The following is a 72,089-nucleotide window of genomic DNA, read 5'->3' as shown; positions in this document are numbered from 1 at the left end:
TCATCTCTTCCATTCAAGGGAGACCCATCCCGGGTCGTGTTACCCACATTACAGAATCCACCCCATTAAGGGTCGGGCTCCTCCATCGCGAAGAGATGACGTTCCATGTCCTGGAGCACTTGATATACCCGGTAGTCCTGGGCCTTCCGTGGCTCCAAGAACACGGTCCCCAGTTTGACTGGAAGACTTTACAGCTGACCCATTGGGGCCCAAGCAGTCATGATAAATGTCTTCAATCTGTAGTCCCAGTCTCCTGCTCCGTGGCATCCACCAGTCTTCCAGGCCTGCCGGCCCCCTATGCCTTATACGTGGATGTGTTCTTGAAACAAAAGGCTGAGATTCTCCCGCTTCATCGATCCTTTGATTGCACCATCAATCTTCTCCCTGGCACTGAGCCTCCTTGAGGACGCACCTACGCCCTCTCTCCTGCAGAGAAGCAGGCTATGAATGAGTATATCAGAGAAAACCTGGAGAGGGGCTTCATTCGGAAGTCAAAATCCCCCTCAGGGGCTGGATTCTTCTTCGTCGGGAAGAAGGATGGAACACTCCACCCCTGCATTGACTACCGGGGCTTGAATGCTATAACGATCAAGGACCGTTATCCCTTGCCTCTCATCTCTGAACTCTTTGACCGGCTAGAGGGTGCGAGGATCTTTTCTAAGTTGGACCTCCGAGGGGCTTACAATCTCATTCAAATTAAGGAAGAAGATGAAAGGAAGATGGCCTTCAATACCCGTGACGGCTACTATGAGTACTTAGTGATGCCGTTCGGGCTTTGTAATGCTCCCTCAGTATTCCAGAATACTATGAATGAGATACTCCGCGACCTCCTGTACCAATGCGTGGTGGTATATTTGGACGACATCTTGATTTTCTCCGATACCTTGGCTGCTCACCGGCGGCACGTCATCCAAGTCTTACAACGTCTCAGGGAACATAAGCTGTATGCGAAGCTCGAAAAGTGCCTGTTTGAGCAGGAATCTCTTCCCTTCCTGGGATATATAGTCTCCAGTCAGGGATTCCGCATGGATCCGCAAAAGCTAAGTGCCATTCTTGAATGGCCACAGCCGTCTGGGCTCAAGGCACTCCAAAGGTTTCTGGGCTTCGCAAACTATTACCGCTCTTTTATCCCTCACTATGCATCCATTGTTGCCCCGATGACAGCCCTGACCCAGAAAGGGGTGGATCCCAAAAAGTGGCCTCCGGCGGCAGAGGCCGCCTTTCGTCATCTCAAGGAGGCATTCATACAGCAACCATGCCTTCGGCACCCGGATCCGCAACGTCCCTTCTTAATCGAGGTGGACGCATCTTCGGAGGGAATAGGGGCCATCCTGAGCCAGGCCTCCGAGGGCCATAAGCTACGTCCGTGTGCCTTCCTTTCCCGCCAGTTCTCGCCTGCAGAGCGAAACTATGCCATCGGCGACAAGGAGCTCTTGGCCATCAAGGTGGCCTTAGAAGAGTGGTGCCCATGGCTGGAAGGGGCACAACACCAGTTTATGGTCTTCACAGACCATAAGAATTTAGAATACTTGCATTGGGCACAACGGCTCAACCCACGACAAGCCCGGTGGGCCCTGTTCTTCACCAGTTTCAATTTTATTCTTCGATACAGACCGGCCGGGAAGAATATTAAGGCCGATGCCCTATCACGGGTATTTGATTCAATGGAAGATTCTGAGGAACCACAGTACATCATTGAGCCATCCCGTATCCTCCTGTCGGCTACCACAACCATTCTGCCTGGGAAAACTCGTCCCGCCACGTTTGCGGAAACAAGTACTGGCATGGCCTCATGATTCCCGCTGTTCCGACCATCCAGGGCAATCCCGCAAGTTGCAGATCTTGCGCCAGTACTACTGGTGGCCAAAGGTACATAAAGATGTCCGGGCATATGTGGAGTCCTGCCAGACCTGTGCTCGCGACAAGAGGATCTCTGGTTCGACCCCAGGGTTACTTCAACCATTACCCACGCCTTCTGAACCGTGGACCCATGTGGCAACTGACTTTGTGGTGGACCTGCCACTATCCAATGGCAACACGGTAATATGGGTGGTAATCGATCGCTTTAGCAAGATGGCGCATGTCGTGCCTTTGCCAGGATTGTCGTCTGCACCTCAGCTGGCCCAGCTGTTCGTCCAGCATATCTTCAGGCTTCATGGCCTACCTAAAGGCATCCTGTCTGATTGGGGCCCTCAATTTACCGCCAAATTCTGGAGGGCTCTTTGCCAGAAGTTCGACGTCACCCTAGATTACACGTCCGCTTACCATCCACAAACCAACGGTCTCGCAGAGAGAACAAACCAGACCTTGAAGCAATTCCTTCGTCTGTATGTTAATGAGAAACAAGATGACTGGGCTAGCCTGCTACCCTGGGCCGAATTTGCGCTAAATTCCCATATCTCTGCAGCTACGGGATCCTCCCCGTTTCAGATAGTGTATGGGAAACAGCCACGCCCGCCACTGCCTGTTCCCATCACGGTTGCGTCTCCGACAGCTCAACTCTCTGCCGATGAGTTGCATCGTCTGTGGATATCCACGCAACGTGCCCTGATCAGGGCCGACCAGGCAGTTAAGAGATATGCTGACCAGCACAGAAGGCCGTACCCACCTCTCAAGCCGGGCCAGAAGGTTTGGTTGAGCTAGCAGTTCATCCGCTTGAAGCTGCCATAATCGCGACTGGCCCCACGATTCATCGGACCGTTTTCCATCATCCGGCGGGTAGGTGCTGTCTCGTATCAACTTCGTCTCCCTCCATCTCTCAAGATTCACAGCACATTCCATGTCTCCCTACTGAAGTCTCTGGTATTATCATGGCCTTCCAGCATGCCTCCGACCCCGCAACCTGTTGCCTCTGAGGATGACCTCACCTATCAAGTCCGAGAGGTCCTAGATGTGAGGAAACACAGGAAGAAATGGGAGTACCTGATAGCGTGGGAAGGCTTCGGCCCCGACGAAAACTCCTGGGAACGACTGGCTAATATCCTGGACCGGAATTTGCTGGAGCAGTTCCACAAGGACCATCCAGCTAAACCCAGGCCTCCGGGGAGACGCCCTAAAGAGGGGGGGTACTGTTGTGTTCCGCGGCCATGGCACCACACAAATGCGGCCCCCTACCTTGTCCATGGCGTTCCGTCGCTGTGGGAGCCCCGGGGGAGGGCTCTGATTCGGGCCGTCGCTCCCGCGCGGCCTCCGGTGCTGCTCGCTGCAGGGGGAGCCATCCTGCTCCCCCCTCGAGGCATCCAGCGGCGTCTCTCCTCTGCGGGGGAAAATCCAAGATGGCTGCCACCATCCTTAGGCACGAGGCCACGCCTCCTCTACAGATTTAAAGGGACCTAATCCCTTTAACTGACTTCACCTGTTCCTGATCAGCCTAGGCAGGGGAAGTATAAAAGGAAGCTTCCTCTGCTCATCCAGTGACTTGGCAACGTCCTCCAGCACTGTCTAGTCTGCTTGCTTCGGTGAGTTCCTTGAGCTTTGGATCCTGTTCCTGTTTTGTCTTGGTGTTCCCGGTTCCTGACTTCGGATTGGCTCATGGTGATTCTCTGGTGTACGACTTCAGATTGGCAAGCGGTGATTCTCTGGTGTGTGACTTCAGATTGGCAAGTCGTGATCCTTCGGTGTGTGGCCTCGGACTTGTGAGCGACGATCCTCTGGCACTCAACCTAGGACTCCTTCTAGACTACCATCTCCAAGGGCCCGCCTAAGTTCCAGCGGCCCGGGTCCCTACGGGCTCCTCCCGAGGGGACCGCGGGCTTCCAGGGCGAAGCTCCAGTCAGCCCTTGCACCGACACCCCGACCTCTCAAAGGTCCGCCTAAGCCCCAGCGGTCTGGGTCCCTACGGGCTCCTCCTGGGCGGACCACAGACTTCCAGTGGTGAAGACACAGCATCTCTTCTTGTCTCTTCATCCACCTCTGTAGTCGCCTCAGTCTCCAGTGCCAAGGGTCAGCTGGTCCTGTCTTCTGTGCTGCCTCGCCACCCGACGAGAGAACCTACAGATCCTCTGAAAGGTATACCATCCTCCCGTCGGCCAAGGGTTCACAAGCCTGAGCATAACATCTGGGTACTTCTCAGCTTGTAATGTGAAGCTGTTGTGGGTGTGATAAATTTAATGCATGTTGTGGTATCTCAAAAATGTCCCTAACCACACCCCTTTTTTATCGTAGTATTAGTCATGTGAAATTTATAGCAAAATGATAAATCTAGGTCTAAGTGTATTAAATCACCTGGACCGAATGGTATACACCCCAGGGTTCTGAAAGAACTCAAAACTGAAATTTCAGACCTATTACAATTAATTTGCAAACTATTATTAAAATTATCCGTTGTACCAGAAGAATGGAAGATGGCCAATTGAATCCTGTTATTTAAAAGGGGCTCCAGGGATGATCCGGAAAACTATAGACCAGTGAGCCTGACTTCAGTGCCAGGAAAAATCATGGAAACTGTTATAAAGAAAAAAATCACAGAACATTTACGTAGACATGGTTTAATGGGACCCAGCCAGCATGGATTCACCCAAGGGCAGCTGGCCGGTGCAAGGCTACAGGACAGCAAACAATTGCGCTGCCTTGGCCTGCCCCCGCCCCTCCCTACCCAAAAACATGCCCTCTGGCCTGTCCCTTCCAAGAGGCCCGCACTTGAGCGCGTCCCGGCCTTTACGCACATGGCCGGGCCTCTTGGAAGATTCACCCGGCATGCATAAGGCCCAGCCATGTGTGTAAAGGCTAGGGATGTGCAGCCAAAAAGTTTTCATTGCATTCGTGATACGTATGGAGCCCCAATACGTCGATATGTGAATTTGTTTTCCGGTTCCCATTAAAGTCAATGGGGGAAGGATTTCCAGCCTATTTTTGGCTGCAGAATTGGGGTTTTATTATCAATTTTGATGAAACTTCTGGGGAGCAATCATCACAACAACAAAAGAGCTCCAAGGTACTTAGACTGTGGCAAAGTGGCACCAAAGTGGCATGAATAGCCTAAGGCAATGTAAAGGTGCAAAGGGGTACCAGAAGTGGCAAGAGTGCAGCGAGAGTGTCAAAAACAAACCACTGCTTCAATAGAGAGCACCGATAACAGATGCATGAACCCTCGAAGGCAGCACGACAAGCAAAGCGGCAAGACAAGTGGCATTGACATCCTACAGCACAATGAAGGAGGAACATAGCAAGCAGAAAGCCTAGCACCAACACACTGAGGAACCATGATAGTGGCAATAACACCACAAGGAGTTAAGTGAGTCATCTGGTAATTGGCAGCAAGGCAGAGTGGCAGAAAGTTGATAGGGGCAAGACAGGCTGGCAGAGCCGAGGTAGTCAGGTCCCTGTGGTTTGATAAGGGAAAGACAAGGAGGCAAGACAAGACGAGGCTCACCATGTGGTGGGACTGTCAACTGGGCATACTGTGTACCCGACCCATCTTCAAACAAGGACCAGGGTGTCTAACACGAGTGCTAGGACTGAAACATGATGAACTATGCCTGGGTGGAGTGAAGCATCTGCGGGTACCGATTTTGGTGATAGTAGCAAATATTCAAACAAGAGCCCCGGGGAGAGTTCCCTTTCCTAGGAGCAGGAAAGGGCTCCCTAGAATGGGTTCGCCCCTAAACAGCGGTTCAACATGGGTCAGAGGGTAGAAACAGTCAGGCTACACCCGGGGAGAGTTCCCTTTCCTTTGCGCAGGAAAGGGCTCCCTAGAATGGGTTCACCCCTAAAGAGGGGGGTTTCCATTGGGGTCAGTCAGAGTACTGCTTGGTAGAGATGTGAATCGTGTGATCGATCGTCTTAACGATCGATTTCGGCTGGGGGGGGGGAGGGAATCGGATCGTCGCGGTTTTGTTTTTGTAAATATCGTGTAAATCGTAAATCGGGGGAGGGCAGGAAAACCGGCACACTAAAACATCCCTAAAACCCACCCCGACCCTTTAAAATAAATCCCCCACCCTCCCGAACCCCCCCAAAATGCCTTAAATTACCTGGGGTCCAGAGCGGGGGTCCCGGTGTGATCTTTTACTCTCGGGCCTGCGGTGCGTTGTAGAAATGGCGCCGGTACTACCTTTGCCCTGTCATATGACAGGTCAAAGGTAGCGCCGGCGCCATTTTGTTTTTTGTCCCCCGACGTCAGAAGCGTAGGAGATCGCTCCCGGACCCCCGCTGGACCCCCAGGGACTTTTGGCCAGCTTGGGGGTGTTGCCTTACGGCCGGCGCCATTTTGCACAAAATGGCGCCGGCCGTACGGCAAAACGATTCGACTGCAGGAGGTCGTTCCCGGACCCCCGCTGGACTTTTGGCAAGTCTTGTGGGGGTCAGGAGGCCCCCCCAAGCTGGCCAAAAGTCCCTGGGGGTTCAGCGGGGGTCCGGGAGCGATCTCCTACGCTCCTGACGTCGGGGGACAAAAAAAAAATGGCGCCGGCGCTACCTTTGCCCTGTCATATGACAGGGCAAAGGTAGCGCCGGCGCCATTTCTACAACGCACCGCAGGCCCAAGAGTAAAAGATCACACCGGGACCCCCGCTCTGGACCCCAGGTAATTTAAAGCATTTTGGGGGGGTTCGGGAGGGTGGGGGATTTATTTTAAAGGGTCGGGGTGGGTTTTAGGGTTGTTTTAGTGTGCCGGTTTTTCCGCCCTCCCCCTTCCCCTCCCCCTTCCCCCTTCCCCCGATTTACGATTTTTGACGATAAATCGGGGGAATTCCTATTGTATCGCGCTTCTAATGATTTTTGACGATTTAAAATATATCGGACGATATTTTAAATCGTCAAAAAACGATTCACATCCCTACTGCTTGGCATACAAAGAGGCTGATTTCAAAATGGAAGAAACGACCGGAGGTAAAACACTAATAAAAAGGACTTCAAGTGAAGTAAAATCCCAAATGCCAGCTGTTGTGTTAGTATAAACAGAGGCTTTGAAGAACTTTACTATTCCGAAGCTAAGAAGAAGTACTAATAAAGGGGCGGATTTTAAAACGAGCGCGAATAGCCTACTTTTGTTTGCGCTCCAGGCGCAAACAAAAGTACGCTGGATTTTAGTAAATACGCGCGGAGCCGCACGTATCCGCTAAAATCCTGGATCGGCGCGCGCAAGGCTATCGATTTCGTATAGCCGGCGCGCGCCGAGCCGCGCAGCCTACCCCCGTTCCCTCCAAGGCCGCTCCGAAATCGGAGCGGCCTCGGAGGGAACTTTCCTTTGCCCTCCCCTCACCTTCCCCTCCCTTCCCCTACCTAACCCACCTGCCCGGCCCTGTCTAAACCCCCCCCTTACCTTTGTCGGGGGATTTACGCCTCCCAGAGGGAGGCGTAAATCCCCGCGCGTCAGCGGGCCTCCTGCGCGCCGGGACGCGACCTGGGGGCGGGTCCGGAGGGCGCGGCCATGCCCCCGGGCCGCCCCGGGCCGTAGCCACGCCCCTGGACCCGCCCCCAGAACGCTCCCGACACGCCCCGAAAACGCCGCGCGGTTCGGGCCCGCCCCCGACACGCCCCCCCCGACACGCCCCCTCAGAAAACCCCGGGACTTACGCGAGTCCCGGGGCTCTGCGCGCGCCGGTAGGCCTATGTAAAATAGGCTTCCCGGCGCGCAGGGCCCTGCTCGCGTAAATCTGCCCGGTTTTGGGCGGATTTACGCGAGCAGGGCTCTGAAAATCCGCCCCAAAGTGAGCTTGGCACCTTGCAACACAGATAGAAGATAGTACATGAATTATACTTTAGAAGAATCAAGATTTGATATGTGCTATGATCTGCACTCTTCCTGGCATTTTCGTGATATGAAATCTGAATATACAAACGAGAGTTTTCAAGGCTGAGGCGGATGAGGGTGCCATGTGAACAGTGGTTAAACATGGGTCAACAGGTCCTAAGAGATAGGCTGCAACACCGGGGAGACTTCTCTTTCCTAAGAGCAGGAAAGGTCTTCCTTGGAATGGGTTAGCCCCTAGAGTGAAGCACGAGCCTTCAAAGCATAGCGACATGGAGCAGGGTGCCATGTGAACAGCAGTTCAACATGGGTCAACAGCAGTCAAGGACAGATGTCAATCTCACCTAGGGACATAAGGCCTGGACGGACAGACAGAGCAGTCGAGGACAGAGGTCAATCCCAGCTAGGGACATAAGGCCTGGACAGCCAGGCACAGCAATCGAGGTTAAACCCTTGTAGGGACATAAGGCCTGGATGGACAGGCAGAGCAATCGAGGTCAAACACTTGTAGGAACATAAGGCCTGGACGAACAGGCAAAGCATTAGAGAACAGAGGTCAATCCCACCTAGGGACATAAGGCCTGGACGGACAGGCAGAGCAGTCGAGGACAGAGGTCAATCCCAGCTAGGGACATAAGGCCTGGACAGACAGGCACAGCAATCGAGGTTAAACCCTTGTAGGGACATAAGGCCTGGATGGACAGGCAGAGCAGTCAAGAACAGGTCAATCCCAACTAGGGACATAAGGCCTGGATGGACAGGCACAGCAATCGAGGTCAAACACTTGTAGGAACATAAGGCCTGGACGAACAGGCAAAGCAGTCGGGGTCAAACACTTGTAGGAACATAAGGCCTGGACGAACAGGCAAAGCAGTCGAGGTGAAACATTTGTTGGAACATAAGGCCTGGACGAACAGGCAAAGCAGTCAAGGTCAAACACTTGTAGGAACATAAGGTCTGGACGGACAGGCACAGCAATCGAGGTCAAACACTTGTAGGAACATAAGGCCTGGACGGACAGGCACAGCAATCGAGGTCAAACACTTGTAGGAACATAAGGCCTGGATGGACAGGCACAGCAGGTTTTTCTTCTTTATTTATTTATCTTGCTATTTTCAAACGTTTCCAGCACTTCATAGTCGATTACACTCAGGTACTGTCGGTATTTCCCTATCCCCAGAGGGCTTACAATCCAAGTCAAACCCTTGTAGGAACATAAGGCCTGGACAGCGTTTGAGGTCAGGTACATGTGCTGCAGTGCTTATATTATCTGGAGCATAGGAGGCAGTTAGAGCTGCTGCAAGGCTTTCAATTGCTTTTATTCCTCTTGCCATTCACAGGGAGAATTTGGAAACCCAAGCAAAGGCAGGTTTACTTTCAAAAACACTGGCATTTTCATCAACTCTGGTGCCAGTCTTGAGCGGTGAGGGCTCATGATATCCCCTGTCATTGAAAAGACAAGTTCACTGGGCACACTGGTTGGTGGAAATGACAGATATCGTTCAGCCACTTTGGCTAGGTGTGGCCAGACAGTGGACTTGTGTGCCCAATATGCCAGCGGATCTATCTGCATGTTCTCTATCGGCTCTGAGAGATACCGTGTCACTGACAGCTGTGCTGGTGTCTCCTTTGTTTGGGCGGGCTGAGAGTCACTCATGCCAGCTGCTTTCTCTGTCGCCCATTGCACAAAAGATGAATCTTTATGGGCAACGTGCCTTGGGCATTCTGACATGGAGGAGGTACTATCTGTCGCTGACACAGTGCTGCTCCTGCTTGGGCTAGCAGCACAACTCACTGAAGTGCCCGCTGTTTCCACCTCTGCTTGAAGCCCAATCTGTCTCTGCCTATGGTGCTCCTGTTCACGGACTTTAGCTAACAGCAGGTCCTTCACCAATATGAGACAATCGTATTGTAGGGTGAGTTTCCCTTTCACACGGGGATCACAGACAGAGGCGAGCATGTATGTGCGGTCGTCTGTTAAAGGCCTTAATCTGTCTTTCACCTGCTGCTGCAAAACGTCGAGACACTGCAGCACCTCAGCAGTCATTCCCTCTTCCTGTTTAAAGGCCTCCAAATGTTCATCCAGGAATTTAACTATAGGGATGATGTCAGCCAAGGTGGCACTTCTGGAACTCAGCTCCTCTGTGACATCCTTGAAGGGCTGCAGGATTTTTACCAGCTGACTCATGACTAACCAATCATGATGCCCTAGGCGATTCTGCACACCTATGTCCATTGTACCAGAAAGTTCATGAAGGGATGTCTGCAGCTCCACTAACCTCTCCAGCATCATAAAGGTGGAATTCCACCGGGTGGCAATGTCTTGAATGAGATGCTTGTGAGGCATCTCCAAATCAGTCTGCTTTTGTTGGAGAACCTGCCCCACCTTCACACTTCTGTGGAAGTGCGCTGCTATGTTCCTGCACTTGTGTATTAACCTATGCAGGTATTCATTCTCTTTGTCATTGGAATCCAACCCCAGAGCTGACTTCACTACCAGGTGCAGAGTGTGTGCAAAACATCGGATGTTCTTAAAGCGCCTGTCATTTATTTCCTTAACCATGTTTGCACCATTGTCTGTGACAAAGAACCCTGCTTGAATTTTCCTGTCTCGCTGGTGTAGTTGCCAGCCCTCCAGCATCTGTCTGATGCATGCTAGAATATTGGCTGCGGTATGGGCCTGGTCCGTCAACTGGGTGTGCAGTAAAGCCCACCTCCACCCTGATACTTCTTCAGTAATAGAGCTGCTGGCTGCCCCTGCCTCAGCCATGTCCCACTAGTGTGCTGTCAGGGAGAGGTAAGAGTGTGCAGCATTCATGGGGGTCCAGATATCACAGGTGAAATGCACTCTTCCCTCTGCCTTAGCTAGCAGCGCTTGCATGCGACTGCGACACTGCTTGTACAGGCTGGGGATGACCTTTCTACTAAATGTGGTTCTGGAGGGGACCTTGTAATTTGGAAGTACGACCTTCAGAAAATGCTCGAAACCCACATTCACCACTAACTGCAAGGGCTGGTCATCAAGGGCAATCATTTCCCCAATGGTCCTGGTTACAACCTTTGAGGCTGCCTGCCTCCTACCCCGGGATAGCGTTACCACACTCCACCCCATTTCTTCCATGGTGGATTGTCGTTCTGCCACATGTCAGGGGGTTGCTGGCCTGCCACCTGACTGCTAGAAGGGGATGAGGGTGTGGGCTGACTCTGCTGCTTTCCTACCACTGCACACTGCTTGGAAGGGGTCCCCCGACTGGTACTGCCACCATCCCCAGATGGCAGTAATCTTATTGGGTGTTGCCTCTTCATATGATGGTTCATGCCAAAATTAGATAGATGTCCCATTTGCTTGCCTCTGCTAATAGCCCTGGCACAGTAATTACACCGAGTATAATGCGGGTCTTCCGTCACTTTAAAGTGGCTCCAGATCGCAGATGTCTTTCGTGATCCTCCCCTCTCTAAAGCCTTGGGGGTGGATGCTGACACTGGAGCTGAGGTAGTGGGTGCACCCTGAGAAGCAATGCCAGGGGGGGGGCCTCAGTCACCCTCTGTGCCTGTGCTGACTGCTCTTCCTCCTCCTCCTCCTCCTCAGCACTTTCATCTCTCCCCTGCTGCACTGAAGTGGAAGCTAAGACAGGACTAATTGATCCTACCGAAGATTCTTCACCTATTACTTCTTCTGTTTCTGATGAGAATCCCACACAAGAAGATTCTTCATCTGAATCTGAAGCAAACAGTGACTGCGCTACCTTGTCAATGCTAAGTGTTAGTCGAGACTTCTGTCCCCCTGCTGCTTTTGGGTGTCTACATTTTGTCTGGCATGACTCTGCCTCCCATTCCCTCACCTCCAAAACTACAGGGCCAGAAACAGGTGGTGGCGATGGCAATGCATCATGGTCAGATTTCATTTTTTTTGGGATGGAACTGCCAGCCCCTACAAAGACTTTAGATTGCGACAGGTGCCTTTTTAACTGTACTGGTGGTGTTGCACTAGTGTCTTTTGAGTTGCCTTCTCTGCCAGCTTCTGTGGCGTGCACACAGAAGCTGCTTGCTTGTAATCACAAAAGAGGCAGACTCCCTGAGCACTTGACTGCACAGACCCACCCACAGTTAGGTTCAGTCTGTTAAAACTACCCACTGCCCACTATCACGGTGCCTGGCTGTGCACTAATGTGTGTGGCGTGCACACAGAAGCTGCTTGCTTGTAAGCATAAAAGAGGCAGACTCCCTGGGCACTTGACTGCACAGACCCACCCAATAGTTAGGTTCAGTCTGTTAAACTAACCACTACCCACTGAAGCCCAGTGCACAGAGAGACTAAGTGACTTGAATTAAAAAAAAAATCAGTTTAACAAAGCTGGAATTTTTTTTTTTTAATAATATATCTCTCCCTGCCAGCTACAACACCCTAATGGTGAGTGGCTGGCTGCTTCTCTCCCTGGCAGAGCTTCTCTTCTCAGTGAGATCACCTAAATAAACAGCTTGAAAGAAACAGGACTAGCTGGTCCTGGTACTGCAGCAAACTAAAGAATAATTAGCTTTTTCTTTCCTTAACTAGCCTATCTCTCAGTGCAGCCTCCTCTTACACCCAGCCCACCTCCCCACAGCATCGCTGGAAATAAAATGTGTGGCTCCTCGTGCTGATGTTTATATAGTGCTGGCTCATCATTAAAATCGACAGAGATTACAAGCTGGTTAAAAGACAGGAAACAGAGAGTAGGATTAAATGGTCAATTTTCTCAGTGGAAAAGGGTAAACAGTGGAGTGCCTCAGGGATCTGTACTTGGACCGTTGCTTTTCAATATATATATAAATGATCTGGAAAGGAATACGACGAGTGAGGTTATCAAATTTGCAGATGATACAAAATTATTCAGGGTAGTTTAATCACAAGCAGACTGTGATACATTGCAGGAGGACCTTGCAAGACTTGGGCATCGAAATGGCAGATGAAATTTAATGTGGACAAGTGCAAGGTGTTGCATATAGGAAAAAATAACCGTTGCTGTAGTTACACGATGTTAGGTTCCATATTAGGAGCTACCACCCAGGAAAAAGATCTAGGCATCATAGTGGATAATACTTTAAAATCGTCAGCTCAGTGTGCTGCAGCAGTCAAAAAAGCAAATAGAATGTTAGGAATTATTAGGAAGGGAATGGTTAATAGAACAGAAAATGTCATAATGCCACTATATCGCTCCATGGTGAGACCACACCTTGAATACTGTGTACAATTCTGGTTGCCGCATCTTAAAAAAGATATAGTTGCGATGGAGAAGGTACAGAGAAGGGCAACCAAAATGATAAAGGGGATGGAACAGCTTCCCTATGAGGAAAGGCTGAAGAGGTTAGGGCTGTTCAGCTTGGAGAAGAGACGGCTGAGGGGGGATATGATAGAGGTCTTTAAGATCATGAGAGGTCTTGAACGAGTAGATGTGACTCGGTTATTTTCACTTTCGAATAATAGAAGGACTAGGGGGCATTCCATGAAGTTAGCAAGTAGCACATTTAAGACTAATCGGAGAAAATTCTTTTTCACTCAACACACAATTAAGCTCTGGAATTTGTTGCCAGAGGATGTGGTTAGTGCAGTTAGTGTAGCTGGGTTCAAAAAAGGTTTGGATAAGTTCTTGGATGAGAAGTCCATTAATGGCTATTAATCAATTTTACTTAGGGAATAGCCACTGCTATTAATTGCATAAGTAGCATGGGATCTTCTTAGTGTTTGAGTAATTGCCAGGTTCTTGTGGCCTGGTATTGGCCTCTGTTGGAAACAGGTTGCTGGGCTTGATGGACCCTTGGTCTGACCCAGCATGGCAATTTCTTATGTTCTTATGAGAGCACTGAATGACAGCGCGATTGGCTGCATTCAGTGCATGTCACAAAATTTCAGCGTGGATACGCTGCATTCCGGTATCCATGCCGACCTGTCCGACCCTTTCCTGTGAGTCACTGTGACTCATAGGAAAGGGTCAGACAGGTCGGCATGGATACCGGAATGTAGGGCATGGGTGCTGCCATTTTGTGAAAATCATAGGTAGCTAATAGCTAATGGGGGCGAAGAAAAGCGTGCGCCGTGGGGCGCACCAAATTAAACAGATAATAAGTTAAATACGTGGGGAGTCGCGATGCGTTTCATCTCCCCACGTATTTAACGGATATGACAAGATACATTGCGGATCGCCAATACGGCGAAAACGAATGCACATCCTTTACGTGTGCAAGGACTTTAAAAATCTGCCCTTTAGTCATCATATTGGATAATACATTGAAATCATCAGCTCAATGTGCTATGACAATCAAAAAAGCAAACAGAATATTAGGATTTATTAGGAAGGGAATGGCGAATAAAAAGGTGGATGTAATAAAGCCTCTGTATCACTCCATGGTGAGACCGCACCTTGAATACTGTGTGGAATTCTGGTTGCCGCATCTCAAAAAAGATATTGTGGCACTGGAGAAAGTGCAGAGAAGGGTGACCAAAATGATAAAGGGGATGCAACGGCTCCCCTATGAGGAAAGGCTGAAGATGTTAGGGCTATTCAGCTTGGAGAACAGATGGCTGAGGGGGGATATGATAGAAGTCTACAAAATCATGAAAGGACTTGAACAGGTTAATGTAAATCAGTTATTTACTCTCTCAGATAATAGAAGGACTAGAGGGCTCTCCATGAAGTTAGCAAGTAGCTCATTTAAAACAAATCAGAGAAAATTATTTTTCACTCAATGCATAATTAACCTCTGGAATTCATTGCCAGAGGATGTGGTTATGGCAGTTAGTGTAACTGGGTTTAAAAAAGGTTTGGATAAGTTCCTAGAGGAGAAGTCCATAAACTTCTATTAGTCAATAAGGAATAGTAGCTTGAGATTTATTTAATGTTTGGGTACTTGCCAGGTACTTGTGACTTCGATTGGCTATGGTTGGAGACAGGATGCTGGGCTTGATAGTCCCTTGGTCTGACCCAGTAATGCATGTCTTGTGTTCTAATGAGAATCTGATATTATGGTTTTACTTCTGAAATGTTTTGTGAATTCTGAGGAAACCAAAAGAATTCTTGATGAAAAATGAATAATATGCCTAGAAGTCTTTGAGACAGAATTCTGCCACATGTACAGTAATTAATGTGGCATTTTAGAGCATATATGTAAAGTGGAAAATTATATTCTGAAATTAAGAAGATGCTGAAATTTAATAAGAATATTTGCTTGAAAGAAAGAATAAACATGAAGAGTGAATAAAGTAAAATGATAAAGGCAACTCAAGAGCTGGTCAGACAAATAACATTCCTTAAACAATCTTTAGAAATAAAGTCCCAAGATTCCTTTACCTGGTTCGTAGGATGCTCATGTCATTAAAATTGATTAAAGATGGCAAATGTCTGTTCTTAGCACAAATTACACTTCTGCATCCAGTTTTTCTTTTGAATAGTCAATCCAATGTAACGCTATTTCTTCGATCACTTTCTTAGTTCACTTTCTGCTAACACGGAAATGATTAATCAGAGTCCGAGGGGTCGGAGAACTCCAGATGCTGCAAGAAAGTGGCAGTGTTATCAGTGACTTTTCTGGCTAATGGTGTGCCACTGTCTCATTAGTTCCATGGCTTTGAACATTTTTCAGAATTGAAAGCAGTGGGATGTAAGCTGAAGAAAGCAAAAATAACTTATTCTCCCTTCTGACCTTGCCAGGTTTATCAGACGCAATTATTAGCTTATACTTTCAGCCCTAACTATTACTATTTGAAGTCCAATACTTTGATTCTGTCATTTCGCTTATTGTCTCTCGTAACTGAATCTACATTCTCTTTCACATTAAATTTCAGTTTCTTGCACCCTTCTCCTCTGCTCTGCCCTGCCTTACATCCCAGCCCTCATCTCTCCTTATATATCCCCTCCCACCCAACGCATCCTGTGTAGGCCTTACTATGTTGTACCCCCCTTTGTTTCCTCAGTACTCTTTACCTTTTCCCTTATACCTCTCCCTCTTCACTTTTTCAGCTCTGCCTTGGAACACATAATTTATGTGAAATCATTGAGAAGGACTATGGTTCTGCTTTTTTATCAGTGTTGCAGACTTTTAGTCAAATATTCCTTTTTATCCCCTTGCCATGGTTTTCACTATCAAATGTGGTGATAGTGGAAGCTGTTTGCTATCCACGATATATTCTTTTTGTGTCCCTTGTATAACTTTGCATATATTGCGCCTTTGTCTTCAACAGCACTGTGCAAATTAATGGCACTCTATAAATAATAATAGTATTGCCATTCCTAATTTTATAGCAACTATTATTTTATGATATCATAATAAAGTAGATCATCAGTTACCTTAAACAATTCATAAAGACAACAGTCATTTAAGATGTAAGAACCTTAAACTCTTTGTTTTATAGGCAATTAAGTATTTGAGAGTGAATCTGCATACTTTGTGATGTATATATGACAGGTTGTTGTTACAGTAAGAAAGAGTGAGATGGGCTATAGGGATGTGCATTCATTTTCAACAAATGCAAAAAATGAGATCATATTTTGGTTTGTTCCAAATGGAATGAACTGAAAATAGTATCTGACGAAACACCCCCAAATCCGTATTCGTTGCATTTTTTTAAAAAGGGCCTTTGGCAGCCCAGCATGAAGGCCTAGCCCTAGACCAGGCCCAGTGCCGAAGCCTAGCCCTGAGCTGGGCCCATTGCTAGGGCCTAGGACCAGGGTCTTCCCAGTGCTCTTACCCCAGCTCCCCTCTTACCCCCTTCCCCAATCCAGTGCCTAAATGGCCAGGAACGATGCTCAGTCACTCCTCCCCCAAAGTCCCAGTGCTTTAAAAATGATGCTGTCGACTTGGCAATGGTGCAAAAGTGATGTCACCAGCACCTTCCTCTGGTGTGGCTGGCACTATTTTGTTGTATGGCTATAGAAATGTATGTGCCAGACGCACCGGAGAAAGACATCAAAGTGATGTCACTTCAGTACCATTAGGTGGATGGTGCCATTTTTAAAGTAATTAGAAGGTAATGGTATTCATTAAACCTCTGTATACTCTCCAAGTATAACCTCTCCAAGTATACTCCAAGTATATTCACCGGAAAATTCACCGGAAAATGCTGAGATCGCCATAGTAAATGCTAATTGAACACGCCAACAACGCTAATAATGTCCTTGACAAAGAACGAATCCCGTTCGAAACATGGACCCATGTCGGGCTGTTTTGGCATCGTATTAAATTAAAGAGAATTAATGGCATCACATTTCAAGCTAAGCTTTAAATGTTTAATGCACACTGGGAATTGACATTCTGTTTCAAAAGCATTTAAAAAAATATTTAAAAAAATATTCAAAAAGTTATCATCTTCGTTACTGACCAATGATTAAAAATAAGGCAGATTAATAAGGTCACAAGCACCAAAGGAGGATAATGATGGTCAAATTTAATAGATACTAGCGTCTATTTAAATCCATTGTGAAGCCATTTTTAAAGTGCCAGGATCCAGGCAAAAGCAGATGGGAATCACTCCTGCCCATTTTGCAGCTGGATTCAAGAAGAGGGAAGAGGAACCTGAGGTGGGAGCTACCTGACTCTGACACTTGACAAAGACTGACCACTGGCCTCTGGCCTGTTCCAGGCAGGCTGCATGGTGAGGCCCCACCACTGGGCCTGGCCCAGGACTAGGCATTCACACTGGGTCTAGGCTTCAGTGCTAGATCTGTCCCAGGGCTAGGCCTCCATACTGCTACTAGACTTTAGCATTGAGCCTATTGCAGGGCTAGGCCTAGAAGCTGTTCCAATCCTGTTGCTAGGCCTTGGTACTGGGGCTAGGCATCGGTACCAGACCTGGCCTGGAACTATGCCTGAGGGACCAGGTTGGAGCATATCTTTCATCTGTGAAGGCCAGCCAAAGCTGCTAGAGGCCTGCCTTTTTTAAATTTTAGCTATTTTGTTTCAGGTTTTTATCTTGTTTAATGCTTTTTTTCATTTGACCAATGAACCAAACAAACAAACAAAAAAAACATGAAATGAACCAGATAAAATGAAACCCTCTCAAACAAAAAAACAAACTAAATGGAAAATTTTGGGGATGCACAACTCTAATGGTCTATACCAAAAAGGATCTAAAAAAAAAGATTTGTGATTAAAAATAATGGGTTGTAGAGCTCAAACATTTAGCTGCTTAGGATCTGATGCACTAAGGTCTTTTCACATAGACACAGTGGGATAAAAGCCGGACTGCAAGGCTTTCCAAAGCTGCCTTGGTGACCCCACAGCCAGTTGAGTTTTCAGGATATCCACTATAAATATATATGAGATAAACTATCTCCAGTATATGCACAATTATCTCATGATTCTTCATTATAGTTCGCCTGAAAACTGAACGGTTACAATGGGGGTCACCAGGACAGCTTTAGAAAACTCTACATTAAGGCATTTCTCCCATTCTGTATATGGAAAAAGACCTTGATAAATATGTAAGCTCAAGACAACTAGAAAAGAGAATATCCACACCCTAAAATCTCTACCTTCAGATGGTCATAGGTAATAAATGAATAATAAAAACTAACTTTAATAGGAGATTATAACCAACTCCTGAAATAAACATTTGTACCACCACCATACATTTCTTAGTCTTGCATTTTTAAGGGCTATAACAAATACTGTATTTTTAACAAGCTAGATAAATAAAAATAAATATACAGTATATTATGTATAAATCAGTCAACACAAATAAATTATGCCTGTGAAGTTTAGGAGGGGCAGTCACTGCCAACTGCAATCTAATTTGTTCAATAGCTTTTAATTGCCTTTAGAGTGATGACTTAAGTGTCACAGAAAGTATTTGATCTCTGAAAATCTCATGAAAATCTGCAGCCATACAATTTCCTGGGCTAGAAAGCAGTGTTGCCAGGCATTTCTATACCTCTGAAAATTAGTCCCAGCAGGCGAACCATTACACTTTTTCCATGCTAAGTAAAATGATTTTAGAAAACACTAAGAATCATTACTGCATAAGTCCCTTGACACCTTGTAAAATGATCTGTGAACAGCTCCATGAAAATACCAATGTGTTATTGTAATCTATAATTAAATAAGATTTATTCTGAAGTAAAAAACTGGGACTGAAAGTTTTGACTCTCTATAAAGAATTTATATGTAGCTATACTAAGTATTTTATTTATTACTGGTCACATATGGTCTACTGAATACATAACTATCAAACAGGGTTGCATAGGACTTTCCAGTACCCATAAACATGGGAGAACCAGTAGGCTGCATTTAATCATTTTAGCAGAGTGTATGTAATTTATTATATGAATGCATTAAACCTCTATAGTTCATTAAAGCTTTGTCAGAGGAGGCAAGGGATTAATACACAAGAAGAGTAGCCTAGTGCTTAGAGCAGTGGGCTGTTATCTAGGAAACCAGAATTCACACCCTGCTACTGCTCCTTGGGCCTTCATCCTCCATTATTTACCTCAGGTACTAACAGAGAGGATCATTACTAAGCATTTTTTCATAGACACAAAAAGGGAAATACTCATAGTACCTGTATGTATTCTGCTTTGAAGTACCCAAAAGGTGGAATATAAATCAAACAGGCAGCTAAGAGTACTATTTTAACTTCTTAGCTGTGTGCCCTGATCATCATCATGTGCCTCATGAGTCTTTTAAAAATGTTCAATGTGCATTTAAAATAACACTTCAAGGTCCTCCAGAAGAAACATCAAAGATTGTTGGTGAAAGTATATCATAACCTATGATATATATTTTTTTAAAGACTGTTTTATTTCTTCCCCTTGATGAAATGAGATTGGCAGCCTCTCAGTCAAGTCCTTAGTAAATGCTATTTTCAAAACAAAGAATGCACAACATTTTTTCTACAGCTTTCTATTTAGGATAAGCCCAGAACTGAAACAGAACTACTTATTAGAATTAAAAGACCTGTGTCACTAAAATTCAGAACTTAAAAATATTTACCAGCTTCTGCAAACCCACATTTCAGAAGTCCTGCATGCTTCAGGAAAACCAGCCCTCTAAGCTAAATTGTATGATTCATTATCATAGTGATTACAATAGGTATGAGCCTTGTTATTCCTTTCCCATTCCAGAGTTAACTGACATCACCAACATCTGGCACTGGGGGAAGGAAGGACCTCACTCCAAAGGAAGCGTAGAAGTCAGAAATGCTTACTCGTACTTCAGTCACCGCACCTCCTCACGTAAATATGCTCAGAATCACTTACACAACCACAGAGGAATCAATGAGGGGTAAAAAATAAATAAAGGAAAAAAAAACAACCTATGATGTTTTGTTGATAAAACACTTTCCCAACTCTTTAGAGGTTATCGTCACTGATGACACCTCTTATCTCTCATGGACATTAGAGTTCTACCAGATATACTGGGGCAATGTAGGCAAACAGCATCCACAAAGAAGTGGAAATATTGAAGCACAGAAAAATTGCAAATGTTACTTGTGTCTCCTGTCATCCTGCTACAGAAGTCACTAGGAAAGCATTCTTTCAAAGTTATCCCTTCCACATTAATATGGGACCAAAGAATTTCCAGCCTGAGAGCAAACATCAAATATGATGGTTCAAAAACAGAACGATCACTTGCTGAGCAAAACATCTGCACATCAAACAGTAATCAATCTTTCATGGGTCAGCTAGATAGGAAGACAGATCACACTTTCCATCCTTCTTACAGTACCAGTTCTTTACTAAAATTATTTATCCCATCATTAGTACCAGGTCTATGAAATGGTCAAGAGCCCTTTCTCATGTTGCATTATTCTCATTACCTCACTGATTCCAGGGCTGGAATGGCCAGCACACCCTAAATCTGGGGCACAGATCCCATGATAATTGAGATAGTGACTGCAGGAAGGGAAAGGAGGATACCTCTCATTAGGGTGGTAGCATTGGTATATAATATATAGCTGAGTGGTGAGTATATGTTTTTCTGTTTCATGGTTGTGTATGTGTCTGTCTACAAGTGTGAGTTCAGGATAATCATCCCCAAAGTGATAGAGAGAATCCACCAAAAGATCAATTAGTTTCTTTGCTCTTTGGAGCCCATACCACCCAAATTCATCAGTGACCCGAGGCAAGGCCCAGCTCCCTGGCTAACCACCATAATCAATACCATGTTAATCCAAGGAGATCTACCTGCTCTACTTAAAAGGCTGTGATGAATCTATTTAAAAACAAAACAGATATTGACCCCAAAATAGTTGATCACTCCCAGTCTCCAGCCTTCCTTTCCTATCCAAGCTAATGAAGAAAGTGGTCTACTTTCACCTCCTAGACTTCCTAGAGAAGACCGGCATCCTTCACACTTACCAATTCAGCTTCAGGAAAGGCCATGAACTGAATACATCCTATTAGCCTTAACCAAAAGGATCCCTCTACATGCTGACAAAGATGGTGACTTCCTATTGGTACCTTTTGGCTACATTAAAAACTGTGGAACACCTACTCCTGCTACAATGCTTGATCAAATTTGGTATTGAGCGCTCTGCTCTTGAATAGTTCAAATCATTCCTGACCAACTGCTCACAGTCCATCTCATGGGGCAATAAAACATTCACATCTAGGGATCTCACCTGTGGAGTGCCTCAGGGTTCACTGCTTTCCCCAATCCTCTACAGTATCTACATCTGCCCCATTGAGACTTCATCTGATCTTTCAACATCAGACTTCACCTATTTACCAATGACATCCTGCTTTATATCAATACAGAGATTGATCAAACTGCAGATATTGCCGATCTCAATGACTGTGTCTCAGAAATGGCCCTATGGTTTAACAAACGCAAACTCAAGCTAAACCTTTCCAAATCCAGCTCCTCTACTTAAGCCAACAAGGGCATTCACTATTTACTTTACTCTCCATGTAAGGAATCCCCTTATAACCTAAAGACTCTATAATTTAGTCTGGGGGTGCAACTGATCAGCATCTCATAATGTAAATCCATATCTCCGCGGTGGTAAAGACCTCCTTTATCCACCTATGCTAGATTTATCAACTATATAACTTCTTCAAGAAATGCAGTCTAGCTCTGTTACACACTTGCTAATCATGAACCACATTGACTACTGCCACTTTCTTTTCCATGGCATTGCACAACTTTCACAGAGAATGGCAGCTAGACTTGGAGGAGCCAAATCCACCCACCATGTTATGCCAGTTTTGTGTTAGTTATTAGGGATGTGAATCATTTTTTGACGATTTAAAATATCGTCCGATATATTTTAAATCGTCAAAAATCGTTAGGGCCACGATACAATACCAATTCCCCCGATTTATCGTTAAAAAATCGTAAATTGGGGGAAGGGGGAGGGCAGGAAAACCGGCACACTAAAACCCCCTAAAACCACCCCCGACCCTTTAAATTAAATCCCCCACCCTCCCGAACCCCCCCCAAATGCTTTAAATTACCTGGGGATCCAGCGGTGGTCCAGAACGGCGGCGGTCCGGAACGGCCCCCTCAATTGAATCCTGTTGTCTTCATCCGGCGCCATTTTGCAAAATGGCCACCGCAAAATGGCGGCGGCCATAGACAAAAACGATTCGACGCAGGAGGTCGTTCCGGACCCCCGCTGGACTTTTGGCAAGTCTTGTGGGGGTCAGGAGGCCCCCCCAAGCTGGCCAAAAGTTCCTGGGAGTCCAGCGGGGTTCAGGAAGCGATTTCTTGCCGCGAATCGTTTTCCGTACGGAAAATGGCGCCGGCAGGAGATCGACTGCAGGAGGTCGTTCAGCGGCGGTCCGGAACCCCCGCTGAACCCCCTAGTTTACTAACCTCTCTTCTCCCCTGTTAGCCCCAACCTTTAAAACCCTGCTGATCTGCCTAGAAATGTTTATTTTACAACTAGTACGTCATCCATAGCAGAAATAAAGTTATGCAGCAGGGAACCTCCAGCATGTGCCTGTGCATGTAGGTATTTATTAGAGATGTGAATCGGAACCTGAATCGGTTCTGATTCCGGTTCCGATTCACATCGTGTTTTTTTTTGTCCGGCCCGATCGGGTTTTTTTTTATCGGCTGCGCCCGAGCCGATAAACAAAAAACCCACCCGACCCTTTAAAACTAATCCCTTAGGTTCCCCCACCCTCCTGACCCCCCCAAAAACATTTTACAGGTACCTGGTGGTCCAGTGGGGGTCCCGGGAGCAATCTCGGGCCGTCGGCTGCCACTAATAAAAATGGCACCGATGGCCTTTGCCCTTACCATGTGACAGGGTATCCGTGCCATTGGCCGGCCCCTGTCACATGGTAGGAGCACTGGATGGCCCGTGCCATTTTTAAAGATGGGGTCGGGAGGGTGGGAGAAGCTAAGGGATTAGTTTTAAAGGGTAGGGGTGGGTTTAGGGGTTATTTTTTGTGTGCCGTTTTTCCCGCCCTCCCCCAAAACGATAAGAGAACCCCCACGAACAATTTTGTGGGGTTTTCCTATCGGTTTCGGGGAGCCCCCGATTTCTGACGATTTTGAAATTATCATACGATATTTTTAATCGTCAGAAGCCCGATTCACATCTCTAGTATTTATGCGCTAATTTCAAGTTAAAATCCAGGAGTGCCCATGCCTTGCCCAGACCACGCCCATGCCCCATCCCTTTTTGTGAATTTTTTATTTGTGCATGCAGCGGTAAGTATGCACGTACTCAAGAGACTTTTAAAATCTGCTTGGCGAGCGCTGACCCGACTTGTGCACATATCTCCCAGTTTTGGTGTGCGCCAGGCTTTTAAAATTCACCTTATAGCTTTCACCACATCCTCTGGCAACAAATTCCAGAGCTTAATTATGCATTGAGCACAAAATATTTTCTCTTATTACTTTTTAATGTATGACCTAGTAACTTCATTGTGTGTTCCCTGGTCTTTGTACTCTTTGAAAGACTATAAAGTATCTATTACTTATGTACTAAATGCCTTGTTACTCTTTGCAATTCACCTTAGGCCTACCTTTAGGAGAAAGTGGAATATAAAATGTTCTGAATGAATGAATGAATGAATGAATGAATGAATGAATAAATAAATAAATAAATAAATAAATAAATAAGTTCATGTGCTGTGTGTTTATAGCGCATGCTAGCATTGAAACATGGGTACTGTATTCATTTCATGAATGTGCATCCTGCTGAGTTGTTGACAGTCTGATGATATTCCATCCAGCTAAATGTAATTCATAGTTGGCTGTGATTATTTATTGAATGTTTTACATATATCTCTGTGGATGAGTTGGATTAATCCTGCCAGTCAGTCTTGTGCCATTCCGTCTTGTGCATACATGTGTTCTTAAGATGGCCCTTGCAGCTGGTTTCGTAAGATTTCTGGAAAGGCTTTGCATGTTCTTTCTCTTCTTTTGTATCCACATACTGATTTAATTATTCTTTAACTGCAGCCACAGCCACAGGAGAAAGAGCAGTAAAGATCCTTAGCGCACCAATCAGCGTCAGTACTAGGAGAGGAAGGAAAGGGATCGACCACATTAACCTGCAAGAAAGAGATTGAAGATTTAATTGTTTGCCTTTTGTTTCCTGTTCTGTAAATACATGTTTTAGATTGTACTTTTTTTTATATTTGTAGTATGCTGAGTGACCTGTTTTGTTTAGTACTGTATATGCCAGAATAGATATGAGTGATGATCTGTAAATCCAAATATCTATGTGGTTGGAAGGTATGAATGAAATATGTGCATAGTAGGTTGTGTGATAGAAATATGACAGTCCAGATAGCAAAGTTTATCCAGCTGCTATCTAAACAGTGACTAAATATGGACCTCTTTGTGTCTACTGATATCCCTGTAGTCTCTGGAAACTAACAGTCACATGGAAGTGTGCTTTCTGCTGGAGATAGTGAAAGGTGGATATGTGGAAAACAGTTTATAAGCATATACAAAGTCTATGCATATAAGTGTGAGGTTGTGATGTGCAACAGAATGTATATCTGAGGGAGAAAAAGGATGTAAAGTTTAGAATGAAAGGAATTGTGGAGTTAGATAAGGATTAGATATGTTGTATTAGGGATGTGTATGGGAACATTTTTGTCATGTTTTGGGGTTTGATTTTTTTTTTTGGCGGGGGAGGGGGGTAGGGGAAGGCACCCTCAACTTAAAAGTCCTCAAGAATTAGACTGGTCCATCTTAAAAAAGCAAAACAGAAACCTGCTGACTTACCAGGCGAGTCCTGTCTCTTCCAGGTTAAAACGGGCTGGGAGAAAGCAGAGAGTGGGACTGACTGAAAAGAAAGAGAGTGAAGGATTCCTGAAGCCCAAGTTCCAGGGGGCCAACTTGGATCTTGCTTAGACTGACACCCAAGCCCAAGGAAGATAAGCTGGCTGAGAACCAGGAATGCCACTTAAAGAGAACCTGACCAGAGCAGTCTACAGAATAGTAGGAATAAGCTGCACTCTCAAGTAAGCCAGCAGCTTGAGCTGTTTCTTTTCTCAAACTTTATGTTTCTGTAAATAGGGCTGCCACCCTCTGAGGGGATAGGGAGGGAGCCCATATCAATAAACCTACATTAAATTGAAGCAACCTTTAGCCTTGAGAAGCAAGGAGACAGTAAGAGAGGAAATGCAGCCCAGATTCCCAAAGGGGTTTTTTTGGATTTGGGTTTGTTTAATGTTTAGTTTTTAGTTGGTTCATTTGACAAACCAAATTAAACATTAAAATATAAAAAATAAAAAAATAAAAAAGCATAAAGAAATGCCTCCCCTGTAGCCCCTGCGCCCTACTTTACCTCCTCTATGGGGGTCTCCAGACTCTTTGATGAAGTAAGGGACAGGATTGATCCCAAGTTGCTTCTGCCCTGCCAGATCCCAGTCAAAAAATGCCCCTGGCTGGCCCTGAGACTGGGACTAAGTTGTTTTACAGCCATAATGCAAAGCCAAAAAAACAAAATGGTGCTGGTCGATGCCATCTTCTGATCAGGAGCTGGTGGGGCAGGAGCAACTGATGATCGATCCTGCCCCTTTCTTCAGTGGAAAGTTTGGAGACCCCTACAGAGGGCATAAGGGAGAATGTAGGGATGACAGAGTCATTTATATTTGTTGGCAAATTGTGAGCACTGTTTGCCAAACTGAAAATATCTGAAAATCTTTGGATATTTTTGGATGAGTAGATTTTTAGTTCAGTTTGTTTGCAACAAACTGAACTAAAAATCTACTCATTTTATAACGGTTTACCCGTTTGAGTAAAATGAATGCACATCCCTGTGTTGTATAGGCTAATGTTGGTATTAGGGTAGGTAGGTAGGCCAAAGTAGTTTATGTGATGATCCCAGAGGGAAAAAAGTAGTGCTGACCTGTAAAAGTGAATTTTGAATGTTAGCCAGTGTTTAAAATAGGGGCAAGGCATTAACATTTTCTAGGATGGTGTCAGAATAAAGGAAGAAGAATCATTCTAGCTAGTTTTCATAGGCCCAATATTCAAAGTGCATTCAGTGCTATTTAGCCGGATAAGCGGGACTTATGCTGCTAAGTAGTGGCCGCTGAATATGCGCCTATGTTCAGTGGCTGTCGCTTAGTAGTATAAGTCCCTTATAAGGCTAAAAGTTACACACACAAAAAGTAGATGTGTACTGGGCAGATCAGGGATGGGGTGAGTCATATAACTTATTACAGCTAATAGCTGCATAAGTTTACGTCTAAGTTTAGATGCCCCATAGAACAGATAGACTTATCCGACAAAGTGCACACATATATGCATATATTTAGCGGCTTTTCTGTGCCCCTGATTATTTATCACAACTTAGCCAGATTAGTTCTAGTCAGCTAAGGGCCTTATTTTCTAAGGCTATCGCACGCTTGCGCTACCAGTGCAAGCGTGCGATAGCTAGAAAGCTTAGCGCAGGTCTGTGCTAGCTACATCGGGGCGGAGTCGGCCCCGGAAGAGGAGGAGTCGTGGCGTCACCAGGGCCGACTCCATGAAGACGGCGCCGACAGCGAAAAGGTAAGGAGCCTTTTTGCTGCCTATTTCGCGCCGAATAACTTATGGTATAGTTATTCGGCGCGTCGCTGGCAGCGATCGCACCGAATAACTACCACTGAAAAAACACATTTTTAGTTTGCTTTTAAATCTTAGAGTCTGGCTCATCCTGATCATAGACTTCTTGCTTTTAACATTGTTTACTATAAAAAATACATTTCAGAATTATATATCTTGTTTATATGTCTTAGTTAGATTGTAAACTTCCTGGTGCAGGGACTGTCTCTTATGTGTGTCTGTATAGCGCTGGGCATGTCTGATATTACTAAAGAATTGATAAATAGCAGTACTAGTAGTAGTATTTACTAATAGAGCATCGATGATAGCTACTTCTTCTGCCATCCCCACTATCTTTTTTCAGACTGTGAAAAATATTTTCTCTTTTTCACATAATTTCTCCCAAATGTGTGCTCTTACAGCAATTGCTATTCAGGTGATTCCCATTATTCACTATCCAGAGGTTAAAGAACTAACCTGAATGTGAACTGGCAGATTTATAAATGAAACATTGCATAATATCCAGCCTTATAGGGGATAATTTTGTAATGTCCTGCATACATTTGCAGGCTGTTACTTGCACAAATTACACCAATTTTCAAAGCTAACATATGCGCATGTTGAAAATTATCCCAGCAAAACTGTTAAACTTGCACAGGGAATTTTTATGAGCAGATTTACGTGCTTAAAAACATAGAACCTAAGAAGTTGCATGCTGGGTCAGCCCAAGGTCCATCAAGCCCAGCATTATCTGTCTGACAGTAGCTAGTCCAGGTTCCAAGGGCCTGCTACATCCCCAATAGTTGATCTATTTCTTATATTTCACTCCCAGGTATAAGCGCCAGTTTTCCCATGTCTATCTGACTAATGACTGGTTATGGACTTTTCCTTCAAGAACTTGTCAAATTCTCTTTTAAACCACACTATGGGGGTCATTTTCTAAGCCTATCACACGTGAAAAGGGACTGTTCGCACTCGAAAAGTCCCTTTTCGCATGCAATAGCTTGCCGGGGGCAGAGTTGGGGCGTGGAGGGTAGGAGTCGAGGCGGCAAGGAGGTGGACGCTGTGTTATCTTCGCTGGCAGCGGTAAGGTAAGGACCGTTATCGTCGCCAGTAGCACGCCCAATAGCGCCACCTTTCACGGTGGTGCTATTTGGTGTGAAAGCCGGCAGCGATAACACTGCGGTGGTGCGATCGCAGCCGGCTTTCGCATGCCCACCCCCCATTACCGCTGGATTCACCATTCTCTGTGAGAATGGAAAATCCAGGCCTATGTTAGTTGTCTTGACCACGTCCTCCAGCAACAGATTCCATAGCTTGATTGGGTAAGTAAACAAATACTTCCTTCAATTTCTTTTAAGTTTGCTGATTGTTAGTTTTACGGAGTTTCCTCTAGTCCTAATGTTTTTTAAAAGAGTAAATAATCATTCCCTGTTTACCCATTCCACCCCACTTGTGATTTTATAAATCTCAATCAATCCCCTCTCAGTCATCACTTTTCGAAGCTAAAGAGCCCAAATCTGTTTAGCCTTTCTCCATAAGGGAACTTTTCTATCCCCTTTATCACTTTTGTCACCTTTCTCTGTACTTTTTCTATTTCTGCTATGTCTTTTTTAAGATGGGACAACCAGAACTATCACAATTCTCAAGGAGCAGTCATACCATGGATCTGTACAAGGGCATTATGATATTCTCAGTTTTGTTCTCTATTGCTTTCCAAATAATTCCTAACATTCTATTTGCCTTTTTGACCACCGTTGCACAAAGATTTGAAAGTAAAATTCGCAAGGACTCTGAGGTCCATTTCCTGTATGGTGACTCCTAACATAGAACTCAGCATCGTGTACCTGTAGCTAGGATTATTTTTCCCTGTGTGCATTATTTTCCTTGTTCACATTAAGTTGCACCTGCCATTTAGATGCCTAGTCTCCTAGTGTCACAAGGTCCTTCTGTAGTTCTTCACAATCTGCTGCCATTTTAATGACATGAAACAATTTTGTGTCATCTGCAAATTTGGTCACCAGATCATTTATGAATACGCTAAATAGCACAGGTCCCAATACAGACCTCTGGGGCACTCCATTAACAACTTTTCTACATTTGAAAAACTAGTTCAACCCTCTGTTTCCTGTCTTTTATCTAGTTACCAATCTACAATAGGGCACAGCCTCCAAACCCATGACCTCCCAATTTCCTGCCGCATGAAGGTCTTTGTCAAATGCCTTCTGCAAATCTAAACACACTGGGGCAGATATAGAAAGCCCTACACGTGTAAATCTAGCTGGATTTACGCGCGTAGGGGGGTTAAGCGCACCAAGCCTATTTTGCATAGGCCTGGCAACACACACATGTCCCGGGGCTTGAAAAAAGGGGCAGGGCATGGGCGGTCCAGGACAGGGCGAGGGCAGGGGCGTAGACAGAGAGCTCTGTAGGCCTGCTAGACCAGGGGATTGCGCGCCGGCACTTGGCCGGTGCGCGCAACCTACGCCTGCCCAGAGGCAGGCGCAACTTGCATAATAAAGGTTAGGAGGGGTTAGGTAGGACTGGGGAGCAGGTTAGGTAGGGGAAGGGAGGGGAAGGTGGGGGGGTGGAAGGAAAGTTCCCTCCGAGGCTGCTCCGATTTCGGAGCAGCCTCGGAGGGAACAGAGAAAGCCATCGGGGTTCCCCTGGGGCTCGGCGCGCGCAAGGTGCACAAGTGTGCACCCCCTTGCGCGCGCCAACCCCGGATTTTATAACATGCGCGCGGCTGCGCACGCATGTTATAAAATCGGGCGTAGATTTGTGCGCTTCGGGTTGCGCGCTCAAATCTACACCCACACGTAGGTACTAAAATCTGGCCCAATATATCAAATAATTAAATAAATAAACCATCTCATCTGCTTGTTTATTTACATCCTCAAAAAATCTATTAAATTGATAAGGCAAGACTTCCCTTTGCAATAACTATGTTGACTCTCCCCCATTAAACCATGTCTATTTATATAGTTCGCAATTTTGATTTAAGAATAGTTTCAAGTCATTTTGACAACCACCACATTTAGACTCACCAGTCTATAGTTTACCAGATCACTCCTGGAATACTCATTTTTAAAAATTGGTGTCACATTAGATACCTTCCAGTCTTCTGGTACCATGGCTTTTTTAAATGATAGGTTGCAAATCATAAGAAACAGGTCTGCAATTTTATTTTTCAGCCTTCAGAATACCATCCTGTCCCAGTGATTTGTTAATCCTTAGTCTGTCAATCTGAGTTATTACATCCTCCAGTTTCATATGATTTCATCTAGTCTATCAGATTAATCACCATCAAAAAAACATTTCCAGTGTGATTATGCCCCAATATACTCCTGAGTAAATACAAAGGCAAAGAATTAATTTAGTTTTTCAGCTATTTACTTGCCCACCCTGACTACCCTTTTTACTCCCTCGGTCATCTAGTAGCCCACCTGACTCCTTCACAGGCTTTTTACTTCAAATGTAATTGAAAAGGTTTGTATTACTTGTTTTTACCTCTATGGCAAGCTTCTTTTCAAATTCTATCTTAGCTAGCTTAATTACTTTTTTACATCTAACTTGCTACCAGGCCTGGTGAGACCAGAAGTGCATACTCTGCATTTCCACGAGGCAGCATACCCGGGGGGCAGCAACAGCAGGAGAAGCCATGGGGCTGCCAGCGGAACCTAACCTGCTGGTGGCTGAAGAAGGAGAAAGGCTGTAGGCCGCCAGCACTCAACCTGCTGACGGCCAAAGAAGGCGAGGCCAGTTTTCTGTTTGTGTGTGCAAGTGTGTGTGCGTGCATGCCTGCACACAGATTCTACTCCCCTCACCCAAGCAGGAAGATTGGTGTGGCATGGTGGAGCTCATCCCACTACAGCCCAAGACAGTAGGAGGCCCGCAGAGCCATGGTGGAGCTCATCCCACCATGGCCCAATGAATCTATGTGTGCATGTGTGTGAGCTTATATGTGTGTGTGAGTGATAGCCTGTGTGTGTCTGAGCCTGTGTGTGTATACATGTGCGTGTGTCTGTGTGAGATCCTATGTGTGTGTGTGTGTGTGTCTGTGTCTGAGTAAGAGCCTGTGTCTTTGTGATTGTGTGAGAGGCTATATGTGAGTATGTGTGTCTGTGTGAGAGCTCATGTATTTGTGTATGTTTGTGTACCTGTGAGAGCCACAGACACATAATGCATCTGTGCGGGTGAGGGAAAGGAAGACTGTGTATGTTAGAGAAAGGAAGTGTGTGAGAGAATGAATGAGTTATTGTTCATATGTGTGAGAGTGAAGATAATATTTGTGCGTCCCTACCTCTTCCAATCCACGACAGTCTCAGGGTGACTGGAAATCAGATCCCAGGTATGGGATCTTTGTTAGTTTTAATTGTTGGGTGTACTTTGAGGATTCTGCTCTTTCAAAATATTTTAAAACAAATTTTGTGGGGGGGGGGGGGGGGGGGAGAATAGAACATTTTTTAATTATTGGATTTCTTATTCATCCGATGTTTTGAAATATTTTATTGGTGTTTGGGAAATTTTTGATATTTTATTAATTAACTGGTTTGAAATATTCTTTTTATGAATATGATTCTTCTATTATGAATGATGTTTTATATTTCTTGATTTTATTATTTAAAGTTTTATGAAGAATGGTAATATTTCTGTTTTTCCATTGTTGCTCTGCATACAGAAGCTGGCTAATTGTGATTTCCAGTTCAGCTCTTCTCAGCACGTTGATACTTTCTGATCTCTTTATTCTGTATTTCGTCAGGATCTCTCTGTGTTCTGCATATGTGACCGAGGTGAGGTATTTCTTGACATATAATTTCTCTGTAGGGATCTATAGTAGTCTGGTTACCTTATTAAAGTTTTATAGGTGTTCTGGGGCCTGGTATAATATGTGCAGTGTTGCCTTTTCATAGATAAGATTGTTAGGGTTATTTTGGTATGGGAAGTTTACTATATTTAATGGTAATTCTGTTTATTCATGGCTTTCTGAGGGCACGAAGCCCACACTCAGTATACTTAACAAAAAATCTAATTCCATCAGAGCTCCAGGTGTCTTTTATGCAGAATTTTCTGGCTGGCACCACAGGAGTGCATGGAAATATAATATGCATGATGTAAGTGATATTTTTGCCTCAGAAGACTGTACTTTTGAATGTTTTATTTTTCATGTAAAGTTTATTATAAATGCATAATTTAATTGTGTGTGCCTGAAAAGGGTGTGGGAGGGTGTGTGTGTGTGTGACGGGGGGGGGGGGGGGTTGGTGGTATGTGTGCAAGGCTGTGAGGCTTGCCTAGGGTACCTAATACCCTTCCCTATCCATGGGTACTCGGGGGGGGGGGGGGGCATGTCATTTATTAAAAAATAGATTGCAGGACAGATGGGTCCAGGACAGCTACTGAATGAAATGAGGAGGGGGGTGGGGGTTGTTGGAGGCAGCACAGTAATTTTTCACACAAGCAGGAAAAAAGCTAGCACCAACCCTGCTTGCCACTGCTTATGCTCTTCCCTACTTTCCTCATTTGTGTCTGATTTCCATTTTTTGAATGATGCCCTTTTGGCTTTAATTGCCTTTCATTGCACTAATAACCGTGTTGGCAGTCGTTTGGTTTTCCTTTAGCCTTTTTTAATGTACGGAATACATTTTGTCTGGGCCTCAAGGATGATAACTAGAAAAAGTGTCCATGCCTTCTGCATATTTTTAACCTTATGGATTGCTTCTTTACTTTCTCTCTAACAAATTTCCTCATGTTATCATAATCTCCCTTTTTATTTTTAAATGCTACTACAGTTATTTCCCTTTATAGTCACCCTCCAGTGAATATGTCAAATTGTATTACATTATGATCACTGTTGCCAAGCGGATCCATGCCTTTATCTCTTGCACCAGGTTCTCTGTGCCACTGAGAACTAGATCTACTATAGTTCCCCTTCTTGCTGGTCCCATGACCAACTGCTGCATAAAGTAGTCATTGATGGCATCTTGGAACTTTACCTCCCTTGCATGTCCTGAGGTGACATTTACCCAATCAATAATCTGGTAATTGAAGTCTCCTATTATTATTGTGTTGCCCATTTTACTAGTCAGTCTAATCTCTATTAGCATTTTGTAGTCTGTTTCCTCATCTTGGCCCAGCAGGTGATATTATATATCCCCACTATTATACTCTTCCCTTTTACCTTTGGAGTTTCTATCCATAAGGATTCCAGACTCAGAGTGTGATTTGTTTCCTGAAAAGTTTATATCCTGCTTGATTCTATGCTATCCTTAACATATAGTGCCATCCCTCCATCAATTTTATCTGCCTTGTCATGTCGACATAATTTATGCCCTGGTATCACAGTATCCCATTGGTTATCTCCTTCAACCAATTCTCCAAGATGCCTATTATGTCTACATCTTCCTGCATCATGCATTCTAACTCTCCAGTCTTATTTTTTTACACTTCTGGCATTTGTATACAGACATTTTAAAGTAGTTTTATTTGTATTTCTATTTTTATATGTACCACAACCTGTTTATTATTGGAGGATATAGGCTGTTTAGAATAATTTTTATCTATATGCTCTGTATTTAAATACATTTGTATTTTTTTCAGCTTTTACAACCATCTCTCTATTGGGACATTCTAACTTACTTTGTTTGCCAGTATCCTTTGATGATACCTCCCGCTGAACCTTGTGCCGCTGAGCAACTGTTGGGTTATACCCATGTTCTAGTTTGAAAGCTGCTCTATCTCCTTTTTAAAAATTAGTGCCAGCAGCCAGGTTCCACTCTGGAATAGGCACCATTTTTCCCAGAATGCTCTCCAGTTTCTAACAAACCTAAAACATTCTTCCCTGCACCACCATCTCACCAATGCATTGAGACTTTGGAGCTTGGCCTCCTTGTGGGGTCCTGTGTGTGGAATAGGGAGCATTTCTTTGGAAGTTTGGGATTTCAGTTTCCTACTTTAGAGCCTAAATGTAGTCTCCAGAACCTCTCTCTTTCAACTTCCTATGTCATTGGTACCCATATGTATCATGACAGCCAGCTCCTCTCTAAAATCTTATCTAGGTAGTGCATGAGGTCCGCTACCTTTGCACCAGGCAAGCAAGTTACCAAGCAATCCTCATGCCCACCAGTCACCCAGCTATCTATTTTTCTAATGATCAAATCACCCACTACATCGGCCATATATCCCTTTTCTCTTGGGCACTTGACTCTGTGCAAGATGATAAAGCATCACCTGGAGGGAAGGTTTGGTTTTGTTCTTTATCAAAAGTGGAAGGGTTCCATTCTATTAGTTTGTATTATCAACCCTATTGTAAAATACTCAGAGGTTGATATTCAACCCCACTGAGGGGGTTATTTTTGTAGCGTATCGCACACGAAAAGTCCCTTTTCGCGTGCAATAGCTAGATCGGGGAGGAGTCGGCCAGGAAGAGGAGGAGTCGGGGCGTCGTTGGGATGGACAAGGCAGAAATTTTGCTGGCGGCGAAAAGGTAAGAACCCTTTTCGCTGCCAGTAGCACACCCAATAGCACCACCTTTTACAATGGTGCTATTGGGTGTGAAAGCCGGCAGCGATTGCACAGTGGAGGTGCGATCGCTGCCGGCTTTTGCAGGCCCACACCCCCCCCCCCCCCCCACTTTCGCTGCCCCCCCCCCCCCCACCCCCTGTTACCGCTGGATTCTCTAAGGTCTGCGACCTTAGAAAATCCAGGCCTTAGCCGAATAAGTTCTGATTTATCTGGCTAAGTGGTGGCATTTCAATATGTGGCCACATTTAACGGCCACCGCTTAGCCGAACAATTACTTATCCTTCTAAGTAGTTAGCTGGCTCAGTGGTGGACAGGATAGGGATGTAACTAGGAGGAGCTACTTACCCGGCACACTTCTTGACACTTCAAGGTAATGGTCTTCTCCCAGGCAATCTTGATTGTCCAAAGCAACATGTCTCTGAAGGTCTCTTCTATATTCCTCTCTGTCTGCTTCAGCTCCTCCAGATCTGCCACTCTAGTATGCAGAGTTTGGCCCTGTTCTCTGAGAACCAGGAGCTCTTTGTATCAGGTGTACACATACAACTTCTCACCAACAGATAGACAATGCATAGTTTTCAAAATAAAAAAGTATGCACATAAATACAAGCCCTACCCAGATTCTCTACTTCAAGGTATTTATGTAAAATTATATGCATACAGGATGCATGCAGGTAATTTTATGCACATATCAGGTGGGCAATTTTCTAAAGCAGTGCTTCTGAACCGGTGTGTCGCGACACACCGGTGTGTCGCCAAGTACTCGCAGGTGTGTCACCACACTTCCCAGTCCCCTGCTGACCCAGCTGTTCCCCCTACCCGAGCAAGATATGTCCTCCACCCGGGCTTAAAACGCTGAAAGCCCAGGCGGAACACAGCAGGAGAGTTGGAGTCAGCAGCACTGGCATGCTCTCTTCTTCCCGCCCCCCCCCCCCCCCCGCGGCCTGGAAGAGGAAGTGGTGAGAAGCGGGTGTGTGCGGGGGAAGAAGAGACCTTGCTAGTGTGCTCGGCATCAGCCCGAATAAAAGAAGAGAGGCACGGTCTGAAGAATGAGCAGCGCGGCTCAGAGAAAAACAAAGAACGTCATCAACCCCCGCGGCCGATGGGACTCCTTGCTCCTCGAAGGCTGAAAATGAAGTAGATTGCTGCTGCCTTTAGGGTTGGAAGTGGAGGAGGCTGCTGCTGCCGCTAGTTCGGGGGAGGGGGGGAGAGTGAGTGAATGAGCAAGCATGTGTGTTTGAGATCCTGTGTGTGTGTGAGTGAGATAGCATGTATGTGAATGATTGAGAACCTGTACATGTTAAAGAGTATGTGTGTGATTGAGAGCTGATTTAGGTGAGGGAGCATGTGAATATGTGATTGAGAGCATGTGTGAAAGTGAGAGAAAGACAGCATGTGTGTCTGTGTGTGATTTGAGAGCTAGTTTAGGTAAGACAGCATGTGAGTATGTGATTGAGAGTCTGTGTGTAAATGAGAGAAAGAGAGAGCATGTGTGTCTGTGTGTGACTGAGAACTGGTTTAGGTGAGGGAGCATGTGAGTATGTGATTGAGAGCATGTGTGAAAGTGAGAGAAAGACAGCATGTGTGTGTGTGATTGAGAGCTGGTTTAGGTGAGGGAGCATGTGAATTTGTGATTGAGAGCCTGTGTGTAAATGAGAGAAAGAGGGAGCATGTGTGTCTGTGTGTGACTGAGAGCTGGTTTAGGTGAGGGAGCATGTGAGCATGTGATTGAGAGCCTGTGTGTAAATGAGAGAAAGAGAGAGTATGTTTGTAAGCATGTGAATGAGAGTCTGTGTGTGAGAGAAAAGGACAGCATGTATGTGTGTGATTGAAAGCCTGTGTGTGTAAGCGTGAAAAGATAGACAGCATGTGTAAATGTGTAATTAAGAGCCTATATAAGTGAGAGAAAATGCTTGTGTATATGTGAGCAATTGTGAGCCAGTGTGAGAGAGAGAGAAGAAAGTTCCAAGCAAACCACCCCTCCTCCTGCTAATTCAAAACAATCTCAGGGCACCTGGATATCAAACGTTCCCAGGTATGCAGAGCAAAATATTTTTTGTATCCTTATTATTTTTCATTACTGGGTCTTTGTGTCTGCTATTTTAAAATATTTTATTGGTATCTAGAAATTTTTTATATGAGTTTTTAATTATTGGATATTCCATTCATCCGCTGTTTTGAAATAATCTATTCTTTTTGTTAGTATGGTTTTACTGCTACTCGATTTTAAATTTCTTGATTGTTTTATAAGGATGGGTGATGTTTCTTTTTTTTCCTTGTTATGAATTGCGCTGGCCCGTGGGTTTCCCCCCGCGAGCAGGCCACTCACCCTCGCTGCCTTTCTTCACCGACGCGGCAGGACGCCGCCGTCGGCTTGCCCACGCGGTCCGGAGGCCACCCACCACCATCCAGGCTTCCGCGGCCAGAGCCGCGGCTGTCTTCGGGGCTGGGAGTGTCCCCGACGTCATTACCATCTTCGCGGTGCACAGGCCGCAGCCCCGGGCTGGACTAGTGGCAGGAGCCGCCCCCGGGGCCTCCGGCAGCGGCTGGAGCCGCTGCTCACGTTGAAGCCTGCTCCCAGGCTCAGCCCGGCCTCTTCTAGCGTCTGACGCACTGTCGCTGTGCAGGCCGCTGGCCATGGTCCTGCACAGCCTCTGCTTCCTGCTCTCTAAGGCGCGCGGCCGCGTCTTCGTCTGCATTTAAAGGGCCAGACACAGGAAGTGTCTGGGCCCCACCTTGAGGACTAATTCCTGTATCAGCCCTATAAAAGGGCTGCTCCGTCAGTTCTCCAGTGCCTTGCATTGTCGTTGAGTCTTTGCTCTGGAGGCTCCGGCCTGCCAGAGTCCATGTAAGGTCTTCCAGTCTTCAAGGAGCTCCTTGTCTCATCCAGTGTTCCATGTCTTCGTGCCTGAGGTCCTGTCCAGGTGTCCTGATCCTGTGTCCTGGTGTTCCTGCCTTCCTTGATGTTCCTTCCTACATCGTCGCCTCGTCTTCGCTCTCGAGCCTTCTGGTACCGGTAGGCTGGGGGTCCCTCAAATGCAGTACTCCTGGGTGGACTAGCCTGCCGGTGGACGGTCGTCCTGTGCTCCTGAGCCGTCTAGTCCTGATGTGTGTTCCTGTGCTGTCCCGCTCCCGTCGTGGTCCGTGACCAGTCTGCAAGGGCTGTGTAGGGTGCGTAACGGACAGGGTGGTCCACGACTCAGTTCCGCAGGTGGCCTGAGTAGGGCGCCCTGAGAGACAGTGCCAATGTCCATGCCTCGTGTTGCCTTTGTGGATGTTAAGAGTCTCGTCTGGATGCTGTCCACATCGATCCCAAGTGTCCACGTCATGGATGCCGTTGCATCAGCCTTGTGTCCTCGCCATGGATGCCGTTGCATCAACCCCGAGTCTTCATGCCTTGTGATGCCGTCGCATCAGTCATGTGTCTTCGTCCCTGGATGCCGTTGCATCAGCCATGTGTCTTCATCTGGATGCCGTCGCATCAATCCACAGTCATGTCTTCATGTCAAGGCCCGTCTGCCCTCAACCTCAGGCCAGGCCTGCTGCTCCATGCTGCTCGCAGCAGGTCCGAAAGGGCCCGGAATGGTCGGAGGACCATTCACCTTCCAACATCCTCGGATGTTTGGCCATGGGAGCTTGCCGGCCTGGCAGAGGGTAGACCGTCAGCCATGCGGGGCCACCGTCAACCCTTGGCTCGGTCCCGAAGGTCTGGGTCGGGCTGAGGCCCATGGACACACTAAACCACTGATACTCAACATTCCTTTGTTGCACTGCATACAGAGACTCTGGCTTGTTGCAGTTTCCAATTCAGTTTTTGTCTGCATGCTTCTAGTTATGCGTTTTGATCTTTATTCTTTGTTAGGTGAGGGTCAGTACATGTGATTCAGGTGAGGTTTTCTGCTGGCGTGTAGTTTCTGTGTAGGGCTCTATAGCAGCCTGACTTGGTTTTCCTAATAGGAGATGTATTATTGTCTTAAGGCCTGGGGTAATATTTTCAGTGCTGGAAATTGGTGCTGTTTTGGTCTGGGAGGAGTGGCGTCCCTGGCTTGAAGGCACTCAACATCAAATCACGGTTTTTACAGACCATAAAAACCTAGAATACCTTTACCATGCCCAGCGCCTCAACCATAGACAGGCGAGATGGTCCCTGTTCTTTAACAGGTTTGATTTTGTCTTGAAATACCGACCTGGAGATAAAAACATCAGAGCAGATGCTCTATCTCGCTCCTTCATATCTGAAGATGTACCTGATGCTCCGCAACATATCATTGACCCAGAGAAAGTCATTCTTTCTGCTACTCACCCTGTGCCCTCGGGCAAAACAATTGTGCCTAACAACCTCCGGAAGAAACTACTAGCATGGGCTAGCATGGACTCTAAATTGGCTGGACATCCCAGTCAATGGAGAACTCTGGCGAAGCTACAACAATACTACTGGTGGCTGTCTATGAAAGAAGACGCGTTTGCCTACGTAGCGGCCTGTGCCGACTGTGCCAGTCAGAAATCTCCACCCGGATGTCCTTGGGGCCAGCTTCAACCATTGCCAGTGCCAGACGAACCGTGGATGCACATCGCCACAGACTTTGTGGTAGACTTACCACTCTCTGGAGGCAACAATACCATCTGGGTAACAGTGGCTCACTTTGTGGTGCTTCCTGGCTTACCAACTGCTAGTGAACTTGCAAAGCTTTTAATCAGCCACATTTTCTGCCTGCACGGTATGCCTACACACATCGTCTCATATAGAGGTGTAAAATTCACAGCCAAATTCTGGAAGGCTTTGTGCAAGAAGTTTGATATCACTCTCGACTTCACTTCATAAGAACATAAGAACATAAGAAAATGCCATACTGGGTCAGACCAAGGGTCCATCAAGCCCAGCATCCTGTTTCCAACAGTGGCCAATCCAGGCCATAAGAACCTGGCAAGTACCCAAAAACTAAGTCTATTCCATGTAACCATTGCTAATGGCAGTGGCTATTCTCTAAGTGAACTTAATAGCAGGTAATGGACTTCTCCTCCAAGAACTTATCCAATCCTTTTTTAAACACAGCTATACTAACTGCACGAACCACATTCTCTGGCAACAAATTCCAGAGTTTAATTGTGCGTTGAGTAAAAAAGAACTTTCTCCGATTAGTTTTTAAATGTGCCCCATGCTAACTTCATGGAGTGTCCCCTAGTCCTTCTACTATCCGAAAGAGTAAATAACCGATTCACATCTACCCGTTCTAGACCTCTCATGATTTTAAACACCTCTATCATATCCCCCCTCAGTCGTCTCTTCTCCAAGCTGAAAAGTCCTAACCTCTTTAGTCTTTCCTCATAGGGGAGTTGTTCCATTCCCCTTATCATTTTGGTAGCCCTTCTCTGTACCTTCTCCATCGCAATTATATCTTTTTGAGATGCGGCGACCAGAATTGTACACAGTATTCAAGGTGCGGTCTCACCATGGAGCGATACAGAGGCATTATGACATTTTCCGTTTTATTCATCATTCCTTTTCTAATAATTCCCAACATTCTGTTTGCTTTTTTGACTGCCGCAGCACACTGAACCGACGATTTCAATGTGTTATCCACTATGACACCTAGATCTCTTTCTTGGGTTGTAGCACCTAATATGGAACCTAACATCGTGTAATTATAGCATGGGTTATTTTTCCCTATATGCATCACCTTGCACTTATCCACATTAAATTTCATCTGCCATTTGGATGCCCAATTTTCCAGTCTCACAAGGTCTTCCTGCAATTTATCACAATCTGCTTGTGATTTAACTACTCTGCACAATTTTGTGTCATCTGCAAATTTGATTATCTCACTCGTCGTATTTCTTTCCAGATCATTTATAAATATATTGAACAGTAAGGGTCCCAATACAGATCCCTGAGGTACTCCACTGTCCACTCCCTTCCACTGAGAAAATTGCCCATTTAATCCTACTCTCTGTTTCCTGTCTTTTAGCCAGTTTGCAATCCACGAAAGGACATCGCCACCTATCCCATGACTTTTTACTTTTCCTAGAAGCCTCTCATGAGGAACTTTGTCAAACGCTTTCTGAAAATCCAAGTATACTATATCTACCGGTTCACCTTTATCCACATGTTTATTAACTCCTTCAAAAAAGTGAAGCCATCCTCAATCAAGCGTCCAAACTGAGAGGATGAACCATACCCTCAAGCAGTTCCCATGCCTACATTAGTTCACGTCAGAATGACTGAGCTGAACTGTTACCATGGGCCGAGTTTTCCATCAGCTCCCATCCAGCAACATCTTCTGGATCAACACCATTCAAAGTGTTATATGGACAACTACCTTCATCACCTTTGCCACTTCCGCTGTCAGTGTTGTCCCTGGCAGCTCAAGCTACTGCCGATGAGATTCAACAACTTTAAAAGAAGACCAAAGAGATGCTCATTAAAGCTGGAATTCAAGCTGAAAGGGGCTATGATGCTCATCACTGCAAGGCTCCTGACTTCAAGCCAGGTGATAAAGTCTGGCTGTCTACAAAACACCTTAGACTTAAGCTACCATCAGCTCGCTTCGCTCCACGCTATGTCAACCATTTCCCATGCTCCAACATCTGGGCAACCTCTCCTACAGTCTCAGACTTTCCCCAGCAATGAAGATCCATAACGCGTTTCACGTCTCTCTATTAAAAATGCTCATTCTCAACATATTCAGCACCAAGACACCAGATCCCCTTCCTGTTGACGCAGAAGAGGACATCGAGTACAAAGTGGATGCAATACTTGATGTAAGGAAGAGAGGCAGAGTTTGGGAATACCTCCTGTCATGGGAGGGCTATGGACCAGAAAATAACTCGTGGGAACCCTTGGCTAATATCATGGACAAAGAGATGCTGAATCAGTATCACCAATCACATCCTTGGAAACCAAGACCAGGTAGGGGGTCTGGAGGAGGCCCTTTGAAGGGGGGGGGGGGGGTACTGTTGCATCCGTCAGACTCAGACGGCTTCGTCCCACATGTCTCACCTCAATATTTGCTTTTTCCACCAGCCTCGGGAAAATGGCGAAAGCCGCATCTGCTTGCCGCACTCCCCGGCATCCCCAGAATGTCTATGGCAAGGCATTCTGCCATGATTCACCTGAGGGCCTCCTAGGGTACGTGCGCACGTGCTACCCACATCTTTATTCCAACATTGGCGCGAACCTCAGGGGCGTCCCTCTAGAGTGACGTCACAACTTCTGGGTATTTAGGTTGCCCATTTGCTGACTGACTTTGAGATAGCAAGGATTGGATTCATCCGGTCTAAGCTGCTCTGCCGCTTCTTGCTGCTGCTGGAAGCTCTCTCTACCCGCCGGGGTTCTACTAACTTGGGTACCCGCTCCTTGGGGGCCCTATGCTTCTTTCCAGGTGCCTATCCAGTATCCAGGTACTCGCTCCTCAAGGGCCTGAGTTTTCTATCGTGGTGCCTGCTACTATTACTTCTACCTGCTGGGAACTCCACCATTACAGCTACAAGAATGTGAGTAATCTAACATCTACCAGTCTGTCTCACCTACAGCTCCTCATAGGAAACCTGCATCGGAGCTCCCTATACCACTATTGTGGGACGGGTCTCCTCAGTCGAGGACCCAAGACTGCTGCAGGTATCTACTCGCTACTGCCACCTCTGGTGAACTCTACAAGCTGTACAATAAAAATAATCTCTGTGTTTGTGCATCTGAGTCTAGCCGGTACTGCAGTTCTCCGCGGGGCTCCTCCCCGTGGGAGTGACCATACTGCAGCACCTAAGAATCCACCAAACACCTCAAAACCATAACAGGAAGAAGCCGAGGTAACCTCCCTTATTCTTTCTTTCCACTTGGTATGAGACATAATTATTGGTAATAAGCAAAATCAAACATCGGAGCTTCACATACCACGTCTTCCTCTCAAGACACCATCTTGGTCCTTTCCACCTTTTCTAATGCATGGAATACATCTGTTCTGGGCCTCCAAGATGTGATTTTTAAGCAACATCTATGCCTGAGCTAAACTCTTAACCTTTGTAGTTGCTCCTTTCAGTTTTTTCCTAACCATTTCCCTCATTTTATCATAGTCACCTTTTTGAAAGCTAAATGCTGTCATAGTAAATTTCTTTTTTGTGCTCCCTCCAGTTAATAAGTCAAATTTGATAATGTTGTGGTCACAATTGCCAAGTTACTTCAACACTGTTACCTCTCACACCAAATCGTATGTTCCACCAAGGACTAGGTCTAAAATAGTTTCCCTCTTGTTGGTTCTTATACCAGCTGCTCCATGAAGCAGTAATTTATTTCATCTAGGAACTTTACTTCTCTAGAATGTCCTGTTGCAAAATTCACCAGTCAATACTGAGATAATTGAAATCACCCATTATTACTGTGCTGCTGATTTTGTAAACTCACTAATTTCTTTTAGCAGTTCATTCTGGCCATGTGGACAGTAACACGGCTCCATTACTATTTTATTCCCTTTTTCATCTGGAATTCCTATCCATAAAGATTCAACATTGCATTTTGCTTCCTGCGGAACTTTTATCCTGTTTGACTCAATGCTCTCTCTAACATATAGTGCCACCCCTTCACCAATTTGACCATTCTTATCATTTCAAAATAATTTGTAACCTGGTATCATAGTATCCCATTGGTTTTCCTCCTTCTACCAGGTCTCTGAGATACCAATTATATCTACATCCAGTGCTATACACTCCCATCTTATTTTTTAGACTTCTAACATTTATATATAGACATTTCAAAGTATGTTTCTTGTTTGTATTAGCAACCTGCTCATCAGTTGATGGGGTAATTTGGAATCTTTCTGCACTTTACTTCAAGGCACCTGATCCCCTTTGGCATTTATTGCAATCTCTGTACTGTGATGTCCTATTTTCCTTGTTCTCTTAAGGCCCAATTTTCAAAGGGCCACGTGTGTAAATTATATGGGTTACGCGTGTGGCTGGGCCTTGCGCATTCCTTGTGAATTTTACAACAAGCCCGGTCATGCGTGTAACCCCCGTTATTCGCAGAAGTGCTGGGCCTGCAAAAGGGGTGGGCCAGGGGTGTGGTCTGGGCAGAGAAGGGTGGGTGAGGGGCGGGGTGGGGGGCGAGCCAGGACAGTGCCATTAGACAGTGGTGATTACTTCTGATCTAGAGGAGCAGTAAGTAGGAAAAAAAAATTAGGGGATATTTAGGGTAGGCTTAGGGAGTGGGGAGGAGAGGGGAAGAGGGAGGAAGGATAGAGTTAAGGTTAGGAAAGTTCCCTCCCAGTCCGTTCCTTAATTGGAGCAGACTGGGAGGGAACTGGGGAAGGCCCGATTGCATCGCTGCACATATTTGACTAAAATTCCCCGCTGCACATGGAGCTGGCCACCTGCCCACACATGCGCGCGCGGACATGAAAATCCAGCATGCATGTTTTGCGTGCCCCATCCGCGGCAGGCCCACAACCGGGCCTACTCACCTCCGGTGCCTAGCTCCCTGTCCAGGCCCATCTTCCCTAGTGGCTGTGAGCAGCCACCTATGCTCCCGAGCTTCCCTTGCCCTCCTCGGCCGTCTCTGGCTCCACTACGGACCTCCCCAGCTCCCAGCGGGTCTCCCCATGTGTGCTGAGGGGAGAAGCCACCGTCCAGCATCCTGCTGCTCTCTAGGCGCACACTGCGGTGGGAATCCAACCCGAGACCTCGGATGATGATGTCACCGGGCCCTGCTATATATAGGCAGGGCCCGCCACTAGTTCCTTGCCTTGGCAACAGGTCTCCACACTTGTCGTGTGCTCATTGCTTGTTCCTGACTTTGTTCCTGGTTCCTGTTCCTGACCTCGTTCCTGGTTCCTGTTCCTGACTTCGTTCCTGGTCCCCTCCTAGTCTTGTTTGGCCTGACCTCTGGCTTTGACCATTGCTATGCTTCGGACCACGCTCAGGACTGACCTCTGGCTTTGATCCTTGCTACGCTTCGGACCATGCTCAGGACTGACCTCTGGCTTTGACCCTTGCTACACTTCTGACCACATTCAGGACTGACTTCTGGCTTCGACCCTCGCTCTACTTGACCTCCGTACCTTGCCTCACCCACTGCCTGCCATGTGCCCTTAGTCTCCTGGTGTCTTCCAGGACTTGGTCTCCTCAGGCTCCGGCCTACTACTACCCAGGCGCTACTTGTTCTTGCTCCAGGCTCTTCTTGGCACTCGGGTCTCTGTATCTCTGCCTTGTCTGGTTACGCTGCAGTCCTCCTGTTAACTCTTCGGGTTCCTGGCTCGCTACCACCTCTCCAACTGGGAGTCATCTGATGGAGGCCCACCTAAGACCAGCCGATCCCGGCACCCAAGAGCTCAACCTGCGGGGAACGCGGGATGGTATTGGCGAAACTCCAGTCGGCCTCTGTCTACCGACCAGCTCTGCCTCCAAATGGTGGGGACCCATAGGGCTTGCCCTGCGGGTAGTGTCAACCCCACACCGGGCCAAGGGTCCACCTCCGATGCAACAGCATGTGAGCGCAGAATCTGTATTTTATCACATGCATGCACCGACACACACATGTTATAAAATCAGTGCTTCCATGTGTGCGTGATGGCACGCACGCAGGTCTTAAAATTGACCCCTCAGTATCCTTCAAAGATACATCAGATATATTTCTTGATCATCTTAAATTGGTCATATAAAATGGCATCAAAGCCAATAATTTAATTTATCCATGACTGGTAAAATTCCTATGCCATTGAATATAACCTGATTTATATATTAGATTTTATAGAATTTATTATCATATTGGTAACAATTCAGGGTAGCAATGCTGTCAGAATAAGAAACTTTTTATGATACCTAATCAGTGCTTGCACTAATTTCTAAAGGACCTATTTTTTTGATAACTTCATTATTGCAAATGTTAAACAATATTTATTTATTTATTTGATTAGAACTCTTTCTTTTTTACTTCAAGCGATTTCAAAGTTTCTTCAGCAAATTTTAACTAGAAATTTCTCAAATACAAGTTAGAATCACTCAGGCTATGGGAAATTCAATACATAAATAAAATCAGTGTTGTCACTGTAGCAAAACTGAAATTGGTTTGATATTTTTGAGTAGAAAGGTCAAAGGGGGTCATTTATCAAAATGCGCTAAGGCATTTTCGCATGCGTGAAGGGCTTTTCGCATGCAAAAAACGTCTTTAACGCATGCGATAGCACCATATTGTATGGTGCGATGCAAATTTGAAAAAGAGGAGGAGTTAGGGGCGAGGTATGCCAGTGTGCAAAATGCTATTGCACAGACTTAACTACACCTTTTTGAATAGCGTTAAGCCATGTGATAGCTTGCATTACCAGGTGGTAAGGTTTTATCACATTTGGTGATGTTTCCTGAAAGGCCTGAGAGAGAGAGAGAGAGAGAGAGAGAGAGAGAGAGAGAGAGAGACTAGCCATAGGTTCCTCTCCCTAGACAGGTATTTGTATCCCTATGATAGGCCCACCTAGTAACTCGAGGTGAGGTTTAGGTATTAGTGTAGGGGTTTAGGGGCCACTTTGACATTCAATGTGAGACGTACGAACAGAACAGTGGTCTCTTGTGAAGATTTGATGGCCTTCGGAGTGAGGAAACTCACTCCAAGATGAGATTTGGGCAATGTTCTCTCCACCTAGCTTGATGTTACCCAGGTAGAGAGTCCATCAAGCTAGGCTGGATAAGTTCTGACTTATCTAGTTAAATGGTGGCATCTGAATGTCTGGCCACATTCAGTGGCCACCACTTAGCTGGATAATTATTATCCTTTTAAGTAGTAAGCCAGCGAGTTTACCTTGGCTTTTCCTTGTCTGGTCCGGTACAGCCAGGATAGGGGTGTAACTGGGAGCAGCTACTTACCCAGCCAATTATCCAGATAAGTAGTGATTTTAAACTTATCCAGCTAAGTGAGCCTGATGTTAGACCTGTTATTGAAACGTCTAAAGTAGCCAAATAAAATTATCTAGCTAATTAAAAAGTTAGCTGGGAATATTCAGTGGTGCACATTATCTGATCTAATTTATAAGGTAATAGTGCACATGCAGATAAATGGTCAAACATGTCTGTAATATGTGAGCAATAACACCCATGGTCAAAGTTTCACCTTTCCCTATTGATCATTCATGTCAGCTTTCATAAGCATTCATAATTTAATCACCTTGTTTTAAATAAAATATCTGGTATTCACGCACCTCATACTTAAGAAAGTTTTCTTGGGCTGGCTTCGTTTCTAAAAATTCTACATTAGGGAATCTGAATAGCAGTGGGAAAGGAGAGCTTGTGTGTTTGTGTGTGTGTGTGTGTGTGTGTGGGAGGGGGGAGGGGAATCTGAGAAACCAGGGGCTATGGGTGGTATGGCAATTAGGGGTATGGGGGTAAATCATGTTTTCTAGCAGCTGAGAAGCTAACTTGGACAGGAGCTAAAAAGAAAGAAAGAAAGAAAGAATCCTCCATTTCCACTGGTCCTACCACTATCCTTACCATATAAATATTTCTAAAACTTGGCAAATTCTGTTTATCTAGCTTAAAGCACTGTTCAGAAAACTCTCACAGCAAAGAGACAACTTTTATCAAAAAGGGGGGCTCACTTCAAACCTGTGCTAATTTGACCATTTTTCTGCATATATATTTCTATCTGTCCAATATATACAGGCACACTTTTCAAGGCTATATTCTCATACCCAGCAAAACTACTATATAACAGCAGAGAACAAAATACATGTCAATTAAATATAGTTTAAAAGACAACGGGGATCATTTCCAAAGTAACACCGAGCTCTGACGACTTAGTGCAGACATTAACAATGAGATCGGATTTACAAAGTAGAGAATAGCGTTAAAATATGCTGTTTTATTAAGTGAGGGCTGTTAGTGCTGCGTTACTGCCTGAATGCTACCTACCTTCATTTCTACGTGTCAAGGGACGTGCATATTATTCTGATGATATGAAAATAAATTGCAAAGCGAAGGCCAATTTCCCCGTGCTAGTCAATGAGATGTATAGGAAACCTAAATCTGTCCTTCTTTGCATAGCTTTTTTTTCATACTCTAAATCTACCATTGCTGAAAAGCAGGGGCAAATATGATTGCGGTCTTAAATAATTAATTTAAAGTTTGAAAAAAAAGAAAGGCATTTTTGGGATTTTTTGTTTTGTTTTGTTTTGTTTCAGGGTTATTGCACAAAACTCTCCACCTTGGGATCATTTTATAGGTTTCCTTCTTATCTGGTTAGAGATCAGTAGGAGAAGACGAGCTTGCAGGCCTAAGGCCAATGCTGTTGCTATTTGTAGCATCAACATCCAAGTCAGCTCTTTTTTAAATAGTGCATGAATAGCACGGCATATCAGTAGTTTGCTTCCTTCCTGGTAAAAATATGCTGAGTGAGTGAGTGCTAACCGTAGCAACACTGTGCATTCCAGCACTATAATGAGCAGAGCTCTCTGCTCAGCACAGATAGTGCCAAAGTTTTTAAATAAACCCAGAGATGTCAGGCCTAGTACTAAATATAAAGATGTCAATTTTTACGGGAGAAGAGCCTTCATTTGCCAGCTTGGTCATGCTGCTATTTTTAGTACATTAATTCATTGATTTACTATATTTAGCCCTGGAATATTTGGGTTTTTTTCTGTAACGATGTCAATGGTCTTTTAAGTCTTCCGTCTGTCTAGGGTGCCCAGGGTAATCGTCATTCAAACTGAAATTCTTGTTTGTTTTTTTTTAATTTCTGATTAACTATTCATTTTATTTATTTATGTATCTATACCGTTGCTAAATAATATACCATCGCAACGGTTTACATGTAGGCACATAAATTAATGTAGGTGGGTGCATACTATAGTACATTCTAACAGGTGCCACAAAAGGTTCAGTTACAATAAATCGTTAAAGACGATCACTTGTTTAGTGAAGTAGGTCATGACCAGGTGTACCTGTAAGGTACTGTTCACGGGTAAAAATCATACATATAGTGTTTACAATTACGTTTATTGTGAGGTAGAGTTCATAGATTATTAAAGTGCGCATTCTTAGAATAGTGCTGTGTGCTGGTGTTCTTCTGCCTATTCCTGTATATTTTCATTCTCCAGTCTCTTTATCAAATGCTTGTTTAAAAAGCCATGTTTTTAAACTTTTCTTAAAGGTTTTGAGATCTCTTTGCAATCTGATCTCTAGGGGCATTGTGTTCCAAAGTGTGGGGCCTGCTAATGATAGGGCCCTTTCTCTCACTTGGGTTAGTCTCGCTGTCTTTACTGAAGGAATGGTTAAGAGTGCTTTATTTGCCGATCGAATGTTTCTGTGTGGGACGTGCACTCGTAATGCTGTGTTTAGCCAGTCCGATTTTTCATCATGTATTAGTTTATGTGTGGTACATAGGGCTTTGTATTTAATTCTGTGTTCAATAGGTAGCCAATGTAATTCTGCCAGGGTTTCGGTTATATGGTCCCTCCTCCTTTTTCCTGTTAGTTTTCTCGCTGCTGTGTTCTGAAGTATTTGAAGTGGCCTTAATGTTGTATTTGGGAATCCTAGTTAAAGGGCATTACAGTAGTCCGTGCTGGAGAAAACTAGTGCGAGTAAGCAATTGTCATAAAACGTATTTTACAATCTCCCTCTAGAGCTGCATTGTTTAAAAACTACATTCTCAATTTCATTCCCCCTCCCAATGAGGTTTTATTTGTCCTCTCACTTGTATTCTAATTAGAATCATTCCTATTCTAATCATGTTTTTCTAAGTTAGTCTCATATTTTCTTTCTATTTTAGCTTTTTCTATTTATTTGCAGCACATTTACAGTATGTGCAGTGCTAACGATGTATTCTGGGTATAACACCTTGCAGGAATCGGCATTCTGAAAGCAAAGATAAAATCATGTATGGCTGCAGCAATAATGGGAAACAAATCAAGAATATTCAGTGCAGTGCTCTAAAGGTATTCAGGTCGTCGTGTACGAAGCACTACGTTCACATAATTCTGCCGGGCAGAAAATATTCTTTTGGAAGATGGTATGAAAAGGGCATTCACCAGTAACTTTCAGTTCTAAGGAAACTGTATTATTTAAGCTTTATACCAAAGTCTCTAAGCCCAGTTCTTCAGATTGTAAGATAGCTTTGCCAACAGAATGTTGTAGATTTGTACATCCTATGTCAAAGGGAAATGCAACAAGTAGTAGGAATACTGTTAACCTTGACGCGGTCACAAACCTGCACGTGCATTAACAGAGAATTGTTCCTGGTGGGTCCTCTTCTCCAATGCATGATCTTCCTGTCATATTGCTTTTACCTGCTCTTACTCAGTGCATATAATTTAGCGAGTCCTCTAGACACTCTGTCAAGACTACAAATATGCTGACAGAGCTGCAGGCAGGAAAACAATTTTCTGGAACATCAGCTGGAGCGCATCGCAGCTCTCTTTATTATATGCTTGAGTGACTCCTGAAAAAAAGAAAAATTTTTGCAAAAGGGTTGGTAAGAATAAGCTAAGCTGTAGACACAATGAAGGGGCTTCGGTTTCAGAAGTAGCTGATCTTCTATGTATTTCTGAGTTATTTGGTAAGCTGATTCCCATAATCAGTTCTAAGCCATGGACACCTTCATATCAAGAGCAGATCATTTTGCTGGAATGAATCCTAGGTTTATGAACTTCAAACAGAAAAAGCCCCCCAGCTCTCTGGTTGGTCAGAACCTCCAGTTTTTATGGAAGTTTTAATATAAAATATGTGATGACAATATGGTGACATTCACATTTGAAAAATAAAATAGAAAGATGACTTTGTGGGATTCAGGCTTTGATTGTTGGCCCTTGTTTGAATCCAAGCCTTAACAACTGTAAAAACACTTAACATTGGCAGCTCGCACCTTCGCTTCCCCTCCCATCATCCCCCACCATACAATGTCAATAAAAAACACTATTTGGGAGAAAAAACAGGCCACAGCTTTATTAATTAGTAACACAAATCAAGTATTGTGGTACCTGAGTCGTAGATGAAGACTACAAGCACCCAGTCCTGGCATTGCACTGGCATCCGCCATGTTGAGCAAGGCCGCCAGACCTTTTGCCCCCCCCCCCCGCCGTGGATCTAAGCAAGGTGCCACCGCATCCGGGCAACCCACACCCACCTTAAATACTGTACTCTACCGTCCCTGTCATCCACCCGTAAGTGGCCTAGCGACTTGGGTACCCCCGCATCCTCCGCTGCGACAATAGATACAAAACTCACAAATAAAACTTTCTAACATATACCTCTAACTGTTCAAATTTTCCCCATCCCTTACCTGCCAGAAAAAAGGAAGGGGGTGGGTGGGATGCTATCGCAGGTGCCGAGGCACAAAGAGGAAAGGGCCATGCGCCGCTGGTCAGAACAATGAGCTGGGGATCTTGCGATATGTACAAGGTCCTAATGTTGGTGGCTCTCATGATGCGTGCGAGGTCCTGATATTGGAGGCCCAATTCCTCCCTGCCATGTCACCCCGAGCTCCCTCCCCCCTCCCTTCAACACTGCACTAGCATTCAAATTGACATATGGCAGGGGGAAGGAAGGGAGCTCGGGCTCCCGCTATTTAAACGGGATCAAACGCGCATGTTGCGCATGATCCATCCCATAACTGAAGCATTTGCTGAGGAATAGTTTAGAGACAAACTCTGAAAAAAGAGAAGATGACATTAAAAGACCAATTTTCCATTATGGACTATAGCGATATAGGAATTAGTACAAGATTCTTGATTTGCATAATGGTATTTAATTTACCTTACAAAAAATAAGTCTCACTTAGATTATGAGAAACATCTCCAAAATTACAGCATGGATTTAGAAAATGTTGAAGAAATATTGTCAGAGACAGCAACATTACCGTCTCTTGATGCTGCTTATGTAAATATTAATGGGCTGATATAAAAGCTGCAGCAGTAGCTTATGCTGGATAAATGCTGTGGGATGGGTCCTCTTCTGCACTTTCCCTCACCATTGCCCAGCTTTTCTTCAACAGATGGGATCCCTCCTTCTTCTGCTGGTTATCTGTGAGCTATCTCCATTCCTCATGATCTCAGACTGTTTTAACTGCCAGGTGAATTATTTTAAGGCAGTTTTGCTAGTACTGCTGCTTTTGAGCTCAAGAATAGATGTATTTCCCCAAGAGTTCCTTTGTTTCTAAACTGTAAAGCAATATTAGATAATAAACATATTTCCAAACTCAGTCCTTTTACTAAAAAAAATGAGACACCTGCACATATTTGTTTACAGGCCTTCCTGATTTAAACTCAGGTTGCTACATCAGCTAACCAATAGGTTCATTATGGACCATCTTCCTAAACTCTTTCTCCTTTCTTTTGTAGAAAATAATCATTGGAAAATTGGACCCTTGGATTTTGAAATTATTTTATGACATAGATACAGTAAGTTTCCTATTTTCATATGACAGAATATTGGAAACTTTGTTGTTTGTAATCCCTTTCCTTTTACTATGTAGGAGAATGAAGAGGTGTCAGCCATGATGTGAATATGGGGTCCTTACACTTTCTGACTGGTTTTCTAAGTAGGATGAATCAAGAAGTCTAACAAAGGTGCAACTGAGGTTTAGCTAAGAGCTAGTGTTGTGGCCCTATAGCATCCTGTCTTACAATACCAGCAAGCTGCTTAAATAGACGCACGGTTTAGAAACAAAGAAGAGAATAGCAGATAAAGACTACAGGGCCCACCAAGTCTGCCCATTCTCAATGTCATTCTGCAGAGTCTACTCAGTCTCTAATTTAGCCTCACATCCTTATAATTAAAAACCCTCTGTGCTTATTCCATCCTTTCTTAAATTATGTTAGGTCTGCCGAAGATAAAGCTGACATAAATAATAGGAAATTAAAGAAGCTGAATGGACTGTAGGTATTAACAAAGAATTTCTAATGACTGCAAGCACTTCTGGGTGCCTTGTTTACTTGGCAAACTTTGTAGGAATGGAAGCTAATGGATTTCCAATGCCGTAATTCTTTTATTTTTTTTTTAAAGGGAAGGGCAGTTTCCTCCTGCTTGTTTAGGCTTCCTGCTTGGTTGGAACCATCCTCTATTGGGCTACTGCACCAAGAACCTTCAGGATTGTCGTCCCTACCCTCCTGGTTTATATCCTCCCCCTCCCAACTTTGTCCAGCCATTCCAGCAATAGTCATCAGCCAGGAGCCACAAAACATAGTTTCTTCCAGAACCATAGTAATATAGCCCTTAAGTCTGACCTTTAGGTGTCATCATTGCATAATGGCCAAGACTCCCAGGGGCTGTGAACATTGCCTCCACAGCAAGCCCAACAATGGGCGACCCAGAAAGCAGAGATTGGTGCTGGGAATTGAATTATCTTCTGTATGGCAATGCCTCTGAACTTCTGAGCCAACTCCTCTAGTAGTCACTGATGGGGAGAAAATGTGTTTCTCCAGTTGCTATAAAAATGAATGAATTATGACCTCTCTTGCCTGCACACTAAGAAGGTAGCTTTCAATGTGGCGCCAGGGCACACAGGTGCGCGTGTTCTTCGGCCCATGCCCAGGGATGCAATCATTTTATAACATGCGCGCATATATGGATGCATGTTATAATATAGCCTGACTGTGTATACATGTGCATGGATTTTAAGTGGACTCATGCCTGTGCACGTAAATGCCTCAGGGTGGGGGCTTAAGAGGGGAGTACTATTGTGTTTAGCAGCTTCTGCTAAGGAATCTAAAGGGCATGTGGCCTGCCTTTAAATAGGCCCAGGTGGGTAACGTCATCTAAAGACATCGTTGGAGTTTTCCTGCCTTGGGCCCCTTAAGTCTGAGAGTATCGGCTTGTGCGCACCCTAGTGGATTGCATCCAATGGGAAGGCCTGGCAATTTCAGGGTGAGTAGTGTGACTTGCGGGAGGTCCCTGCAAGCTGCAAAACACAATAGTACCCCCCTTTTAAGCCCCCACACTGAGGCTTTGGGTTTAGATTTCAAGGAGTACTGCTGGTGAAATTCTTTCAACTGGTTGGGGTCCAGTATATTGGAAGATGGCTCCCATGAGCTCTCTTCTGGACCATAGTGTTCCAGGAGATCAAGTAATCTACTTTTTTGCCTCTTTTGTGTGAACCTAGAACCTCTTGAACTTCGTATACTGCATCTTCCTTGGAGGTCATTTCCATGGGTTCTGGTACTGCTCTTATGGGCCAAGATAGTACCAAAGGTTTGAGTAAGAAGACATGAAACATGTTGTAAATCTTAAGAGTGGACGGAAGCTTCAACTAGTAAGTGACAGGACCAAGTTGTCATACCACTGGAAAAGGACCTATAAAGTGAGGTGTCAATCATAAAGAGGGGATGTGGAGGCGTAGGTGTTTGGTGCTCAGCCAGACCTTGTCATCCACTTTGAATTGGGGGTCTGATCTCCTTCTGGCATTGGTGCCTTTCTTAGCTTTCGAGACTGCCTTGTCACTCAGCCGGCTTGTGAGTTCTCATAGACAGTGAAGTTCTTCAGCAGGATACTATAAGTGGAAGTGGCATGAGAATCCTAGGCTATTTCCCATAAACAATTTGGAAAGGGGAAGAACCAGTGGCAACTTTAACATGATTAATATGGAAAAACTCATCCCATGGGAGCCGGGAGCCCAGTTGTCCTGGCGTTCATTCACGAAAGAGCTTAGAAAGGCTTTGAGCATTCTGTTAGTGTGTTCTGCTTGGCCATTGCCTTGGGGATGGTATACAGTGGTGGAATCCAGAATGATCTAAAATTTCTCACAGAAGGCTTCCCAATAGTGAGCAGTAAACTGGACATCCCTATCTGAGAGAATGTGCTCCATGATCCATGTAGATAGAAAATATGTTGCATGAAAAGCTGTGCCAATTCGGGTGCAGAAAGAAGGACAGACAAAGGGATAAAGTGTGCCATCTTGAAGAAGCTGTCAATTACCACACATATTACAGAGACACCGTGAGAGCAAGGGAGGTCCATGATAAAGTCTGTGGACAAGTGGGTCAGGTTCCCTGGGGGCTGGCAATGGCTGTAAAAACCTCCCAGAGTCAGCCATGCAAAGATTTTTGCTTGGTGCAGGTGGGGCACGAGTTGATATAGTTTTGAACATCACTCTTCACTTGAGGCCACCAATAATGGCATTGGAGCAATTTAAGGGTTTGTGCCATGCCAGGATGTCCTGAGACTGGGAAGTCATGGGCCCATTTAAACACTTTGCAACACAGCCTAGAGGGTATCATGGTCTTCCCCGAAGGAACGGGTATTGTAGTGACCTGGAGAATCTTGGCTAGATCAATGATATGTCTGGGAGCTTCCAGTTTATCCTCAGTTTGAAAGGAATGTGACAGTGTGTCGGCTCATTGATTCTTGCAAGCTAAGTGATACTGTAGTTCAAAGTTGAAGCAGGCAAAGAAGAGAGATCAGTGGGCCTGTCTGGGATTAAGCTACTGGGTTTGTTGTAGGTATTCTAGATTTTTATGGTCTGTGTATATGGTGACATGGTGCTGAGCCCCTTCAAGAAGGTGGCACCATTCCTCTAGGGCCAGTTTAACAGCCAGAAGTTCGCAGTCCTGAATACCATAATTACATCTTGTGGGTGATAACTTCTTTGAGAAGTAAAAGCATGGATGGAGGTTCCCTTCATTGTTGTGCTTGCTAAGAACAGCCCTTACCCCAAAGGTAGAGGCATCAATCTTTAAAATGAAGGGTCTTGATGGGTCCAGATGGTGCAGAAAAGGTCCCTAGGAGAAGGCGGTCTTTAGCTCCTGAAAGGCCTTGGGTGCCTCTGGTGTCCAATTCCAGTTGTCAGCGCCCTTACATGTAAGGGCAGTAAGAGGAGCCTCCAAGGTGGAGTAACTGGGATAAACTGCTGGTAATAACTGGCAAACCCAAAGAATCTTTGGAAGGCTTGGAGTCCTATCGGGCAAGGCTATTCCAGGACTGCTTTGACTTTATACGGGTCCCTATGAAGTCCCTTTATCCAGGTTTATATGAAGTCCCTTCCATGAGATAATGTACCCCAAAAAGGGGAGCGCCTCCTATTCGAACAGACACTTTTTATTTTGGTGTACAGATTATTTTCTCAAAGATGCTATAGGACCATCTTGACCTGTCTGCAATGTCAAGTATCGTTTGGGAAAAGATCAGGATATCATCCAGATATACCACCATGCATGAGTATAGTAGATTGTAAAAGATCTCATTTACCATGTTTTGGAAGACCACAGGGGCATTACAGAGACCAAAGGGCATTACCAAATATTCATCGTGCCCGTCATTTGTTTTGAAAGTGGTCTTCTATGCAGATGAGGTTATAGGCACCCTGAAGATCTAACTTTGTGAATATCTTGGCACCTTGTAAGCAGTCAAAAAGCTCAGTTATTAATTATTTTTTGTAATGGCATTTAGGCCGTGGTAGTCTATACATGGCCTAAGGGATCTGTCCTTCTTTGCCAGAAAGAAGAACCCGGTGCCCACCGGGGAGGATGATGGTTGCATAAAGCCTCTGGCAAGATTCTTGGTAATGTTCCCTGACATGGCTTGAGTCTCGGATAGGGAGAGTGGGAGGGGAGATCCCTGGGAGAAGTTCTATACCACATTCATACAGGCGATGGGGTGGTACCTCTCTGCACTCTTCTTAGAGAAGTCATCTTGAAAGTCTGCATATTGGGGTGGAAGCCCAGGTAGCAGCAAGGAGATGTGAGATTCCAGATGAGATAAACAGGAGTCAAAATAGGCAGGCCTCCACCGGGCCAGTTGTGAAGTGGTCCAGTTGAACTGGAGTTGATGTTGGTGAAACCATGGTAGGCCTAATATGACCAGATTAACTGCCCAAGTGATAACAAGAAAGATGATTTTTTCAGTGTGCAACAGACTGGTCCAGAGTTTAAAGGGGGACAGTTGTGTGAATGAGAGAATCCAGGAATGGATCTCTTTGTGGCAATGGCAAGGTAGGGATCTGAAGCCGTTGTTTGAGGACCTGGAGAATGAGGTTTCCCCCAGCACAGTTTCCAGGGTGACTGGTACCAAAGGTTGGGGAGCGGTAGCGGTAAAGCCTAGGATCATCTCCCTGGTCAAGCCTAGGCGCTTACGTTTCCTGACCTCTCAGGACACTGAGTGATGAGGTGACCATTGGCTGCTCAGTATAAACAGAGCCTCTATTGTCTGAGATAGATCCTCTCTTCTGGAGCCAGTTTACAACAACCCAGCTGCATAGGTCTTCAATTATTGGAGTCAGAGTGGGAGCTGGCATAGGCAAGCATTAGAATCACAGAGGTAGGGTGAAGTATCTGTGACCTGAATGAGTCTCCTGAACCCTCTCCTGCAAATGACAGTCAATCTTGCCCATCAGGGCAATGAGAGTCTTCAGGGAGGTTAGTAATTCCTGAGCCACAAGCTCATCTTTTATCTTCCCCAAGAGGCCCTCCAGGAAGATTGCCACCAGGGTATCATTGTGCCAATTGAGTTCAGAAACCAGAGTTCGGAATTCCACCGCATATTTTCCCAGGGTGCGGGAGCCTTGGCATATGTGCAGGAGGTCCAAAGCCAGAGCACAGGTCCAACCGGGTTCTTCAAAAACCATGCAGAACTGTTCCAGGCAAGTTGGGAGATCCAACAGGATGGGGTTCCCTTGCTCCTAGAGGGGAGAAGTCCATGCCAAGGCCAGCTTATCCAACAAGGAGAGTATGTTGGATAAGCTGACCTTGGCAGGACCTTGCAAGACTGGAAGATTGGGCATCCAAATGGCAGATGAAATTTAATGTGGACAAGTGCAAGGTGTTGCATATAGGGAAAAATAACCCTTGCTGTAGTTAGATGATGTTAGGTTCCATATTAGGAGCTACCACCCAGGGAAAAGATCTAGGCATCATAGTGGATAATTGTCGGCTCAGTGTGCTGCAGCAGTCAAAAAAGCAAACAGAATGTTAGGAATTATTAGGAAGGGGATGGTTAATAAAACGGAAAATGTCATAATGTCTCTATATCGCTCCATGGTGAGACCACACCTTGAATACTGCATACAATTCTGGTCGTCGCATTTCAAAAAAGATATAGTTGCGATGGAGAAGGTACAGAGAAGGGCAACCAAAATGATAAAGGGGATGGAACAGCTCCCCTATGAGGAAAGGCTGAAGAGGTTAGGGCTGTTCAGCTTGGAGAAGAGACAGCTGAGGTGGGATATGATAGAGGTCTTTAAGATCATGAGAGGTCTTGAACAAGTAGATGTGACTCGGTTATTTACACTTTTGAATAATAGAAGGACTAGGGGGCATTCCATGAAGTTAGCAAGTAGCACATTTAAGAATAATTGGAGAAAATTCTTTTTCACTCAACGCACAATAAAGCTCTGGAATCTGTTGCCAGAGGATATGGTTAGTGCAGTTACTGTAGCTGGGTTCAAAAAAGGTTTGGATAAGTTCTTGGAGGAGAAGTCCATTAACGGCTATTAATCAAGTTTACTTAGGGAATAGCCACTGCTATTAATTGCATCAGTAGCATGGGATCTTCTTAGTATTTGGACAATTGCCAGGTTCTTGTGGCCTGATTTGGCCTCTGTTGGAAACAGGATGCTGGGCTTGATGGACCCTTGGTCTGATGTCAGCATGGCAATTTCTTATGTTCTTATGTTCTTAGACTAATCATCGGGGAAAAGTACAACCTGAAGCTGAAAGTGCATTCTGCACTGTTTGATGAATCCCCAACATCACTTTGGATCCCCAGTGTAGCGAGAGAGGGTGGCGGAAGCTGAGGAACCAGATGGTTGACTGGTGCAGGAGGCATTGGTGCAGGCCCAGGCAAGATGGTGCAGATGCCAGAGTCAATGTGTCTAGCCTGAGAGTTAGACACTCCATGGTTGAGGAAAGCTGTCCCAAGAAGTTTTGTTGCTCCTGAAGCCTGAGAGCCAAGCCCTAGATAGCTTTGAGTAATGAGAAATCCACTGAGTCCATGACCTAAGCAAACTGTTGTGGACCCTTAAACTGGGGTGAGATTGGTTCTACCTGCGGGGAAGAGCCCCACTGTTTCACACTGCCTACAGGTGGACCCTGGTGAGGCAAAGAACAGGTAGAGTCTTCACCTTTACCAGCCCTCATTCCCTTGGTTGAGCCTTTGGGTGCTGGGGCTAGCAGGACTTAGGCGAGGGTCTCTGGATGTAGGTGAAGTAGTGGAGTCCAAGGCCAATCAAGGGTTGAGGTGGGCAGCAGACAGGCGAAAATGAAGGTCCAGACAAAGGTCAAAACCAGATATCAGTCCTAGGGGTAAGCAGGTGAAAGGCAGGACAGGAAAAGGATCAGGCTGGGCAGAGAAGGCAGTTTCAGGCTGAATGAATGAGGCAGGAACAGGCAGGGTAGATGAAGCAGAAAGCAACACGGACTATGAGAAATAGGAGGACCTTTTGCTGCGATGTCTGAAGTATGTGTGGCCTGCCTTTAAATAGGCCCAGGTGGGTGATATCATCAAAGGGTGCCATGTGGGTTTTCCTGCCATGGGCCCCTTAAGTCTGAGAGTGTTGGTGCATGTCCGCCCTAGGGGAGACAGGCAGTGTCCCTCCGCACTGGCGGGGATTGCATCCAACAGGAAGGCATGGCAGCCTCAGAGTGAGTAGCGTGGCTCGCAGGAGGCCCCCAACCTGGTTTAGTAAAATGTACTAAAGCTTTTAATTTTTTCTTATTCTGTATCTGTGAATAAACAGCTTGGTAAAGCAGGTCCATCACTTTTCTCTCAGACTGGCATCCAAAGAAATAATGATGCCATACATTTTTTTTAATTTACTTCATAGTTTACAACAGTGTCTCACCTGGTTTTATTTTCTAGGCATGAAATCTAAAGACAAACATGTTTTCAGTCTGAGAAAAACAATCATGTTTATTAGTATTTAAGTATAACATCAAGAGTTACAAATTGCAATGAACAGGTGACAAATACAACATATAGTATCAATATTTGCTCCAATAACAATCAGAAAAAAATAAAAGTTTAAAATTTATGCAATTAATCCTATTATATTGTTCCCTCCCCTTTTTAAGTTCAATTTCAAGTAATTATTAACATTTGAACTATAAATACTAATAAACTCCCACTCCTTCCTCTCCTCTTCCAGCCCTTCATTCTCCAAAAAGAAAAAAAGGTAAAATATTAAACATGCCAGAATTTTTTTTGTTTTGATAGTTCTTAACGATGTAAATGCCAATCATTACCATAAATATATAAAAATTTAGAAATTGCTGCTTTTTTATTTAAACATAAACTATCATTATTAATTATTAAACCCAAAGATTTAGCTTATTTTATCTTTCATTGGTGGTTTTATTTAGCAGAGCATTAATATAAGGTTGCAATATAGAGATTTAAAAACTGTAATTCACATCACTGTTCCCATTTATGATAATTTTCAAAACTGCAAGGACTTCAAAAGACTAAAACGTCACATGATACTATTAAATTTAAAGAGAAATTAGTTACTTATAATGTCACAAAATAGCTACAGATTGCGATGGCTCAAGCAAAAGCATGCTTCATTTACATAAATGTGCTTTTGGCATGATGCTTTAATTCTAACAAAAATGAAGAAAAGTCAGAAAATTCGATTAGGGGACCAATATATTCCCTGTGGTATTTTCCATGTGTTAGAGACCTGTTTTTGTAAAAGTTTGCCATGGATGCTAATTAGCTCTGATTTTATTTGCACCCATAGCAAAATTTTGCAAAAAGTATTTCTTGCCTTGCTATAGCCCAAAACTTTGCTCATTCCCAGCCGTGGCAAAGTGTAATGCTGTCCTGGCGTTAAACAGGCCATTTGAGTTGTCTGAAGCCCCTTCCCCCCCCCCCCCCCCCCACACACACACACAAACATGTTTCCTAGTGGTCCATGCAGACTCTGATCCCCAATTCTCTCACAGGCTATATATATATATATATATAGTGTTCTTTATTAAGCTCCAGTCCTTCAAGCCAAAATAAGTGAAAGCTCCAATTTGGGCCCCCTCCTCAAAGCTTACCACATACATGGAGTAGTCTCCTGGAGACAGGAGAGCCGCACTTGTTCCTGCCCCACAAGCACCATCTTGGAAAATGGCACCAGCTGACCTCACGTACAAAAGAGCACATGGGGGTCCATTGAGGCCATTTTCCCAAGATCATGAATAAAGATTGCTTCTGCGCCTAGAATGGAATAGGAGGTGGGGTAGGTACCCCATATTGGAGCTTTCACTTATTTTTGGTGATAAGAGGATGGGCTTGAAGTTGCAGGGCTTAAAAAAAGCACATCTTTTCTTGTTTATATTTACAGTCCGTGTGTGGGTCAGGGTCTAGGATACAGAGTCTATATGCACAACCAGGGATTTTTAGAAATATATAAGGAGGAGGGTACTTCAGATGGATCACATGGCCCCTTTAACACTATGTGCCCATGAGCATGAAACATCACTCACTGGACTGGCTGCAAAGATAACTACACTTCATTCAGGCATGGTTATCTTTTCTTTTTTTTTGCGAAAACAGGCGTGTGCAGCCTTTTTCATGCACCTGTTTTTGCAAAATCACACGTTAATGAGCTGCTTTGCGTTATGTTACATCGCAGCTGCTCATTAATGTGGGATTTAAATATCCATTTGTGTACAGCAGACAATGTGCAAAAGTTTACTATTTTGAAGCCCATTTTGCAAGTTCTTTTGCAAAAGGGGCTTTATGAGAAAAATAGTGTAAAATGCTGAAAGTTTAGCACTTTTTGCATTTCTGGGCATTTAGTGCTATTTTTCATGTAAAAGACCACCTTTTGTGAAAAATCTTTGAAGGTTAGCATGTCAATCTCAAAATATTATGTGAATTTAAGGCTTTTAATACAATACAGTAACTGTAGTAGTTTGGGATATGAAAGCTAGAGTGTTTCTGGAACTGGAATGATGTTTTGCACGGAACAAATTAGGACAAGCATTATCACCACATTGGGTATACCCCTCACTACAAACCTGGTTTGCAGAGAGATTAACAGATTAGTAAAGTTTAGATTAATTTCTCTACACATGAAGTTAAGAACATTTTGTTCAAATTTCCCCGTTTCATTTCAAATGAAAGCACCTTATCTCCCTGAATGCCCCTTTTGCCACCAGTCATCTAATTGTCCAACTGACTCCCTTGCAGATTTCTTGCTTTTAATATACTTGAAAACATTATTATTATTATTATTAGTTTTTGTCTCTTTTACAAGTCTCACCTCAAATTCTCTCTTGTCCCAGTTTTACATCTAATTTGCTAGTGTTTTGGCTCTTTCCTGTTTTCCTCATTAGGACCTGCAATTCATTATTTAAAGGAACTTTGTATGTACAGAGAAATAACTCAAATTGAGCTTCTCTAGATTTCATCGTGCGGTTGCCAGCAAACAGTTACAACAATAGAATGGTTATGGCTGATGTCACATCTAATTTGTATACTCTATAAGAGAATAATCAGAGAAGAATTATATCCTTTCCTGGTATAGAGAAAGTTGGGATACAATGAGATGCATCCCTCTGACGAAACCTTAATAGGTGAAACAAGTGGGCCCTTTGTAGGGGTATGGGGTATGGTTGAATGTTAATTTGTCAAATAATGATTTGTATTTTAAAATAGTTTGTATAATTATTGAATTGCACATATATGTGGTATTTATGAATGTTATATGTGGTTGTGAAAGTTTTTGTGTCTATACATCTGTATGCATAGAATTATGTAACGTGCAGGTATGTTTTATATATAAATGCATTATAAAAAATCTGCTGTGCTGATATATTCAATTAATATGCATTTACAGAAATAAAAATGTAACATATATTTTTTATAAATATTGATATTAAGTTTGGTTCCTTTTGTTATTATATATTGTAAGGTGATATATATCATGGGTAAAGATGTTTCATCCAGCTTTGGAAAAAGCATAGGTCATGCTTCTTAGATGTTACCTCTGGTATTTGAAAACCGGATGGATATGAAATATGTATTGTCACATGGTATAAAAAAATAAAATATAGGGAAGGTCAAGGTTTCTCTTCCAATAGCCAAACCATAGAAAAGCAATCAATTATAATTACTGTATTTTATTTGTATAGGTGTTTTTAGAAAAACAAAACATAGATAAGTTTATACAGGGGCACCATAAATGATTAAGACAACTCAAATAGATAAAAGAGATAAAGAATGCTTTCTACCCAAGACAGCTTACAATCTATGTGATAGACTGCAACCCCAATATTTTGTTCAAAATGTGTTAACATTTCTTAAGTTCCTAAACTTGACTTCTTTTATGAAGCATTTACAGCATGTCCTAAATTCCTTTGAATTACATATTTGTTGAAGACCATTCATTATGAAGAGCCTTTAAAGAACCCATTTATTGTTATGTGAAAAAAGTTCATTGTTATGGAACAAAATGCATTGTTTGTGCTTGCTGCCTCTTCTGGCATTCTGAAAGGATAAAGTTGGCTCATGTTTGAAGTTCAGAACATCAAAGATAAGGAAAACAGCTGAAAGGGAATGGTTCTCTTTCCACACAGGAGACAAGGATAAAAACATTGATTTCAAATATTGATTTTGCAGGAAGGGGCTATTTAAATCCCAGCCCCAGCATCTCCAGCCTTCATAAATTAGATTTTAGTTTAATACTTCATTGATTGCATAATCAGTAAAAACTAGTTGAATGAAACTACTCATGTTCTCCATCACATGGTATACTAGTCTGTGACATTCAGGAATGCAAGGTCTTAAAGATACCTACAAAAGTGTCAAAGGGCCCCTAGCTACAACATGCAAATTTTCCTGAAAGGCCTGATTATTTTTTTGTTCCCTAAACCACAAAACAAATAAACCACTTTCAGATCAATACAATACAGTGCATTCAGCTGAGTACACTGTTTAACCCACGGTTGGACGCGCGTCCACAACCCCTTATACCATAAGGGGTTTAGCACACCCAAAACGCATATCCAACCCCCCCCCCCCCCCTCGAAATTAATAGTGCTTATCACATGCAAATGCATGTTGATAAGGTTATTAGTTATTTGCTCCAGATACAAAAAAAAAATTTAAAAATATAAAAATAAAAAAAGAATATATATATATATGTGTGTCCGATCCACACATTTTAGCGCTCAGAAATTAATGCCTTCCCAGAGCACACATTAATTTCTGAGCAGTCCAAAAAAGTATATAGAAAAGCAAAAAATACTGCTTTTCTGCACATCCTCTGTAATATCCTTGGTGATATTAAGTCGGAGGAACCAAAAGGTAAAAAAAAAAGAAAAAGTATGCAAACGGTCAGGTTATGAAAAGGGATGCTCAATTTTAAGAGCACCTGTTTTTCTAACCCGCTAACAGCCACCTTTCCTGGGCTTCTGCTGCCAAGGAGGTGCTAGGTGTGTTCAATTTTCCCTAGCACCTCCTTTTTAGCGAGACCCCCTCTTTTAAATATTGTATCACATGCCCAGGAGAGATGGTTGAGCGTACGATAGGAAAGTGGGCGTTCAACACTGAGCACCCGTTTTCCGCACATCTTTACTGTATCGGCCTGTTTATAAATTAGACTGAATCTTCAATTCTACTAAATACCTGAAGTAGGTAAATAGCCTATTATCTGGAGATATTTCCATGCTACAGAAAGAAACTCTAGCCATGATATGTAGTTCTATCCCCCAGATGTTTCTTCATGTATATGGTTTTTAAACACCTCCAAACTTTGCAGAATTGAGGTCATATACTTACCATGTATTATCCTTCTTTATCTTTATTGTCTTCTCTGAAAAGAAAATGTTCATGCATCTGTTAGCATGATTTGTTTATGCATTTTGTTCTGGGGAACAAAACACCATAGGAATTATGATCTTATGATATTGAAATTTAAAGTTAGTAATGTTCTATACCTTTCCTGGGAAGAGTGAGGATGTTAGAAATATGTCACATATAAATTACCTTTCATGTTGGAGCCCTGATGAGGAATTGCCACATTCAGAATAAAAGTCATACAGTACATAAGAAATGCAGAGTTCTATTTCCAACTTGTTAACATTAGACTTTGTTCTCAACAGCTGGTACAGAACACAAGTCACTATCATCTTCTTCAAGAATTCATGAAATAAAATTATACCAATTCCATTTCCTCTTGCCCAAACAATCTTTGATTATACTGCAGTGGGGTTGAGAGATTAACATGAAACGCCAATGGAGTTGAAAAAAAATGATAGAATGGTGAGAAGTACTAACCATTTGAAAATACTAGTTTAAGAGAAAAACCCATGCATACAACTACCACATCCAGTTGGTTTAGCTTCAAGGTCACTTTATGTATTGTGTACAGAAAGGAAATGCATTGTTGGCATTTTATTTCATTAAAGACTAGGCACACCTAAAACAAGTGAATGGAAATAAATTTGCTGAGCAAGTGTGATCGTCAATCTGTAGTCGCTAATAAACCCATCAACGCGTGCAATTGAAATACTTCTTTACAAAGGCTTTGAGTGAGAGGCAGATCATTAAACATTTGCGCTAGTGTTGCACTGGAGCAAAACTGGCGCAAACCTTTATTAAATCTGATCCCTGTGGCTTCATGTAAATCAACATGCTGAAATGCGCCATGTTGAATGTATTTTGAACTGTGAGTCATTAGATCTAATCGGATTATTCAGCACAGTGTTAAACTAAAGCGTTCAGGCTACCATACCGATAGATGGTGAAAGATATAACAATTAAAATAATTAATAAAGTAATGGTAATATTATTAAACTAACTTCATGGGATCTTATTTCTCAAATTATGAAGAGTTGTATTTATTTTAGTTATATTTCCATTATTGATTAATAGAAATCAACATGCTAAACATACAATACAGAGCACATTTGGAGTCTACTAGTCGATATTAATGTTATAGATATCCTAAACTAGTTGTTATAGTTATTTAATGTAACTGCTGTTGAAAAGTTCTGAAAATGTATTCATGCAAATCTGGTTGTCCAGAAGAAAGAAATCGTTTTACTGTTACAGGTTACTAGCGTTTTGAGAAGGCTGAACAAAGGTGGTATACGAAAATAGAATAAATGTATTCCTTATGTGCTAGCACAATCTTTTTATTTACAACGTAGTTTGTTCACACCGTATCGCTCAAGGTTCATTGTCCTCTGAAGAAACTTTTCTGGGCAACTTGTAGAGGGCGTAGTGGGTAACATGGCGCCATGCCAGGCCAGTGGGCAGTGTTAAAGGGTAAGGCTCTGGCAAGCCTTGAGAAGCTGGCACCGGAATTACGGGCGAGCTGGGCTGAAGCGAGTGGAAAGGATTGGTTCTCCTCTCCCTCCCGCCAAAGAGACCTTGCTCTTGCTCTGATGCAGCAGCAGGAGCGGGCGAGGAGCTTCCCGTTGCCCGAGGTGCCCGTGAAGACCGAGCCCTCCCGGTGTCGGTATGGCGGCTCTTGGCAGGGCGAGAAGACTCCATTAGGCAGTCCGCCTGACGTGCAGGTTGCTCGCCCTCTGTTCTCTTGTGAGCCGAGGCAGCTGTCTGGCTGGACCTGAAGCGCTCGTGTGCAGGGCTGATGTCTGCATCTGTGCAGATGTGCATTTTCAGGTGCTTTCGCAGAGAACTGGGGTGTGTGTACGATTTCTCGCACCCTCTTACTTTACAAATGTAGGGTTTGTGGCTGCAGTGCACGTGGGTGTGTTTCTTGCGGTCACTGCTGTTGGCAAACCTTCTATTACAACCTTGGAAGTCACACTTGAATGGTTTTTCTCCTGGAATAGAAACCCAAATGCTCACAAAAAGGGAACTGAAGCGATCGAATATTTAAGAAGGATGATAATAACGTGTTAGCAGGAGGCAACAAGTAATTTCCAAGATCAAAGAACCTATTATTTTAGGGATTATTTTTCATACCAGGAACTTTTAAATATCTAGCATTGTAGAATTTTCTGTGATCTGTGGTGCTTGTATATGGACAAAAAAATTCATCTAGAATAGGGAATACCTCTTAATATTTGGTAAAATGTTAGGCTCTGCCAAATTGTGAAAAGACAAAGCAGGCTCTGAAGCCTTGTCACTATATTATTCTTGCCTAGACCGTGTGCCGCCATAGTTACCGTTGCTCAGCATATGATACGTCTACTCGGAAACAGGACAATAAACTTTATCCATTGATTAACAGATAAAAGGAAAGAATCCCTTTTTGTTTGCTCTGACGGTCTCGTTAAGAAGCTGCAAAAATTTAAGCAAGTGAAACTTTTTTTCAGTGTTTAGAGAACACCCTTGCTTGAAATTTTGTAAGACTAGAACTGGTATCATTAAATTGTTGACACTCTAGATTTACTGTACATATAGTCTCTTTCTTTCTCTCTTTGTGTACGAATCTGAGCATATATGTGTTTGTATCTAGGCACATGCTGCGTACACATATATAATACAATACAATATATGATATTCATTTGAATAAACTGCACACATTTACGCTGCAGTTTCTAGTTAGGTTTTTTTTTTCTAAAGATAAAACCATCACGTAAGTATGTAAACGGTTTTGTTTTGGACTTACTAAATTATATTGTGAGCCTTGCTTTTATTATTTTCATTTACTCATTTCCCCAAATTTTCACTAGAACAGGATTTAATAATGAAATCAAATTAAGTCACATTATATGCTGACAGCTATCGCGTTCAACACTTTCTATTTCACCACATTAACCTGTGGGAAAATGAACCGCGCCTATTTCTTGGAGTTCTGCAAATAGGTTAGACGTGGATTTTCTGTTATTACCGCTAGCTAACTAACTAACCTGTGTGGATTCTTTTATGTATCTTCAGATTTTCAGATCTTGCAAACACTTTTTCACAACCAGAGAAGGGGCACGGAAATGGTTTTTCCCCTGTGTGCACTCTGACGTGGTTTATCAGTTTATACTTGGCTTTAAAGGGTTTCTCCTCTCTAGTGCAGCCCTCCCAGGAACAAATATGCGTGGTTTGCTCCGGTCCCCCGACGTGCTCAGCGGTGATATGGTTAACTAACTCATACATAGTGCTGAATGTTCTGGAGCAAGATTGCCCCGAAATGTGCTCTTTGCTGTCAAGCCACTTGCAGATCAGTTCTTGTTTGATGGGCTGTCCAGTAAAAGTGAGAAATGCTTCATTCCCTCTGTTCAGTGCAATGCTCATTGTTTTGCAACCTTCTAAGAACGAAGAAATAAAGTGGTCCCCTTTGGCTTCAGCCACTTTGCCGTAGTCAGACCTTCTCATCAGCTCTCCTGAAAGCCCCAGTGCTACCTGTCCATTAATATTTCGGGAAATGGCTTTTGCTCTCTGCACTTGTGATGAGCTGAAAGAAGTGTGACCTTCCCTTTCTTCGTCACTGGCTGGGTCTTGGTGCATCCCAAACATGTCCTGGTAAGATGTTCTTGAAGATATCTGATCTGCAACTCCGGGCATTACTGATCCCGAGAGATCGTGTTTGTGGCCGGAGATCCCTGCTAGTGGCTGAACCGTGAAAATAACCAGCAGCAGAAGGAAAGGAAAGTGGATATCCAACGCAAGAGGAGGACGTAGCCTCTTTAGAATCTGGTAAACTGTGAGTGGAGGCGAGTTTTAAGGAATTGCCAGTGGGGTGCCCTAAATTTTCCAGTACCAAAGGTGGCAGCACCATGCTGAGTTCGGTATTACTATCCCCAGGGTAGACATAAGAGAGCGAGAGAGAAAGAGTGAGAGAGAGAGAGAGAGAGAGAGAGCAACTATTGAACCTCCACAAGTCTGTCATATATTGAGCTGGCTATAGGTGGGTGAGAACCTGCAAAATTAATTAGTCTTATTCCTTATATTTGCCTAGATGTTAGTGTCCATAACAAAAACAGTCAACACATGAAAGGCTACGTGAGCCCTGCAAAACCTATCAAGCATTTGGGGGGCTGGGGGGGGGGGGGGGGGGCTCTGCGCCTTCCTGATTCATAGCCCTTAAAGTGATAGTAAAATGCATCAAAACATGCTGCAGCGGGCGCGCTATATAAAAGCGCAGCGGGATGAGCTGCTTTCAGAAAGGGGGCCTGCGGATTGGATAGGCTGGGCCGTGATTGACAAGAGCTTAGTTTGCCAGAAAGAAGACACGCAAGCTTTCCCAGCATGATTTCTTTTCTAAAATATATCACACTATCCTTTGAAAAGCACCGCACAGTCGAAGGAAATAACGTTTCACGGCTTCCTTTACAGCATGATGATTTTTTTTTCTTTCAAAGAAAACCGAGATTTAAAAATAAAAAGGAGAAAAAAAAAAAACTCTAAACAAGCGAATAAAAGCTGTTCCAAATAAAATATTTTAATAAGTTCTGTCATTCCTCCTTACTTGAATTTTGGTACATAGTACGTCTGAATTCCAAACTTTAGCTATCACCCCCACAGCAGATTCACCACTTTCCGCTTTGTAGAATTAGCAAGAAACGCACAGGAGGAACTTCAGAAAGCATTTTCCGGAACCAGAAAGAGTTTTGGTATAGAAACTAAGTTGCGGATAGCTGAACCACTGGAGAATGTGCTATTTCCCTTTCTTTCTTTCTGGAAATCTGAGAACAAAATAGAAAAAGTCTGACTTAGATTTCTGAGCCTCAGTACAACGTCACGAACACACGCATCCTGGGCTATTCTCAGCAGCTGCTAAGGTCACAAGGAAAGGAAGAGCGGAAAACTTAAAACTCATAACTCCAAGCCGTGACTCAGTTTCAGATTACTTATATTTTTCGGTACTAAATAATGTACTCTAGTTTCAGACAACACATCTATGGTTCTATTTACTAAACAATCGAAATTTGTCTTTAGTATGAGGACTTTCCTATGTCAAATAATGTTTACTATAGCGTAATAGTAAATATGCCATTTTATCATTTTCCAGCAGCGCGCGCATTTTATTACTCATAGTTTCAGACAGGAATGAATTTTCTTCTGAAGCATTGTCTTTGTTATCTTTACAGATAGCTTAACCTAATATGCAACATATTTAGTAGCAATCAGGAGCCGAGACAGGATCAGAACGGTAAGGATTAATTTTAAGGATCTGAGTTACATTTAAACTATAATAGTTATAGTAGTGTTTGCAGCGCTAACAGGATTAAGGTAATGTAAATACTAATGAACTAGTCTAAGAAAACTCACTACTATGTGACCTAGAACTAATTAAGGTCATTTTCCTTAGGACTTATGCTAAAAGATAAGAGAGTGGGGTGGTCTTTGTGTTAATTATATTGCATCTAAGGATATTCTCTGAAGGCCTAATGGCAAATAAAACTGGGTGTTATGATTTTTTTATATGGTTGTAACCTGCTTTTTTAATCCCAGGCAGTCTATAAGCAATTAATCTTTCCCATACCAAGGCTTCAGTTTATTCTGTGCCACACTGGTTTGCCCTATGGAATTAGTCTTACCTTGACATTATAGTGTCCTTGAGGAACATTATGCCTGACTCTATGACACATATGTGCATATCCTTTTTCAGAGCTATAATTAACCTGCATTATTGTCAGTATTTGGTGTTTATTAAGTTAATTTTGAAATTAGTGATAAAAATAGCATTTTAATTTTGCTGATTTAAAACACACACGTACAAGTTCTTATAAGTTGTGGTAATAATTAGCATTTACACTTTGAAGAGTTGTCAAAGTAGTGACATATTTGATATGTTATCTTTTTTTTTCAAGCTGGAAGATAGGGGAGGAAGCTAGATTATGTATTAGCATTCATAGATTTTACTATACTGACAATTTCAGTATTATTTAAAAAAGAGCCTGAATAAGGAAGGAAATAATTCTAGATGCATAACTATTCTATATTTTAATTGTTATAGGATGTATTGATATTGTTTTATGTATGCATCATTTTCTCATTACAAATTATAACTGTTAATGTTTATATTTTAAAAATTCTTATTATCATTCCTTATTTAAAAGATGAGCAAGAAAGAATTCTTGAGAAAATGTTTAAAAAGTTCAGGAGTAAAAATATTTCTGGTTTTCCTATTGGTGATTAAATCAAATAACTGACAAAAATCTACCAAGGCAAATTCGGATTTGGAAAATATGTATCTGTGGATACATATTGATGCTGAATAACATATAAAGAATATTTGATTTGTGTACTGATTAAAAAAAAAATAATTCAACTGAAAACAATTACGATATATGCAAATAGGGTGCATTAAAATGATGTTAGATCCATACCTTAATTCACTTTGGATGAGAATCCATAGCCTGATTGTGACTACATTATGTGTTTAAATATTATTGATGGGAATTTTCAGGGGGGAGGGGGAGGGGTGGGGGGGGGGGGGGCAACTGAGCTAAAGTGTTTGGAGAAACTTTTAGTTAATGTGTCATGCTCCATTTGTATATTTTCTAATATGTTTTAAATGGGGCATTGTTTGTTAATAATCTTTGCTCAATAAACAGAATTTTCCTAAAATGATGTTAGCTACTTTATATATAGTTCATAATCTAACACACATGCATACAAGGTACACACTGACAAAATTAGGTAATGAAACAGTTCTTATGAACTTATTGACTATATAAAAAAGAAGTAGAACATTTAAAATATATTCTTATGGACAATGAATAGACATATAATTTTGATACTTACAATATTTGTAAAACAAAGTATGGCAATAAATAATATAAAAAGTAATCCAATGAAAATAACCAGAAAATAATATAAAATTAAGATTAATATGAAATTAGAAACTACATCTAAGAAAATGACCTAAATGGTCAAGGACCAATATTCATTCTTAATATACTGAAATAAATTAAATTTATATTTTGCTTTGAAATGCTCATTTATATAATAATGTTATTTTGCCAAAAATATATTGGAATATTTTAGACCATCAAATCAACACATTTGAAATTGCAAATTCAGTAATGATTTTATGATTTGTAGAAGAAAGGAATTCAAATAATTTTAGTGTTACTGTTCCTAACATGATTCATTACTTTTCTCATTCTGTCCTCTCCTATCTTTTATCAGAAAAAAGGCAATTATATAAATTCAAAACAGGGGCTATATTCCTTTTTCTTCTATGTAGATTATACCTCTTAAGTCATAGTACATTTTTAAAAGTCTGTTTTTTAACATGATAATTTTATTGCATATAAGCAATTTTAGGATTTATAGCTGCAAAAGTAATATAAAAAGAAATGCAATGAACACAAGAGCTTAACATAATAAAATGTAGAGTTGTAATTAATGGAAACCACCCTCAGTTATATTTAATGCCCATCATCAGTAGCCTGATTTACTAAGTTTTTTCACAGACATAAAATAGAAGGAAAATCATAGTAAATCAGGCCCCCTGTTTAAAAGATGAACATTGATCATGCAATAATTAGCAAATGGGTCATAGTTGATTTTTGAAATTACATGTTCAAATTAAAGAAAAAGAGAATCAGAGTAATGAGTTCCTTATTTTAATAAAATATATCTTAAATATATTTGATAATATATAACAAAGCTCAAAATTCCTTCATTTCCTTGAGAGAATGGTCAACAAAGATTTTATATGTACTTTACATAATAATTTTAAAAAAATTGTATTGTAAGCATGGAAGAAATACTAACAAGGCTGACAGTGCTACAAGTCTCAACATTAATTTGCTACAACTAATAATATTTTCTGCTTTACAAGCTTTTATGAGATCAGATTTGGAAAGCAAAACTAAGCTAACAGTATTGCAGAAAAAAAAATCACAAGTGGGATGATATAAAGACATGAGAAGAGTAATTCATTTTCCCAATTTTGCAATTTAACAGTTTGACAAACTCCCAAAAAGTGGTTCTCTGTAGTTCAGGACTGGGATCCAGAATGAGGTTTGAGTTATTAACTTGTTTCTCTCATGCAAAATCAGGCTTGAATTCCTTCCAAGTTCTCCTCTATAACTCCTAGACACCTTACTTACCATTACCACCTGAACTGCAAGAGACCTTGATTGGCCTCTGTGGCTTAACA

General features: G+C 43.5%; 1 protein-coding gene and 1 long non-coding RNA gene across 2 annotated transcripts; one reads left to right on the top strand and one right to left on the bottom strand.

The window, feature by feature from the left end:
• Window positions 1–25,014: 25,014 nt before the first annotated feature.
• LOC115093995 lies at window positions 25,015–61,525 on the top strand. The gene is made up of 4 exons (XR_003857460.1): window positions 25,015–25,092; window positions 51,484–51,543; window positions 59,217–59,243; window positions 61,402–61,525. It is a non-coding gene; the product is annotated as an uncharacterized LOC115093995 (long non-coding RNA).
• A 3,714-nt stretch (window positions 61,526–65,239) lies between these two features.
• Window positions 65,240–67,537, bottom strand: LOC115094733 (zinc finger protein ZIC 4-like). Its single transcript, XM_029607992.1, has 2 exons — window positions 66,892–67,537; window positions 65,240–65,859 (listed from the first exon to the last, which is right to left on the bottom strand). Exons 1-2 carry the CDS (start codon window positions 67,535–67,537, stop codon window positions 65,240–65,242), a joined length of 1,266 nt encoding a protein of 421 aa, XP_029463852.1.
• Window positions 67,538–72,089: the final 4,552 nt, after the last annotated feature.

This window comes from Rhinatrema bivittatum, chromosome 6 (genome assembly GCF_901001135.1).
Source record: "Rhinatrema bivittatum chromosome 6, aRhiBiv1.1, whole genome shotgun sequence".
Taxonomy (NCBI): domain Eukaryota; kingdom Metazoa; phylum Chordata; class Amphibia; order Gymnophiona; family Rhinatrematidae; genus Rhinatrema; species Rhinatrema bivittatum.
The sequence above is the reverse complement of the archived record's forward strand: the minus strand, read 5'-3'. Positions and strand labels throughout refer to the sequence as shown.

Bases quoted from the DNA above. Each gene is read 5' to 3' on its own strand.
- LOC115094733 (XM_029607992.1), bottom strand. From the start codon at position 67,537: ATGCCCGGAGTTGCAGATCAGATATCTTCAAGAACATCTTACCAGGAC. The intron at 65,860-66,891 runs GTTAGTTAGTTA...TTTCTATTCCAG, and splicing joins ACATAAAAGAATCCACACAG to GAGAAAAACCATTCAAGTGT.